Source organism: Ptychodera flava, chromosome 8 (genome assembly GCF_041260155.1).
Source record: "Ptychodera flava strain L36383 chromosome 8, AS_Pfla_20210202, whole genome shotgun sequence".
NCBI classification, from domain to species: domain Eukaryota; kingdom Metazoa; phylum Hemichordata; class Enteropneusta; family Ptychoderidae; genus Ptychodera; species Ptychodera flava.
Genome location: NC_091935.1, coordinates 12494604 through 12566692, shown reverse-complemented (window position 1 = coordinate 12566692; position 72089 = coordinate 12494604). Strand labels below are relative to the sequence as shown.

The window sequence follows — 72089 nt, the reverse complement described above, 5'->3', positions numbered from 1 at the left end:
ATGATTTATCCTCCAGAATTGGAGATTAAAGAAACTACAGAAACGGCCTCTTCTACTTCATATCTGGACATTTTACTTGAATTTGACTCTAATGGTCACCTTTCTACTAGGCTATATGACAAGAGAGATGATTTCAACTTTAGTATAATCAATTTTCAACACCTCATCAGTAATATTCCACTCTCACCAGCTTATGGGGTATACATTCCCAGCTTATTCGATATGCAAGAGCATGCAGTTCGTATGGTGATTTTGTAGAGAGACATGGCCATCTCTCTTACAAACTGTTAAATCAAGGTTACACCAGAGCAAGACTTGTCTCTACATTCAAACGCTTTTTTGGCAGGTATCGCAAGCTGGTATATAAATACAATATCTCTCTTCGACAAATGATCGCTGATGGCATCGGTGACATTGGGCCTTAGTTAGTGACCACTACCTATCTGACTTACAGATTGATATATGGCGGGTGCCACATGTGGGGCAGGATGCGCTTACTATTTTCGAAACACCTGACATCACTTCTTGGTCTTTTGGCCAGAGGTCCATATATCTTTCTTTCATGAATTTGACTTTGTTTGTGTACTGTCTATTTACTGTCTGTTCTGTGCTGTTTTGTGTCTATGTTTACAACTATTGTCTTACGAATTCTGACCTAGTGTTATTGGATTATGGACTGGTATGATTGCGATTATGGTAAGCATTAAGATTTGAAACTTTTCCTTGAATAAAGGTCTTGGTGTTCTTCCTCTACCACTACGCCTGTTACTGTCCACAACTTTCTTTTACCTTAGTTCAAGTGCCTTGATTTTCTGGCGGTACTGCTAGGCTGTCCTGTTCAGCCCCTTTTGTAGAGCCTGTTCAGCCATTTTTGTGTGCATGGCTGTCCCTACAGGTTCTGTTTGGCATTCGTTGGGTTATTTTGTCTTACCAGGCTGAAATTAGTAATCTGATCTCTTCAATAGACTCTGTGCGGCCGCCATAATGAAAGTGAATTAAATTCTTTACCTTATCCTGCGGCAGTAGTTTTCACTCGCTTCACCCGTGAAAAGTACAGCAGAATATACTGCATCACCCGTTAACATAACTGCCATATCTCTTAAAATGCTGCTCAAGGCTATAGGGTTCTGACATTATTAGATATGTTCCTTTCATTCTTTTAGCACAAAGTATGGCAAAGTCTATGAATATGATACAATAAAATCCAGGGATCCGCCTAAATGACGTTCTATATATGAGGTATATGATTAGCCGAGGTAACGTACAGATAATAATAAGTAAGTTTTCTATAGAGTTCATCAGCTGCTCGCACTCGAGCGCCCTCAAATGAGTTCTACAACATACAAAGAACAACACATAAATGAAGTACGCAAATCACATGTTTAGATTTTTATTTCACAAGAAAACTTGTTCTTAACGTCCAGTAGATTAATTTTAAACAAAAAGCGAACACAATATCGTTTTCAATGGATTTAATATTCATCTAGAACTGTCAAAACGTTAAAAGCAGTAATTTCAGTCCAAATCGTCTGAATATAATAACATACGGTCAACGGCTTTTTTACTACAGGATTTGCATATCGAACATCACATAGGATTTAAAGGTTACTTGTTGATGATACCGTGGCGTGCATAGTCATCAGTTGACTGAAAGTGAACTGGAACTATTTTCACCTTGACAACTTCGGGATTTAAAAATACAGGTTTTACATAGGAAATACCCTTTTTACAAAATTGTGCAAAAAAAATTGATGAACCGCATGACAGTGATTGAAATATATAAATGCGCCGTTCGATAATGATAATCATTATATTTGTCAACAGATTTTGTCTAACATAGAAATAAAGAATAAAGCATATAATTGTCATATGTATTTGAACCCAAAAATTTGGAGTGAAAATTATGCAAGAGAGGCATGTAATAAAAACATTAACCCTCGATGCAGGAGACCATTTGCCCTCCTTACATTTGGCAAATGGTCATCTACCCTCGAGTACACAGTCCCATGTTCGGACTATAATGATTGTTATATGTTATACGTTGGAAATACCTGTCACATGAGGGCGTTTAGAATATACCTAAAACGGCTCAGTCCAGGGCTTGGTCCGTTCAGATAGCGTGTTGTGGATGCAATGGCTTAGGTCTGGCCAGCAACACCATCACAAATCTTAAACGTTCGAGAACCACCAAGGACCGTTCACACATAATGTATTATGTCCGTATTTGATCTGAGACGTTTAAAGGCGCCCTTCTCAATCCCAGGTTCTCGCATTAACGAATGTGTCAACAGCCCATTAACAGTTTGTCATTCTTTTGTTTTCCATTGAATATTTTATCAAGTAAATAATATTTATATTAGATAAATCTGATAATTGAGTGGGGACGTTTCAGGAGCGTTTCAATGGACAATGTGTGAACACAATAAAAGTCTTGAGTAGAAAGACATAGTACTGCTGCTAACACGTGTGGTAATGCTGTTTTTTGTCCAATGGACCAGCACTTTCCTGAATTAAAGGATAGCCTGGAAGCACGAGGTAATCGTGGCGACTTTCTCACATTGATCGGAAGACAAACTGATGCTGAACTTTTGGACACTTTTGATTCTCATCTCTCAGATGTCGAGGTGGATGACACCTACACAGAAATTCTTGAGCTTCCCATTGAAGGTAGGTGTTTAAGGAGGAATACATGTCCTACACATAAGCAGGCCAGCTTTCAGCCATGGCCAAAACAGGTATTTGAATCGTTGACCATTTGCGGAGTAGATGCCTGCCAAAATTTGTTACCGCTAAAGAGGCAGCTTCTGAATAGACACTGACTCACTGCTGGGCTTTGACCATTGCTGACGTATAGGTAGATTGAGCCACAGCTAAAGTTAATGGTCTGACCACAGACACAATGAATAGATGACCGACACTGAGATACATTGAACGCTAGCCATTAAATCAATATCTATACACTGAACATCTGGTTAAGATATTCTCTTCATAACTATATGCCCATTGAGGTACCTCCTTTATCTACCAAACTTATATCGGTGATAGATTGATCGACGGATTAATCAATTTACCTGCCAGCAGATGTAACAGATTTGCAGACTTGCTTAAACGTGACCTGCTGACTGACAGGCTTAGAAGCTGCTTGACGTACAGCTGATAAACTTGAACAATGAATGTGACTGTATGGACAACTAAGAATATCGTGTGATTCAATTTGTTACAGGCGTTCCAACTCAAGAAGAAAAAGAAAGCTTTGATTTTTTCTTTCACAGCGCCCACAGTCGATTTTGGGAGAAAGGACCGCCATATTTATCCGCTTTGTTTATCACGGATTCGTGTAAGTCGGCTGATAGCCTAAATTGACGAAATTATCATGATATTATACTCAATCGAACTCTTTTTCTAAATTTGACAATGGAAGAAGTCATAGACTACCTCCATGACGTGACTTAATTAAGCATACTTTGTCTGTTTCAGTCCTACTACATAGTAGTAAATTGCGCCTCGAAAATAGAGTTTTTAACTTTTATGCACTTTAGGAAACTGTAAGCTATTTCCACTTAATGATAAAAAACAAAACAAAATCACAACACTTGTGCATATATTTAGATTGGACAGTAAAAATAATGCAAGTTGTCTATTTTTTCGAAATTCAAAATACATGCCATTTCATCTGCCATTATCAAGAGAAATATAAATTTCCTATTTTCCAGACGACAAGATATTCAGTGAAACTCCATTATCTCGAAAAATTTCAAAACGAGTAAACATGATTTGTCGATAAAAGAAGAATTGTAAGATTCTGAGAATCTGATAAATCTGAATATCTGATGTACATGATAATAAATTTGTAACACGTAGAAAGAGGAAAGATTTCGCCCATGGTTCCTGCCAAAGAGATATTTTAAGGAACCCTGCTTATCTGTACTTTGATTATTGAGTGTCAATAAACTGTTAGGTACAAACGCATACATGCATAGTCATGAAACATCCATCTTTAACACAATATTATTTTGTCTCTCCTTACAAGGCGACTACCGTATACCAATGGACGAGTGTTTCCACCAACGATGTGACGACGAAACGTTGATCACGGACGAGAATCTACTTTTTCTCGCGAGAACAACCAAAGCAGCAGCCAACATGCTTATTGAACTAGGAGTTATAGAGGGGACAGATTGTTCTATTGGTAAGCAGCATTCGGCGATTTTTTCTTCATAAATATCTTTTTTAACTCGCGACAGACATCTTTTTCGGCGTTGACAAACGGTATGTGTGATAGTGAGCATGCGTGTGTGAGTGCTTCACGAACTCTACAACCTGGGAGCGGTCTTAGTCAGAAAATGTAACAACTTAGCCGGCTATTGAACCACTCTTTTTTGGGAGTGGAGATTTAGCCGAGCGGTTCTCTCTGTGGCCTCTCCGCTAGGCGACTGATGCCGTATGTTGTGGGTTCGAACCCGATTGAAAACTTGCCGTATTTTCTACCCTTGGTTGGTAACTCTGCTGGTGGACAGAATTGTCCCTGAGGTTATCGTTCGCCCAGTTAAAGCGATGAATTCGTTTCTTCGCTTTGATAAAGTTTGTATGTGCGATGTGTGATAGTGAGCATGCGTGCGTGAGTGCTTCACGAACTCTACAATGTGTGGAGCGGTCTCAGTCAGAAAAATGTAACAACTTAGCCGGCTATTGAACCACTCTTTTTAGGGAGTGGAGATTTAGCTGAGCGGTTCTCTCTGTGGCCTCTCCGCTAGGCGACTGATGCCGTATGTTGTGGGTTCGAACCGATTGAAAACTAGCCGTATTTTCTACCCTGGGCTGGTAACTCTCTAGGTGGACAGAATTGTCCCTGAGGTTATCATTTGCCCAGTTAAAGCGATGAATTCGTTTCTTCGCTTCGAAAAAGTTTGTATGTGCGATGTGTGATAGTGAGCATGCATGCGTGAGTGCTTCACGAACTCTACAACGTGTGGAGCAGTCTCAGTCAGAAAAATGTAACAACTTAGCCGGCTATTGAACCACTCTTTATTGGGAGTGGAGATTTAGCCGAGCGGTTCTCTCTGTGGCCTCTCCGCTAGGCGACTGATGCCGTATGTTGTGGGTTCGAACCCGATTGAAAACTAGCCGTATTTAATTAACTTGCCCTAATCCGTTTTATCATACTACTCTGGCTCACTCTCATGAAACGACTTTTATAGTCCGATCCATTTTTTAATTTTCTGCACGATGCATTGTTGAAATCATAATTTCCTTTCCTATTAACATTTCCTTGGTATTTGGTATTTAGAAACATTATTTCGGCTGTTTAGAGTAATTACAAGTTTGCTTCCCTTTTTCATAAACCTTTTTCGACGACATATCGTCTCCAGACACTATGAAACTGATATATTAAGAGTTGCATCATATTAGCAAAGCGTATACCGATGGCAGCTTGTATAACACGAGATATAGGAATGTACAATTCCAAACCCATTATATGTCATCACTAAACTATTTACAAGTATTATCAGTCAACAAACATGTAGTACTCCTACAGCTATCATTCATTTCTATCAACGATGTTTTGGCCAGTGCTTTGCATTTACTGGTATAAGTAGATCAACTGAACGCAATTTTCCCCTAGAGAGGCGCATGCCTCTCATGACATTAAACTTTCCAAATGTCTTCCTTCTTGACTTTGTTATGTGAGAGAAAATGAACAAAAGTGAACTCAGCAATTTGCTTGTAAAATAAAATTTATTACAAAAAAATAAAACTAATCGACAAGTCAAGGGATAGCATACAAACTGTAAAAGTGTACAGGCTACTTATCTCAGCTGGGACGGCACTATAGGCTCCAGAATCAGACACCGAGACAAAGTGAACAGTCCTTTGGCTTGCTTGCAGGCTTGAGGTTGCACAAAGTCCACAGAATAAATCAAGCGTTGCTGTGAAGGTCTTGAAAAGTCTTGAAATTAATACTGCTGGAGTTTCCAAAGTCTTGAAGTAACACGTCAGAGACACGATCCCAAATGTCTGACTGCAAACTGCTGTCCCAGTATTTATACTTTAATGGTTTTATAAGAGAATATAAGAACAATCTAGAACTTCTATTGATATGCTAATTACTGCTCTAAAGATATCTCCACTGATGACTAATTGAATTTCTACCAAGTTGTAAATATGACTAATTGACTTCAAGGTCGTGAGGTCATGAAGGACAGTGACCTTGAGAATTTTCTAGATTTATTGAACTCAGGTCATGAGTGTGAGGAAAATGACCTACATAACACATGGCTCTTCAAAAAAGAACATTTTTCAAAGAAAAATCTTTCTTTTTACAAATGTGACATGAAAAGTGTGAACAATAAACTCTAAATACGAGAGAGACAGTGCAATTAAATTGTCTCTGCCCTTGATATGTCAAGGTTAAACTCCTGCAATATTAAACTCCATCTTAAAAATCTCTTTTAATTTTGCCTTTTAATTTCTGCAAGAAAACAAGAGGGTTGTGATAAATATAAACCACTACTGGCTGATCTGAAGAAGTAACATAAACTTCAAAATGTTGTAAAGCTAATATCAAAGATAAACACTCTTTTCCAATTGTAGATTAGTTTCTCTGGGATTTGTTAAATTTGCGTGAAAAGTAGCAAACAGAATGATCTATTCCATGAGTATCCTCTTGAAATAAAATAGCACCAGCAGCCGTATCACTAGCATCTACAGCTAATTTGAAAGGCAAACTTTAATCCAGTGAAGACAAGATTGGAGCGCTTTGCAGTATGGCTTTAAATGTATCAAATGCCTGTTGGCATTGTTCTGACCAAACAAACTTTACTTTCTTTTTGAGTAAGTTAGCCAAAGGCTCAGTAATTGTAGAGAAATTTGGACATAATGTTCTGTACTACCAAGGCATACCGAGAAAGCACATCAGTTGTCTCTTGCAATTTGGTATGGGAAAACTTGAAATGGCACTAATTTTGGCATCGACAGGTTTTACCTCACCCTTTCCTACAGTATGTCCAAGGTAAGTCACCCTTGCCCAACCAAACTCAGATTTGGCAAGGTTGACAGTCAACATTGCTTTGCTCAGTCTCTCAAAGAACTTCCGCATGAGTTTGATGTGTTCCTCCCATGTTGCTGTACAGGACAACATCGTCGACGTAAGCTTCACAACCTTCTAGCTGGATATGACGTCGCTAATCATCCGTTGGAATGTTGCAGGCGAGTTCTTCATGCCAAATGGCGCCACCTTGTACTGGAACAATCCGCAGTTTGTAACAAAGGCGGATATTTCACGATCACGATCCGTCAGAGGGACTTGCCAAAATCCCTTCAGTAGATCAAATTTTGTCACATACTTGGCTTTTCCCATTCGATCGATGCAATCATCAATCCTTGGGATTGGGAAAGTTTCTTTCTTTGTTAGAGTGTTCACTTTCCTGTAGTCTGTGCACATACGATAACTATGATCTGATTTTGGCACAAGTATGCACGGCGAACTCCAGCTACTTTTACTGGGTTCAATAAAGTTATTATCCAGCAGCTATTTGACTTCTTCCTGGAGATGTTTCGCTTTCCTTGGATTCAGTCTGTATGGATGTTGTTTCACAGGCTTACTGTCACCGACATCAACATCGTGATAAATGATGTTTGTCTTCGTTGGAACATCTTGGAAGAAGTGTTCGTATTCATGGATCAGTTCTTTCACTGTTGTTGCTGTAAAGGCTTGAGATGTGCCAACTTCAACTCAAGATTCTCCAGGATTTCTGAATTCTGGAATTTGACTGATCCAAGCTTTGAATTTAGAGTATTTTCACTCTCAAGTCACTTTCACTATCCCTACCTTGATGATGATTTGAACTGACTACTGACAGGTTAAGTTACAGAAGGATTATTCTTTTCCAAATATGGCTTAAGCATTTTTATGTGGCATAACTGTTTTTGTTTTCGCCTGTCAGGTGTTATTATGATATAATTTAAATCATTTAATTTCTTATCAATTAGATGTAATGTGTGCGTTTGTTTAGCTCTACTGCGCTTATTGGCTGCACATGCGAGCTGTTGTTTTCTCCCTGGGGAGTTGAGTGGTATCATATTAGGTCCAGTGACCAGGGGTAATAATAATTGCAAAGCGCCTTGAGCACATATACTTGTGGATATATGTGCTACATAAGAACCAATTATTATCATTATTATTACATGACCCAAAGTAACGGGTATGGAGTGGTTTGCCAGGAACCGGAGGAAGAACAAGAACTTTTGGATCAGGTTCAAACTTCTGTTTTGAGGTATTTTTATCGTATTCGATTTTCATGGACTGCTGAGATGACTAAAGGTTTTCTTTGGCTAATTCACATGCCTTAGAGTTTTGTACGAAAATCTGACACATATTGTAAAATATTCAGACAATCAGTGTCGTCTAATAGGAGTTTCTCTTTGAAGAGCTTGAGTGGGCCACCGACTGTATGTCCAAATACAAGCTCAAATGGGCTAAAACCAAGAGACTCTTAAATTTACTCTTTAACAGCAAAGAGCAGAAAATGAACTCCTTCATCCCACTTCTCTGTGTCAAAACAGTCTATAAGTATCCTACTAAATGGTTCTTGAAATGCTGGCATTGGCTGTAAGGGGGCCTTTGGAATGGTGTGATTTGGTTTTCCTACCATTTGACATGTGTGGCAAGTTTTACAGAAATGTGCTGCATCCTGCCTAAGATTAGGCGAATAAAAATGACTGAGAATTTTATGATAGGTCTTCCTGACTCCTGACTGACCAACCAAGGGGGGTTTCATGGGCCAGGCGCAATATTTTAGCACGATAGGACTTTGGAACCACAATTTGATGTTTTATAGCCCAATTATCATCAACCAAGACATTTGAAGGTCTCCATTTACGCATGAGAATACCCCTATTTTGTATAATAACAGGCAGGACTATCTAAAGTTTCAGCTTTGTCAACAACCCTGTAAAACAAACACAAAATGTCTTGGTATTTGAGTTGTTCTGCAATAAGATTTGATTTAGAAAATGTCTGACCTTGGTCAGCAGAAGTTTACAGGAAGTTTCAAATCCACAAGGGAAAACAGAATGATACGTGTCAAACATCTGACTAAGAAAAGTGTCATTTAACACTGCGGCGACTGCTTCCTTTCTACTAATGTTTGCACGACCTCGCTCAGCCATTAGTTCGCACGAAGCTCTGGTTTTTATCAATAACCAGACGATCTGTTCTCTCGAGAACGATCCATGAAATATTGGGCAAAGTGAGAAAATACCTCAATGTGTAGCAACCTGGGGTGTTCGTTATTTACATATCAAAGAAAAAATGCATTTCATGAATTTATTATCTGAATAGAATCATGAAATACATATGAAAAATGAAGTGCGAGTGAATGTTATTTGTCATTGGTGGTGTTTACTGTTTCCCTGCCTTGGAAACATGAGTCTGTTTGTGTGACCTCAAAGTGTTTACACTGTACGCAAACATTAGAAATTTTAGACGGCACATCTGTTGCCGCTGACGTCAAACATTGGTTCGTAAAGCTCATCTCTTTCTCTCGCTTGTATATTACAGGCAGTGAGAAACCACGATGCAACAAGAAATAGAGCGTAGACAGGAATACTACGAAACGAGTATTGCCGGTGGTATCGTGAACAGACCATACACAGACCTACGAACTGGTAATTTCGATCTTTTACCGGAGTTCATTGGTCCAGAGCCGGGGCTTATCAACCCGCTGCCAGACGATGCTTCAGAAGTCGAATGGTTTTTGCAAATATTCGACGAGGATCTGATAAGATTCATTACCCGATGCACTAATCGTTACGCTAGACAGAGGAGAAGGGCAAATGCCAGGGAACGGCAAAGATCGGCCTGGACACCGACGACAGTTGTCGAAATGAAAGCATTCATTGGAGTTATGGTGCTATTCGGAATTGCTGGCAGCCTGAAATCCAGCTGTATTGGTGGACCATGTTTGCTTCAGTCATAATTTCGTCAAGAGAACTTTTTCGCGTGATCGCTTCAAGCTACTGATGGGATATTTATACTACAGCACACAGCCGTATTGTGCTCGTAACACAGCCATGTATACAGCCAAAAAATAAGTGAGAAACGGGATAGGATGTTGAAAGTATGAAATGTCATTGATCGAGTGAATGCAAACAGCCGAATGCACTGGAGCCTGATGTGCGAACTGGCAATCGACGAAGGAGTCATCCCCTACTATACCGGGGCCGCACAAAGAATGTTCTCTACAATCAAGCAAAACCGCACAAATATGGAAAGAGAGTTTACACGCTCAGTGAGTCCGCCACAGGTTACATTTTCAACGACGAAGTCCATCAACCTGTCACTGATAACTGTCATCACCCGCTTGATCCCGATGCTGCAGATGACCTCCGAGTTTTCCTGGGAAACAGACCTGGGCAAGTTGTTTCCCAGCTGATTCGACCTTACTATGAGTTAGGACATCATGTCATTATGGACTCATATTACACTTCTGCCCCGTTGTTTGACCATCTCTATGTGCATAATATTGCTGCCATGGGAACCTGCAGGATGTACACCTTAGGTTTACCCAATGAAATAAAAAATGCCGCAAACTATGATCCACAAGTCGTACCGCCTGATGCTGACGATGAAGAGCGATGGCCACGTGGTAGTTTCTCGGTATTTCAAGACAGCGCAATGACAGTATGTGCCTGGAAAGACACAAAAATGGTGAAATTTATGAGCACGGCAGTCTCTGCACGACACCGAATCGAGCACTAGTGAGGCGCCGATGTAAAGATAAAAGAACCGGTGCTTTTGAACGAATTCAAGTACTATGCCCGAACGTTGCTGCAATGTACAATCAGTACTTCAGAGGTGTTGACTTGACCGATCAACAGCTGGCTTACTACACGCCAGGTCGATCATCACCACGGTGGCACAGAGCTGTGTTTTACCACGAGCTGAACAAGGCACTCATGAACGCTTTCCACAACATGGCATCAGTTCATGGATACGGTCAAAGTGGATCGAGATACAGACGTCAGCTCATGTTTCGCGCCCAAGTAGCAAAACAGCTGATCGGTAATTTCTCATCTCGGCAACGTCCCCCAAGAGGAACTAGTCTGACAGAACACCTCTCATTCCTACCAATGTGGAAAGAGCTGGTCACCGAATGGGTCGCAATTAGGACGGAAGACGTAGTTGCGTGATGTGTCGACGTGCAGGACAGATAGTAGGCATGGAACTCGTCCAATCGTGTTCATAAGACAATCAACTTTTGCCTCACTTGCCAGTTACCACTCTGTCACCCACGGTACAGACAAGCGTGCTGGCGAGAGCACAATGTGTGAATGCCATTTGCAGAGGACCGCAGAACTTGACTATGCACGGACTGAACATTTGTCAGTATTACAACCCTTTATTACACAGTTGACATGGAAATAAAAAAACATTCACTCGCAAACTATCGGTGAGTACGATGTACTTTTGTGTGTGGTTGCGTGAAGTGAATGATTGAGTCTAACACGTTTGCGTTTGGGGTAAAGATCAAGTTACAACGATGATTGCATCGGACGATCGCAAGACAAGGTCTCAGCCAGAGCAGTTCCTGTTTTGGCAGAGAGCGAGTCGGTGTGCGATGAAAAGTGCATCTGAGTAGCTAACAGTCGATTTCCCCGGTCTGTAATCTCTCAAATGCGTAATAAAAATATTTTTTATTATGCAAATAGTATTCGACATTTACATACGGCTCCCTAGGCTGTACGAACCTCGAATACATCAACACAGTAAAGATCACATGTCAGCTCAGGGTAGTTCAGACCATAACTGCTCAAACTGACAGCTGCCGACCGACAAACATGGAAACGTGAGATCGGCCTTGTGGGAACCCGTTGCCTCAGTGTTAAGTCAACATCTGTGACATCATTTTTGAGAATATTTTGATTCTCAGTAGTTTTCTTTGACATTGCTCAAGTTACAGCACATGCAGGACATATTCAGGAATTTCTTGTTCAAATGGCCCTGGATCCTGATCTAAACTAGGTTTATCAGTCACAAGTGGATTAGTGATGACCTTGTTCCAGCAAGGTCGTTTCCAAGGCGGAAGGTGAATCCTTCAAAAGGCAAAAAAGGCCTCATACCTAAAGTCACAGGTCCAGAAACGAAGTCCAAGACAAATAGACATATGGAGAGGAACAGGAATGTAATCATTACAGTCTATCCCTTTATAAGAAATTTAGAACCTGAAAATGACTTTTCAGAAAACGGCAGGGTATCTGCCAACAAAAGAGAATTGGGAAGCCCCGGTATCTCTTACAATTTTGACAGGGGTAGCGGGAGAAAAAATCACTAGAAAGTGATATCAAACCATCATGAATAAATGGTTCGAATATACCCATAATGCTATCTTGAGAGGAATTGACCTTGACCCCCATTAATTTTGGATAAGAGGGGTTTAACCTGAGAAAATGTGATGCACACATTATTATACACTAATTGAGATGATGAAGAAATAAAGCCGGTGGGCTTAGATCCACTTTGACCACTCTGACTTTCACGTTTTTTTTTCAAATTGAAACAATCTGACACTAAATGGCCGTCTTTCTTACAATAATTACAATAGAGTGTACCAAACTGTTTGCCAGAGGGAGATTGAGACTTGGGATCTGATGACGTGGAAGTGTTACTTGAACTCTGTAAAATGCTGTCAATTTTAGCTCACGTGTTCACATGTGGGCTAATGTCAGAGCAATGTCTGTCGTTCTGTCTGTGTGTGTATGTTAGTGTGTGTTTGTGTGTGTCTGCCAGTCTGTTTACACGATAACTCAAAAACACCTGAACAGATTCAAGTCAGATTTAGTACACAGATAACATATTCTACTTGCAAGAACTGATTAGATTTTGGTTAGTGGGGCTTGCATATTAATGAAGTTATGCAATAACATTTTTTTCCGTACAATAGTTTCCCTATGGAAACGGTAATGACAGTGTAGACATATATCAAGAAATGCTGCACCAAATTTCATGAAACTTTTCACAGATGACAATCTCAGAACATTAAGATGATACTGTGAGTGTCATGTCAATTATCTGCTCATTTGCATATTTAATGAACTTTTGTTATTAGTGACATAACTCTGAAATTCCTGCACCAAACTTGATGATACGTGCAACAAATATTGATCTGATATATATCTAATTATACTTGGAAGCATTGGGCAGTGTCAAGTTAATAAATAGCTCATTTGCATATTTTATGAAGTTTTATAATTAGTCATATAACTCCAATACGACTGCACCACATTTGATGAATTCTGCTACAGATACTGATCTGACAGATATCTAATTGTGGTGTAAAGCATTTAGTTATGTGGAGTTAATTAAGGGTTCATTTGCATATTTAATGAACTTTGTAATTAGTGATTACGGCAAAATTACATTTGATGAAACTTGATACAGATATTGATCTGATAAATATTTAATTGTACTGAGAAGCATTGGGTGTGTCAAGTTAATAATTAGCTCATTTACATATTAAATAAAATTTTGTAATTAGTGATTTAACTCTGAGAGTACTGTGCGAAAGTTGATGAAACCTGCTACATATAATGATATAAAAGATATCTGATTGTTCTTATTACACGCCTCACACGGATGTCGATTATATTGGTATGAATTGGGTTTATTGACAGGAATATTGAAAAACATAATACAATAAATCCTCGTCAGAGATAGTTACTCTGGCAGTAGACCGTATACACGGCTAGTCTTATCAGAAGTCTGTCTTCCACTCCGCGTCGTGTGCTCAATTGAACTGCTGTCAGAATATACGATGTCTGTCTTTGTTCTTGTGTTTTGGTTAGTGATTATCCTTAGGTCCTTGCTCGTTGTCTTGTCACTTCATATGAAACAGGTCAAAGGTACAATTGTTGTACACAACTTCATAACAGTCAAAAAGTATGCAGTAATTCATGTCATATTGTATTATTTCATGCGTCCAGTAGTGTCTGATAAATGTCAATACATATCGAGTCATCAGCAGTCAATTTCAATTCTTGATAACTAAGTTTGTAATTTTGTCAAACTCAAAGTCATTCCTTCCATTCAGGGATCACATTAGTAAGTCAAGGTGTTCTGTTGAGTAAATGCTAGATTTTTCTTATCTGTGTGCTGGATTTCCAACATTCTGTGAAGCGTACTACTATTAATGAATCTGTTGTAAAACACGTGAGCACATTCAGTTCATATCTGGTATTTTCTACTCTCCTTTGAGAAATTCTTGGATGAAAAAGAGGATTTAAATTTCCCTGAATTGTTTCATTATGAAAGGACTGGAATGGTTTGCTGACAAATGAAGTTTTGTTGGTCAATGAATAATCATCGGCCAGACATGCAGCAGCCTCTAATGTATTGGCCTTTTGTTCATTGATAAACGTCTTGATGTCACCCGAATGCACCTTTTAAATTTCAGAAAATTTGACCCAGCCAGAGTGGAGTTAAATTCTTTGGAAATTTTGAAATTGGGAGGAAAAAGAAGCCAGGAAATCGGGTGATTTGCATACATTTGCATAAATTAACACTTCTTTATCACGCAACTTTCGACTGCTTGACAAGCTACAAGGTGAACCCAACCAATATTTTAATCTTGGGTTAACAAATTAATCAAAATTGAATAAATATTTGCAAAAAAGTGATTTTTGAGCAAAATATGCTGTGTTGGGTGCAGCGCCCCTTCAATCCGATCAGGCGGTGTTAGAGATATCGCTCTAACTTAACATACAGACAGACACAGACGTTCAGACAGACATTGGTAGGACATTGTAGCTCATACGTGAGCAAAAAAGAAAATAGTCGAGAAGAGCACTACCGGGCATTCTATCATACAAGCTGACCACTTGAAGTGTAATTCCTTAGTTCGGAGGTGGGGTGATGTAAAGCCCCGATTCGTTTTGAGTGCGCGAAAATCGCAATCTTGGTTGTGCTGTAACAAAAAGAAAAATATGAAAATAACAAATTTCGACAACTGAAAAAAAACATTCAAGTCTAATAGAAAAAAATACAGAGTACTTGGAACATTGAAAAGTGTAAAGATGAAGTTTGTTTACTGTCTCCATGCGTAAATCAAGTTGTGCGTGAAAGACAGGTTGATATTTTCCATACATAATATACAACACAGTTTTCCTGAAACTGATTTTGCATTGAGAAGTTTCGTTTCGAGGGGGAAAGGGTTGACATTTACTAATAGTGTCGAGGGGGAGGAAAGTTGACATCCAAACAAAGGAATTGCATTTCCAGTGAGTCAGCTTTCACTGTCGATGACCCCTACGTGATTGATGTTCGTTTTATGTGAATTTTAATTAAATCAGCTTAATTCGCTTAAGTAACTCATAGTCCTTTTCTTATCCTTTAACTTTAGCGTCACAGCCACTGCCGACCCAAAATAAGACACCGAGAACAGAAGCTCCCGTAACAGGTGAGATCATATTTGTTCAAGTGCTGCTGTGAATCTGTACCTATAGTAATAACATGTTGCATTCTGTGCAAGTAACAATTAACAGTAACTACAGTACGTGCTTCTGCTATTTAACTTTTTGTACAAGAGACAACAGGTAAAATTCATTCTCGAATTATTTAGATCAGGGTTCAACATAAATCTTATGATGACGTCATAAAACCTAAATAGCGACAGAGAATGAAAATGGCTGATTGTAAAGTTAATTATGCCATAGAGAAACATAGATAGAGTGGTATTGTTTAAGGCGTGAAGCGGTTAAGTAACCCATCCATGTTCGCCTCGCCTCAGGTTGCTCTCGCCTCTCCTTTCCGTGGAGTGCCGACCATGCATCCTTCGGTAATTTTCGGATTTTCGCCAATTGTTAAGCGAAAGTATATTCGGCAAAGTTTGTGTTGTTGTTGTCGTGTGGTGCTGAGCAGAATTGACATGCTGGCGAAAACGGGAGTGTTTTGAGCTTCAGGAAAATGAGTTTTACCGTTTTAAAAATTCCCCTCACATTTTTATGAATATATAATGAGTGTGTTGAATCAAATTTGAAAGTCTTTTATCGATACTTTCTGGTTTTACTCAATGGTTTACGGTCAGTCATACCCTCTTTTACACGTGCGTCAAGGAATGACATGTTTATGAAACTGCTGGCGTGTTATGTTTTGATTGGCGTGATGCAGTGTTTCTGGCCTGAGAGCTCACAAAGTAACTATGGTTGCTACGCGACTGGCAGTACGATGCTATCTCGTCGTATTTTTCGCATAATCTCGTGTAATTATCAACCACAAACAAAGACTTCAAAAAGTTTAAAACCTTTGGACCTCATTTTAATATGAAAAGCCAATAGTCTACCGAGACGACCATGGAACAAAAGGCATGCAAGTGTTGCCACTCTGTCTATGTTACTCTGTGATTATGCTAAGTACAATAGCCCATTTATGTGACAAAATATTATTTTAAAGGTTATGCACAATTTGTATTTACATTCAAAATAAAAGATAAATGTAACAAAACTTACCCAATAAGCTCAACACAAGTAACAAACTTTATGAGATTATTGATTATTAAACAACAGCCTCGGTTTGAAAAATTGAATCGAAACAAAGGCAATGAAGCTAACTTCGCACATCGATTCTACCCTTGTTAGCTGATACGGTATAGTAAATAGATCAATGTGGTTTCAAGATAATGGAAAACATGGCGAAAAACTGGTGAATAGATGGTGCTTTGACCCTTGTCATGTGAACTCGGTCCCCGAAAACAGGTTTTATGCTTGTGATTCCTTTTTGGTGTTTTGGGCCAAAGTGGCGGTCCCTTCATCGGTCACTCGAATGGTTTTGTATTCCAACATATTTAGTTTGATGGCAGCCGTGTTCATCACATCGTTATGTTGTGGTCTTACTGTTGCCACAGGCAAATAGAAAGACAGACTAGCAACGCGGCATGCCTTTTGTTCCATGGTCGTCTCGGTAGACTATGGCCTTTTCACATTAAAATGAGCTTCAAAGGTGTTAAACTTTTTGGAGACTTTGTTTGTGGTTGATAATTGCACGAGATTATGCGAAAAATACGACGAGATGGCATCGTGCTGCCAGTCGCGTAGCAACCATAGTTACTTTGTGAGCTCTCAGGGCAGAAACACTGCTTCACGCCAATCAAAACATAACACGCCAGAAGTTTCATAAACATGTCCTTCCTTGACGAACTTGTAAAAGACGGTATGACTGACCGTAAACCATTGAGTAAAACCAGACAGTATCGATAAAAGACTTTCAAATTTGGTTCAAACACACTCATTATATGTTCATAAAAATATGAGAGGAATTTTTACAATGTTAAAAGTCACTTTCCTGAAGTTCAAAACACTCCCGTTTTCGCCAACACGTCAATTCCGCTCAGCACCACACGACAACAACAACTCAAACTTTGCCGAACGTACTTTCGCTAAACAATTGGTGAAAATCCAAAAATTACCGAAGGATGCATGGTCGGCACTCCTCGGAAAAGAGAGGCGAGAGCTACCTGAGGCTTCACGCCTTGAACAGTCTTGAACTTGCTAGTCTGTTTGTCTATTTGTCTGTGCTGTTGCGTGAATGGTTGCTTACAACCGTTCGTTTGTACTATCCATCGTGCTTGATTTTTTTCTTGAAGGAGGATATCGTTTATGTTTTTCTTCCCCTTTATATGCCGTAATAGGTTTTATGAAAAAGCGGTTGCCAGGGTTTGATCGCCCTCCATTGTTTTTGCAGTTTTTATCAGACCTTGTTTCATTAGGCTAGATTTGAAGAATGTACGAAGGTTTTGCAGACAAGTTTTGTTGTTACGTTATTACTCTTTTTTTGTGGATGAGGTATAGCTGAGGGTTTGATGCATGAACTTCTTTTTGATAAGATACATTTCTGTTTTTGTGTTCTCGTCGTCGAAGTGTTTTGCGTGAATAAATTGACCTTTTTATGAAGCCCACATTGTTGTTGCACATGCGAGCATGTCTGGGGAATTCACCTTTAATTAAGCCGTTGAAGGTGTTGTTCGTGTGGCAGGAACTTCTTAATTATTATTGGAATAAGTCAGTTAGTTTTTGAGGGTTTTAAAGTCGATCATTCTCTTTCAATTATATCTCTGACCTTTGAAGACCACTAAGTATGAGATTGTATGAGATTATGTATGAGATTTTGTCGATTATATGTTCAAATGTGAATTTGAACATAGCCAAAACAATACAAAAAATACCCAGCGAATGTACGCAATGGTGTAATACACATAGAAACGACGTACGGTAATCAAGAACGCCATTGCGGGCTATATCAGTGCACACGACAGGGCTATAACACCTGAGCTACATTTTATCACTTTTTTCCATGTCATGTGAGTGAGGCTCAACCAATCACAGTCATTGGATCACACATTTGGTGTAGCGCTTTCATCACATGCCTTGTAACGTCGCGAGCTCTATGGATTCAATGGTAATGTGTTGATACCATTGCGGGCTACATAGTCATAATGTGACTGAAAGTGAACCAGTACTGCAGTGATTTAAATATATCAATGCACTGTTCGATTATAAAAATCGTTATATTTTATCACGGATTTTCATCTCAGATGGAAATAAATCCTTTGCATTTAAACCAAAATTTGGAGTGAAAACTATGTAAGAAAGACATGTAATAAAAACATTATAGCCTCGAGGGACGAGACAATTTGCCCTCCATATGTCGAGTCTATCTTCACCTACCCTCAGGCAATATATTCGGGGGAGAAGGGGTGGAACAAAACTCGCAGTTGACATACAAAACAAACATAGCGAAAAACTCCTCACAGCTACTGGTTCTCTAAGTGCAAGTGACTCGGCTTAAGGGAGGATCAATTATACTTCAGAATTAGGCCTATCTGCAAAGTTTGTACAGGATGGAAACAATGATGAGCAAATTTTAAATACGTATATGATATGACTCAAAATGTGTTATCATCATCATCTCATCATCATCATCAACGTCATCATCATCATCATCAAAACCAACAACAATATAAAATAACGACAACAACAACAACAACAGCGACAACAACAATAACTTAAAAGGAAGGAGAAGACAGGGAAGAATTGATTCCAATCGGATCTGGCGTTGTTAGAGATCACTCTCTAACTTGACAGACAGACAGACACAGACGTGCTATACAATGCAGGATTCGACGCACAATCTTTTTTCCCCAAGGTCTCCGCTACGTAGCGAGCGGTAGCTTGGGTAGCGGTAGCTGAATATACTGGAATACATAGATATCAATCCGTAATGTATTAATGCACTTGTACAAGTGTTAACGATTCTATTATGATATAGAAAAGCCGGACTTTTCTGAACATACATATCAAACTATTATAGAAAGCCGGAAACATAGTACGTAATTTTAAATTGTCTAAAATACCAGCGAAACCAACTGTGCAGCATTTATAGTCACATAAATGGGTTAACGAATACAGCGTATGAAATAAAGATGTACTTTGGTTAATTCGTAGATTTCAAATTAGTGCAAGTGTGAAATGCTTGTTACAAATCTGTTTGTCAATTTTTTTTTCTTTTGCGAATTTTTCATTAACTAACGCAACTTTTTCGAAATTTTTAAATGCAGTTAAATTTTCTCATAGGATTTTTCACATATTAGTACCCTATAGAACATAAGGCAGCGGAGGTTAGCAGACGAGTAGCCGACACTTTTCCCTTCCAGAATTTGACCAAAAGTCGGTAGCCCATAGGACACAAGGTAGCGGATGGTAGCGAACGGGTAGCGGACATTTTTTCTTATCCAGAATTCGACCAAAATCGGTAGCCCATAGAACACAAGGTAGCGAAGGGTAGCGGACGGGTAGCGGACATTTTCCCTTTCCAGAATAAGACCAAAATCGGTAGCCCATAGAACACAAGGTGGCGTTTGGTAGCAGACGGGAGCGGGCAAGTTTCAAACATTATTTTCACTAAAAGATAGTTTTGACGAGTCAAAGGCAGTAGCCCCTAGAACACAAGGTAACGGAGGGTAGCGGAATGGTAGGCGAATTTTTCCCATCCAGGATTTGACCCAAAATCGGTAGCCCATAGAACACAAGGTAGAAGGAAATATATATATATATATATATATATATATATATATATATATATATATATATATATATATATATATATATATATATTTATATAACAGATATCGGAAGGACATTGTAGCTCATACTTGAGCAAAAAAGAAAATTAGTCGAGTAGAGCACTACCGGGCATTCTATCATACAAGCTGACCACTTGAAGTGTAATTCCTTAGTTCGGAGGTGGGGGTGAAGTTAATCCCCGGTTCGTTTTGAGTGCGCGAAAATCGCAATCAGGGTTGTGCTGTAACAAAAAGAAAAATATGAAAATAACAATTTCGACAACTGAAAAAAAACATGCAACTCTAATAGACAAAATACAGAGTACTTGAACGTTCAAAAGTGAAAACATGAAGTTTGTTTAACTGTATCCATGCGTAAATCAAGTTGTGCGTGAAAAGACAGGTTGATATTTTCCATACATAATATACAACACAGTTTTCCTGAAACTGATTTTGCATGAGAAGTTTCGTTTCGAGGGGGAAAGGGTTGACATTTACTAATAGTGTCGAGGGGGAGGAAAGTTGACATCCAAACAAAGGAATTGCGTTTCCAGTGCGTCAGCTTTCACTGTCGACGACCCCTACGTGATTGATGTTTGTTTTTTTGTGAATTTTAATTAAATCAGCTTAATTCGCTTAAGTAACTCCTAGTACTTCTCTTTTAACTTTAGCGTCACAACCACTGCCGACCCAAAATAAGACACCGAGAACAGAAGCTCCCGTAACAGGTGAGATCATGTTTATTCTTGTGCCGGTGTGAATCTGTACGTTTACCTACTAATAACGTGTTGCATTCTGTGTAAGTAACAATTAACAGTAATTACAGTACGTGCTTCTGCTACTTATTTTTTTCTGCAAAAAACAACAGGTGAAAAATTCAACTCCTGGTACCCCTACAATTAATTTAGATCAGGGTTCAACTCCTGGTACCCCACTAATCCAGTAGCATCACAGCCACCACCGACCAAAAATCAAACACCGAGAACAGAAGCCCCCGTAATAGATAAGATCATCATGTTTGTCCACGTACCGATGCGAATCTGCACCTATGAATAACCTAGCGTTCTGTACAACTACACTGCTAACAATAAACAATAGTTACGGTACATGTTTCCGCTATTCAATTTCATGTAAAAGAGACAACTGGTAAAAATGCATTCTAAGCTAACTGATCTAGGGAGTGCTGTACTACTCGTCCTTCTGAGCTCCTTTTCCCCAGGCCGTAATAACTGTACCAGGAACCGGAAGAAAATGTCTTGCATGTGTAGTCTGACCAATTCAAATATGTTGCAGCATTTTAGTACTACTGCCATTAAGTTCTCGGTAGATTACGGTGACTGTAGTCTAATTGTAGTCCAATAACAGTGCAGTAATCTAAGAGAAATGACGTAATGGGACAGTTGTCAAACTCAGTGCTTATTGAGCTGTTTTTCATCAAGTTTATAGTACGGTCAACTCATTTGTGAAAATTCAGAATCTCTTGAAAGGCGTCATCTGGGAGAATATGATTTTCCAGTTTGCTGATTTCAATAAATTGGCGATGTTTTTTCACTTCTGTCTGTTTAAATAATCTTTTCCGTGAGCCATTACAGGATAAATTTTTTTTTTCTCCTTCACCTGCCAACAATTTTTCCCCAAAATCTTCCATCATCCCGAAATAAAATGGTTCTCCCGAGGGTCTCTCTAGGGCCTTGCTCTCTAGCAGGGTCCGACCGTGTCTCTATACCGACTTCCACTGCTACCGATCCAAATATTCTTCTACTCGATGCATTTCAGAAATTTTAACTTTCACTGTATGAACCTTTCTTTGGTATTTTGTTTTCAGTGACACATTAATTAATTGTGCAGATTGCTTCTCTTTGCAATCGTAAGCTTTTCAACGAGACATTCCGGGTTGCATCATACTAGAAAAAAATGGCAGCATAAATCAGAAAATTAGACTCGTGACTTGTATAACAGGAGATATGAAAATGACTATCATTCGAAACAATACTCTCTTGCTAGCTATCTTCAGTATAAATCGTACTTCCTAACTGAAATTCACTTCTCATTTTTTTTCTTTCAACTGGAGCAGCCTACCAAGCTTCGCCGTTTAGTGGATTATTTGGTTTGGTAATAGCTGTCACCGTCGTTATCAACTGGGTTTATGTGGTTGAGTAAACAGTATCGTCTCTCGCCTGATGTCTACGTTTCTGAAAGAGTTAATGCTGTCGAGAAACTCATTCGTTTCTTATGTTTTGTCGCTTTTGTTATGCTTGTGCCACGTCATTGGCAAATAGAGTGCTTTGCATTTATTAGTGGATTAACTGGACAAAATGTCCCCTTTTAAGCAACACATCTCTTGTAACATTAAAATTTCCAAATGTCTTCCTATTTTTGAATTGTCGTTGTGTATTTTAGACGTTGCTCTCAATTCTGACTCGGAGTTGACGTCGCTTTACTTTAACGATATTAGTAAAATATATTAACACAGCTGATCCACTTTAATCAATTTCGGTGAATTCTGAATGTGGAAATTTTTACTGCACTTGATTAGCCGTTTATTCATGTTTTAATCTTAAATCTAAACTATCCTATTCGGGTTTAGCACAAGGCATTCATATCCTGAAATGAGTCACGTTTATACATCAACTATTATTCAACGTTGGTGGCGTGATTACACATTGATTCTCACATGCACGTAACTGAAGATAACAGCTGCACCTTGTTCCTTTTGTCCGGTAAAATTTTTCAACTTTGTTTTTTTGTATCAGAACACAGTATTGTAAACTAGATATTTTCCATTTTACTGATCTTATAAGTCTTCCTGTATCTTTTGTTTGACCACTTTGTTTACACTAATGTTGAAATGACTATCAGTGCTGTTATCATTGATTCTGTGGATTATTTTATGAATGAAGTTTCGAACATCTTCAAACAAAAGCAATTATGAATCACAGCATAATATAATAATATGATACTTTATTGCTCTTTTAAGCCTCCAGGCAATATTGCAAATTAATTTACAATACACACAAAGCTTTACAGAGAGAATACAAAAACAAATTACATACTATTCTTTCTCAAATTTGTTGCTTTATATAAAAATAATGCAAATTTCAAAGTTTCTCGGTTGTTATTTGATGGCATAAGTGAATATTATTTTTAAGGTATTGAAAAAATGAATGCCCATCTCGGTAAATATGCACTTCTTAAATTCTGATATAAAGGATAGATAAAAACAAACTGGTATTCATTCTCAATCTCAGTGGAGCCACAAAATTTACAAATCAAGCCCCTGTGGCCTCCCCTCCTCAACTGCCAAACCATTCACTGCATAAAAACGCTTTTGAACACATGATTTCTGCTGCGTTAAAGGTCCAGTAGCTGGAACTTTTGATTTTTCTCACAATTTTTGTTTTCAATGTCAGCTACATTGTCTTGTTCTATTCACCAAAGCATGTTGATATGCATTGTATTCAGCTTGTCAACTCAGCCTTTACATTGTTGTTGTTGACAAGTGAAGGCCCGGATTAGATATTCAAAGCTAAACATTAATTATTAGCGCATGTTACACGTATTGGGCCGTGTTGACTAGTACATTGGTGGGTGTTGCAAAATGCTTTGCGTAGAACAAGAACTTGCAGTTGGCATACATTACAAAACGGTGAAAAATCATCGGAAGTTACACATACTGGCACTTTAGGTGTATTTTCAAGTGACTCTGTTGAATTGGCGATAAATTATACTTACTTATAAGAACCGTGGTTCAGAGTGGGAATAATGATGAGTAAATGTTAAATACGATACGACTCAAGTTGTCATCATCATCATCGTCATCATCATCATCATCATCATCATCATCATCATCAAAAACATCAAGAACAATAACAACAACAACAAAAACATTAAAGGAAAGGAAATGAACAAATGAACAAAACTAGAATAAAAATAAAGGTTCGCGAATTAAGTCGGTCGCATCGACTTTTTTGGAGTTCATTCCGAAGTGACTTCTTGCAAGGTCCACACTCTTCCTTACTCTTTACTTGACGTTGTATGTTACACGAAAGTTACAGGAAAAGAGCTCCAACTCAACATGTTAAGATAATTGTAAACAGCAAGATTTTACAGTTGTTTTCAGCATAATCAGAGGAGCCATCTTTGAGTGAAATATTAAAGTTAGTCGTCAACTTACCTATTTTAGACGTTTCTCGACGAAATACAGTTGTTGTTAATTGACAGCAATTGGCAGAATTAAACGTTTGCTTTGGAGAAATGAAATCTCTTACAAACATTAATGGTATAGTTAAGAAAAGAAATGGGAATGAACAAATTTTTACATTTCTTACATTTCAAATTTGTACATTTCTTCAGTTAAAAGCTTCCTATGCTATAAGGGAATCACCAATCTGCAATACACTACAGATTGAATGCATATCTGGAAGAAGCTCACTCTTCCCATGCAATGGGGACGATACATGATTTGACTAATCTATGTCAACGAAATATGGCAATTTTCTCTACCCATATCAGATATCTTTGAATTTAATCGTAGGTTGCGAAGCATTTTTTCTACAATTGTCAAGTTCATAAACCACATGTGAACTGAATGTGCTCACATGGTTTACAACAGGTTTATTGCATATAGTACTTTGCTTCACAGAACAATCAGATATCTGTCAGATTATATGTAGCAGGTTTCATCAACTTTCGCACAGTACTCTCTGAGTTAAATGACTAATTACAAAACTTCTATGCAAATGAGCTGTTTATTAACTTTACACTGCTCAATGCTTTACAGGACAATTAGATATCTATCAGATCAACATCTGTAGCACGTTTCATCAAATTTAATGCTGTAATTACGGAGTTATATCAACAATTACAAAACTTCATTAAAATGCAAATGAACCCTTAATTAACTTGACACTGCACAGTGCTTCACACGACAATTAGACATTTATAAGATCAATATCTATAGCTGGTTTCACCAAATTTGGCGCCATAATTTTAGAGTTATATCACTCATTGCAAAGTTCATTAAATATGCAAATAAGCTATTAATTAACTTCACTCTACTAAATGCTTCACAACACAGTCAGATATCTGTTAGATGAGTATCTGCAGCAGATTTAATCAAATTTGGTGCAGTCATTTCAGAGTTATATTACAAACTTTATTAATTTTGCAAATGAGCTATTTCTTAACTTGACACTGCTCAATGCTTCTCAGTAGCAGGTATCACCAAATTTGGTGTAGGAATTTTGGAGTTATATCACTAATTAAAAAGTTTATTAAATATGCAAATGAGCAGATAATTGACATGACACTCACAGTATCATTATAATGTTCTGAGATAGTCATCAGTGAAAGGTTTCATGAAATTCTGTGCAGTACTTCTAGATAAATGTCGACACTGTCATTACCGTACGAAACCATTGTATGAAAAAAATGATGTTTCATTGCGTCATTAATATGCAAAATTAATTGCATTAATATGCAAATCTAACCAGTTCTTGCAATTTGCATAGAGTACCTGTCTACCAAACCTGACTTGAGTCCATCCAGGCGTTTTCGAGTTATCATGTAAACAGACAGACAGACAGACACACTCACAAACACACACACACACGCACACACACGGACAGGCAGACAGACTTCACTACGACATTATCTCACGTGTGTGAACACGTGAGCTAAAAACCGAAAGCGAAGCTATATCTGCTGCTTTACCGCATGTTGACAGGGTAGAAACTTAACAAAGGAAGTGACCCACTTTTGCGTTGTTTGACAAAAGCATGATCCGCTCCGTTGCAGCTTTCCAATTGCAGATGATGTCTCCTCTGGAATTTGCCTACACACTGCCAGCCATAAAACCTGAAGGTGTGATGTGCATTACAATTTGAGAAAGTAGTGGTTCAGGTATGTTTGTATCAATTGAGTTATGCAAGGGATCGTCGGAATTAAAGCTGACGCAAGACAAACATAATTCCTTCCTTTCAGTTGAGACCCCCTCCATCCCGCGCATTTCAATATATATGTCCCGAAGAAAAATGTTCGACAACACTTCAAGTTTTCCACGGCGAATTGGTCTTACTGTTCTCTACGAACGCGAAGATAGTATTGCATGTTTGCAGCAACGTCGCACTTGGTACCATCAGTCAGCTGAAAGCCCCATGCAAATACTTGTAGCATCTACATAATCAGTATTCCCTACTTTTCATGACCCTCTCTTTTGTTCTTCTTTCTTTCTGCATGATGTCCTTGTGGGTCGTTCCTCTCCTGATCATACTGAGTTGAACGCGTATGTATGCGCACGGCTGCATATAGTTTTGTCTCCTTTACTCTACGTTGTTCGATTATTGAAAAGAACAAGGTCAGGAGACAATACGAAAGTCATTATGCGATTTTGACGTCCGCAAAAACAAAATGAGCTCTTAACCCCTCCCACCTGAACAAAGGAAGTGCGACGGTCACAAAGGCATTTGACAGAGCATTTAAATACTGACTCTTTTCACAACACATTTAAAATTCCAATCAGCAAGACGTTGCCGGGGACAGTAGGCATTTTCGTCATGAGCCACTAACTTGAAGGATTTGCACGAAAACGATAAGCTAAGTTGTAATTGTCCCAAAAAGCAATAATACTTGCAAAGCTCGCTAGCGAGATAAACGGGTCTACAGAGTAATTGCAGTTCAACTTTAACCTACTATGCCACCACTGAACAGTGGTTAAAGATTACCCTATTCATTGTCATTGTCATTTTCTGTTTATTTCTTGAACCTGGCAAATTATTCATGAACCGTGAATGATACTGATCATTGGATCTGTGTTGATTTTAAATTGCATTGCACAAAATTCTCTGTAAAGAAAGTTCAAGTCGTCAGCACCATAAAAGTCTGTTTAAATATAGTTATGGTTTATTGTCTCAGAATGTTAGCTGAATTGTTCTATTTTTTCCTTCCGGAATGAATTTTTGAAAATGTCTTGTTTTAATGAAGTACTCAGAGCTTCCCTTCTCCCTCTGTTTACAGGCATTGTTACATGTCAAATAGAGAGAATTTGTCTCAGATACAAATCAACACTGATACTGATATCGTCGGAAGGAAGAAGGCGCGCCATTTTCTTCATCAAAAGCTTTTGTCCCTTCCATTGGAAACCGTTTATCAAACAAGGGGTCATTTAGTTTCATTTACCATCGAATATGGAACTTTGTACTTGTTTCTTCAGAATTTGCGGCAAATATGACGCCAACTGCCACACTTTTTCACTTGATTATCTTAACGGGCGACTCGTCGCTAGGCGACGCATCCATCCCTTGAAAATGCAGTACATACAAGCATTAATACCCTAATTATTCTCCTAAAATCGGCGACATAGTAAAGCTCGTAATACTTTCCCGTTGGTAATTCCACATGCCGACAGGATCAATGGAATTAGATTATAATCCCTTGTTTTCCAGTTCTTGCATGGACATGATAATATTTTGGCTGATAAATTTATTGGAATGTGCAGGTGTTATTACATATTACAACTTTTCATCACCATAAAATGTAAAATTGCCCTTAGTTGATTTAAATTTGATCAAACAGGTGGTCAGTTGTTTTCAGTTTTCGTTTCATGTACTTTAACGTTCTTCTGTGCTGGTTAAAGTATAACTAACTTTTGATCCGTCCGATGGTATATATGGAGAAGAAAACTTTGTTGTCAGTTTATGAAACAAAGCTCTGGTGAATGTTTCAGCCACCTATTCTGCTCCTCTTGCTTGTGTAGTTTTTCGTGATGAAACTTGGAGAAGGGTTGTATGCATGTTCTTTCATCGGTGAGTTTTGATACTTTTGTAGTTTAATCTATTCTTCATAGTCCCTCTCCTTCCTTCGCTACACTGTCGAGTCGCTTGCCATGATGACAACATGTATTGTTCATCTAAGTATCTCCGACCCCTTAATATCACTTCTCCATCGAACCCTTATTTTGACGAAAAAAAACTACGGTCCATCGAAGAGAAATATGTACACCTGTTCAGAATTCGAGATTTGACGTGAACAAATACATTGCAGGAAAAGTCCGAAATGATCGTGATGCAATTTTTTTTATTAATGCTGAAGAAGCGAAAAATATTTTTAGTTACCATGTGTTTTGCAATGTCCATGGAAGAAGACATTAAACAAGCATGTGTGGAACTCCGTGAGATTCATATTCGAATCACCGGGAGCAAGTGTTTGTCTCAGAACTTCTTTGAATCTCTTCTTTTGAAGGAATTCTAGACGATCATATAAATCGCTATGTGGAATTCTGAAACTGGGTCGTGTTTCAGTATGAAGTATTGCAGTTTTCTGCAAAGTTAAACTTTTGCCACATGTTTCCCGCAAGAATTTTTTATGATAAACATCATGAACAATTCCAAAGGTCATTAAATATACAAATATGAAATCAGCTGAAATAAAGAAGCTGAATTTCTTTGACTGCTGTCAACTGGATTTCGAGCAGGAAAGAAACATCAAGTAGAGTTAATATTTCTCAAAGTGTAGGCCAGATATCTGTCACCTTCATATATGTAGCAAATATAATCAGATCTGGTACAGTAATTTTGACTCATATTTCTAATTACAAAATGTCATTAAATGTGCAAAAAAAAGCAGTTAAGATTAAATAAGATCACATCATGGAATATCCCGTTCTCGATTGTTTTCATTGAAATCTTAACCAATAATTAATTAAAAGTATCACACTATCTCTTATCTCCTTCTCGTACGATTTTGAACCATATTCGCACGCCTTGGCAATGTAAGGGACGCTTCGAGACAAAATCTCTACAAGGGAGGGTGTTACACTCTTTTAATAACCAGCGTCCTCGCTGGTCAAAGAGAGTGGCGGAGCATGTCGATCTGTAGCAGGTTTCACCAAATTTGGTGCCAGAGTTTATATCACTAATTACAAAGTTCATTAAATATGCAAATGAACCCTTAATTAACTTCAAACTACTAAATGCTTCACAACATAGTCAGATACCTGTCGGATCAGTATTTGCAGCATATTTCATCGAATTTGGTGCAGTCATTTCGGATTTTTATTACATGCCTCGTATATCGAACGTCGCGCGCTCCATAGGATTCAATGGTAACTCGCCGATGACGTCGCGGGCCGCATAGTCATCACTGGACTGAAAGTGAACCGGAACTATTTTCAACTTGAAAACTTTTCGACGAAAAAGTCTTGAAATTGCATGTTTTGCACAGAAAATCCGGTTTTTGGAAAATCTCGCATAACAATATTGATAAACCGCATAACAGTAGTTTAAATATATCAATGCGCCATTCGATGATGAAAATCGTTCTGTTTTTAATCGTTTTTCGTCTAAAATGAAAATAAAGCATTTGACTATAATTTGCCAATAAACGTAAATATTTTTGGTGCAATCTGAGTAAGAGAGGCATGTAATAAAAATATTATAGCCCAAACAAGGGACTATGTACCCTCGGGGCAGGAGACCATTTGCCCTCCTTACGTCGGGCAAATGGTCACCTACCCTCGGGCACATAGTCCCATGTTTGGGCTATAATATATAATATGACTAATCACAAATCTTCATTGAATATGCAAATGAACTATTTATTATTAAATTGACACTTCTGAGAGCTTCGAGCAACAATTAGATAGTATCAGATCAATATCTATAGCAAGTTTCACCAAATTTTGTACCGTAATTTCAGAGTTATATCACTAATTACAAAGTTCATTAAATATGAAAATGAACCCTTAATTAACTTCACGCCACACAATGCTTCACAACAGTCATTGGTGTCACTGTCTGCGTGCGTCTGCATACGAAATTCTGGTAAGTTTAACAATTCCAGTTCACCCATAGCGAGAGAAAGTTCTTTCCAAAGACGTGAGAAACTTACGTTACTTCCGGGTTTTCACGCTGGGCCCATTTATTCAGTACAGGCTCTGCTATTGGTTCGATTTGAAATGCACCCACGTGACTTAATCTGACGCGGGGGGGGGGGTTCTTTTAATCTGGAATGTAAGAGACGACAAGATGCGCTGAAAAACCTGCTGATTTGTCGACTTTTCATTGGTAAGAGGTAAAAATGTTTGAGTATGATTGAGAAGGACTAATGTGCTTTGACCCTACGTCGAATTTTACCACTTTCGATGCTTGCTAGGTGCATTTTTGGCGATGGAAAAAAATGTGTGAAAATGAAGAGACACCCCTTGTGTATAATTAGGCTGTATTGAATTTTGCAGCGCATACTTTGTTCTTTTCTGCAAATACTATCAACAACAACAACAACAATAACAACAACAACAAATTTACTGAGTCCAAATATATTTTTATTTTTCTTCATTTTTTAAATATTTAATCATCATCATCGGAGATCGAGGCCCCTATGGTAAATCTGACTTGAATCCATTTAGGCGTTTTTGAATATATCCTGTACACAGACAGACAGACAGACAGACAGACAGACAGACAGACATCGGTACGCATTAGCTCACGTGTGTGAACACGTGGACTAAAAGTGTAACACAATGGAAACGTTATGTTTTGATAGTTCTAGCTTGTTGGTATATATTCTTTTTCACAAATTACAACGTTTCTGGCTACTTACGCGTCCCTGGACGCGATAAATCCCACGCAATTGCACTGGATTTTGACTATTACAACATTGGCGCCACATAATACAAGGTAGAATCAAAAAACATGGAGTAAGTCTTCCACTTACGACAAGTCACAAATTCTTATCATCCAGGTAGTCTGTGTGCTAACATGTTCTTACCCTATTAAACTCACTCGTCATGTTGGGTTGTTAAATATCGCTTTTAGGTACAATACACCTCAGGGACAGATATTCTGACCCAAAAGCTTCGATAATGGTTTTTTGTCTACCACTTGCTGGCTCATTTTGAAAGTTATGGACTAACTAAAGTTTTCACCGGTTTATTTTTGTGAAAATCGAAAATGTGAATCCCTCCATAGGGTTAACACAGGCGTGATTTCCATTTTGAATTTGAAGTATTGGTAAATTTAACGTCATTTGTTTACATGATAGTATCATAATATGCACAGTGATCCCGATTTGCATTCTTGATTTGAAAGAGAAAAGTTTAATTTGTAGCTTCGTTGAGGAGAGTTGAGGAACTTCGTCTAGCTGTTTAAACGGTACATGGCGTGATTTTCGGATAGTCGTGTTGGAAAAAGAGAGTGAGACAGTAGTATTCAGGTGAATGTTGGTGGGATTTTGGTCATAATAAGTTCCTTTAACCATGCTATCGATGACTGTTGGCGTATTGAATATTGGATGCGCATAGGTTGAAAAACCATGCGCATTAGCAGCTTGCACACAGATTCGGTTGCTCGTCAATGGAATGTTCCATCGCTGTGGTGGTGGTAGCGTATTAACAGATGGAAACCTTTCAGAAAAACACCTCAACAGTTATGGAAACACAGCTATGCCGCATTGAAGTATGCATTATTTGAGCAATAAACCCACCCAGAGATGGTACGTCGAGATTTTGACCAGTTTGCGACATAGTTTGCGAGTGCATATATGAAGTGAACTGGTCAAAATCGAGTGGTATACCTTCGCAGGGTGTGATTTATTGCTATCATAAAAGTGTATTGAGGTTCTGGCGTGGAACGTCAAAAACGGATTTTGCTCATGCTGAGAGCTCGGGCTTTTGCCAGCCGTTGTATGTACCGAATATACCACGGTTCTTTTCGCGTCTCGGCCAATCAGATCGCTGTATTTGCGCCATCAATATACTGTATGATATAAAAAACTTCTGAGAAGCGATATGGATTTAAGCATTATTACATATGCACCACAGTTTACTTGCATCACAGTGCGAGCGTACGATCAATGTGTGCACTTCAATGAAATTTAAATACTATTTCAGGGTGTGTTCAGTTATTATGGCCAGGGCTGGGCCGGCAAATTCTTCCTGTGCATGTGTCAAAATAGTGAACCTCCCTATTGATGACCCTCCTTCTGAGATGACAAAAATTCCATGACAGCCCCACCCAAAGTGCTTGAGTAAATATCGATCCGATTTTAAATCATAACACTTGGCATTACCGTTGCATAGATACAATATAACATCAGTGGAAAAGAGATTTTTTCCAAGATCCTGTTTCTTCCAGATCTCTATACACTGTATACTGTGTCTCGGAAGGTTCAAAAAATTCTTATCACTTGTGCTGCTGCCAATTTCATGGATTACAACATCATCATCCTCTTCCTCGGCAAAAGTTCTGAGTCTAATATCTCAACTGCCGCTGTCACATATTTGTATTTTGAACAGTTTCCTAATAATTTATGATCTTTCTCTGGGTTTTCATGTGTTTCTGTTCTCTCCTAAGTACATCGCAGGTAACTGCTTTGATTTTGTCTCCTTTGTTCCTTTTGTTGACACAAGTATTTGTTCAGACTGACCCCCAGTAGCTTGGCTTTTCTTGTCATGTGAACCATTGCGTTCACACCATGGTCTATGCGAATACTAATTTTAAAGTGACAGTCTGCGCTGCTGTTCTGATTTGATATAAAGTCTAGTATTGGTTTAGTTATTGTACATATAGTGTACACATCGTGTACTTCGCAATAGGCATTGAATCAAAACCTATATGACCATTTCAGTGATCTCTTCTTGGACACAGATCCCGGTATTTCTGTTGATACACGTCTACTATGTTGATTGAAAACTCTGTAACATTCAACCACATTTCAACTGAGCCTCACCTCCCAGTGAAATTGTCCATTTTCACAAAGATGCATTTTTCAGAGGAAAGTGCCGCATTTGGAATTGCCTCGTACCACCAGAAGACCAGGATTGGGAAGTCGCCACGTTCGACATCTTAGCCGGATAAAGCCAGAATTTACATGTTCTGTTATGATATCATACTAAAGCAATACACCAACTCGTAACTGGGAACATCACTCGCTTTTGACGAGCTCACTCAACATGCACACGCGCTATCACTCATGCATGTGTCATGTTGTGAACTTGCCAAATCTGAGATTCTCGTACTAGTATACCGGATGTGGGTGTGGTTCATTACTTAAATATTAGGGAACCGTAATTTTTTACCTCCTGGGAGTCGGAGGAATCTGCGGGGGTCACTCAAAAATTTTAAAGCTAGTGGGGGGTTGCTCAAAATGTGGCGAGAAGGGGAGTTACTCAATTTTTGCGCAAAATGAATTGAAACATCTCTCAGATTACACCATTTCACCCATCATCAATTTCTAAAAATTCTCGGTGCGAGAGTGTCGACACCCCCTCTCGTGTCTCTCCCCTTGTTCAAACAGCTTTACTTAGTAAAAATACAAATTGAAAACATCTCTCAGATTGCACGAGACTGCACAATTGCACATATCAAATTTTCAAAATTTTCCACACGAGACAAGACAACTCCCCCTGACACTCTCCCCCCTCAGCCTCCCGCATGTTCTACCCTTGTACTTTCAAATCCTGCCCTGCCAGATATCCAAGTGAAAACAGTGTTATGATACCCATCCAAATTAAACAATACTATATGGTTGCATACTGGTGATAGCGTGAGGTTTTATATCTACATTTTGATGTGACTTTAAATTTCATTTTGTTGGTTTCACCTTTTTCAACTGTCATGAGATAACCGATGATAATCTAGCAGGATACAGCAAGATTTCAAAGGTCTTTACTTTTGCTGTACTATTGTGTATTCATATTTAACTTTTCTAAGGGGGGTGTCAAAATTTCTATATTAGAGAGGGGGTTACTCAGATTCATCATGATTGGCGGTGGGAGGGGGTTTACTCGAAATTTCAGAGTTTCTGATAAAATTCCTCCGACCACCTGGCCGTAAATAATGATGGCTCCCTTATGCTGTAACCTTATGTTAATGACATTACTTGTAACCCAGGCTACATTTGTATGTAAAAACACTATAATGTCATACAACAATATAGACATGAATACTTGCTTGGCTGAGACATGAAAATAACCATGCTATATTCATGATATAGGGCGGATCGAAGGCATGCAGGTTCCTTACGCGATTTTGTTACTCACCCATATTAACGAACGAATTTGGGCTTTGTGAAATAACCGAAAGATTAGTGTAACTCTTGCAAATGTTTTCGTTCAGCAGAGTAAATATGCCATGCCACGCACGAATGGGACCCCTTTCCGTACATACATGAACGCATTTGAATAAACATACATTACATTGAAAGTATTTTGGTAAGGAATATTTTGCAAAAATAAAGTGAAGTCGTGATGTTTTAGTGACACGAAATGCATCCAAGATCGCAACAAACTCCCTTTGATTAAAATGCGTCTTACCTAATTGAAGTATGATTAAAGGCAGCCGCAGTTGCAAAATGCTTTGCTTCATCAAGTGCCGATCTCTTGAAATATAAACAAGCAAACCTTGTAGATGATTAATTTGCAAAGTCACTAAACCGAGTGCTCTCTCTTTATGCAGTTTTTGTTTGGACGCAGATCTGGTCCGTTGACACCAAGGACGATGACCTGGAGGAAATAAGCAGTCAGTTGCGTCAACATCTTGAAGGTTATTTCAGTAAAAACAAGACATCATGAAGTAGACGACATAAACAAGGACAATGCAAAGAATTATATTGAGGAGACACTGAAGAACTACAACTTGGAAGTCAGGTTAAATCATTTCTCTGATTTCTATTACACAGTAAGTAGAGCATATCGAGATACTATTTCTTGGCATCTTCACAATCACACACTGCGCAATCCACTTATATCGGACATTAAAGTTTGGTAGCTTGGATGATTTATTTTATGGAACAAATCATTACAGATGAAACATAATATAATTACCAAATCAAGAGGTACATTCTCGACGGATACGTATGATGTTCAATTAGTGTCGTCGATTTTCCTGCCTTAAGGAGATGTTATTACGAATTGGATTCGGGAATAATCAAAATTAACGATAAATCATTATTATAAAGCATTTATGATCACATGTTCTGTCTTGACTTTTAATGTTTAGCTATATTAGTATCGTGACAATGCTGGTAATTTCGTCATACTAGTTAAGAGTGGGAATGTTATTGTCATTATATTGAGCGTTGTTCAATGTCATAGCGATTATCCGTGTAAGGAATTTACTGTACCCGTCGGGAGCAGCACATCCAATCAACACTCACTTCACTGTTGCTACCATTATTTGCCCAGTACCGAGGAGTCAACATAATTGGTATCCTGGCGGGACAACGAATTGGAACTAAAGATGACAATGTAGTACTCCTGGGGGCACACTACGACACAACGTCAAGGACTCCAGGTGTTGATGACGATGGATCAGGATTAGCACTTCTCTTGGAAGTAGTTGCTATGGTTGCTGGTGGAACCTGCAAACCAAAGAACACAATTTTGTTTGTTGCCTTTGACTTGGAGGAAAGCCACACTGTGGATAGTAAGCATATATATATCATTTTATTGAAAAAGTATCATATTTAGTTTCGTGAAATTAAATCACACGTATTTATACTACGAGCACACAATTAATCCATGATTAGTCTAATCGTAACATTTTCGGATAATGCTCACACATTTGTCCATCTCGAGGTCATTATCGCTCATCTCGTGCTCCATCTCCAAACATGTCAATACTCAGATACGAAATTGGAAAATGGCAAATTGCAATGTGAGTTGTCGTCGCCAATTCCCATTTGCAGTTTGAGAAGTAAACGCCACAAGTTAAAAAACTTCAAATCTAACTTAATTGAAGATAATGTGATGAAATATTAATGAAAGTCGCTCAATTTACATCAGCAAGTTACTAATTTGCATATTTAACTAACTTTCATAATGAAGGATATAAGACTGGAAGGACTCTAAAAGTTTTTAAAACTTGCCATATATATTGATAAGACAAAGACAATTATATTGTAAGTGAAAGACATTTTGCATTTTCATATAAGCTAACTTACAACTTACATATCTGATGAGCTTTCACAGTTTGGCATATATAATTTGAAGGATTTGAGCAAAGACAATTATGCTTGCCATATAAAGTGGTGATAAAGCGACAGCAGTCAAAGAAACTTAGTATTTTATTTCAGCTAATAACATATTTGTACACTTTATGACTATTTGAATTAATCTGTGTTGCATATAGTTCATGATGTTGATCATAACAGTTTCAATGAAGTTTCAAACTTGGCAAAGACAGACAACTGCAACATATACTTAAAAATGTGAAAATGTTCAGCTCATATCAGTTTTCATAATTTCGCTTGTGTTGAAATCCCGTTCATTTCGAATAGGCAAACAGAGGTTCATCAACGAAACGAAAGCATTAAAAATTGATCATTTCATAATTTATACTATCTTATTTCATAATTTATACTATCTTAATCAATACATGGAAATATTGACCATATATATAAATATATATATATATATATATATATATATTATATTATATATATATATATATATACAATAAATATATATATATACAATAAATATGAGAACACATCAAGTATATATATATATATATATATATAGATATAGATATATATAGATATAGATATATATAGTGTGTGTGCGTGTGTGTGTGTGTGTGTGCGTGTGTGTGTGTGTATGTGTGTGTGTATGTGTGTGTGTTTTATGAACTAAGAAGAAATGTAAGCATTAAGTTTCAATTTTTAAGTTGGATAGTTGATTGTGGTTATCAATATTATTTAGCTTATCAAATAAATCTCAACGCGACGACGACATTTAAAGAGGCTATAATGTCAATCATGATACATTGAAGGATCGATCATCTTCTTCTATCGGCATTTAATAACCTTAAATAATAATATTTTGGTCACATAGGTAGTGGCAACACAGATATCTGTATAGTAAGTTGCCATTTCGTGACAGACTGGCTTGAACCGTTTTTGCAAGTTGACCAAAGAGACAGAAGCGGATTTCAGGGAGCTTTGATTATGGACACAATTATGAATTACAATCAAGCACAGGACACACAATTGTTTCCAGCAAAGCTAAATGAAGTGAGTAACCTCAGTTAAAAATAAAATTCCTTTCTCTCTACATTTTTAAAAAGACAACAATTCCACATAGGAATGATGTTCAAATATTCATCACGAAATCGAACAAATCGAATCGAAAAAATCGCGAAACCGAAAAAAAAAACTCGAAAGAAAATATTGGTCCATGCACACACTTGATATTGTCATGTAGAATTGTCGTGATACCCTTTTTTATTAAAATATTTCGAAACAAAAGTTGGTATTTGCTCAGCGGTCTTTCGACTTGGATAAAGCTTATTACTTACAATCTGGATGAAATAGTAACACATAGCGAAATGTTCAATTTCTTTATAAAGAAAGCAAATGAATAGTTTTAGAAAAAGTTGTTTTGCATAATTTAGAAGTAAATCTAGATTAGTGTCTATCAAATCTCAAGGTTTCGTATTTCTGAAAGTTTGTCGGTATATTACTGTTGGTTTACATTATTTTATCTCTGCATTTAGAGGCTGCAGTTCGTTATTTTTGTTTTGATATAAATAACGACAATGTCAGTGGATTTTGACGATGTTTGTTTAACTTAGAAAGAGTTTTTGAGTATTGTACTGGTGCTAAGATGTCTGGTATTGTTGTCTTTTGTATTCCAATCGACCAGCTCTTTCCCGAATTAAAGAATAAACTGCAAGAAAGAGGTAAACGTGGTGACTTTCTCACATTGATCTGAAGACAAACTGATGCTGAACTGTTGTCCATTTTGATTCTCATCTCTCAGAAGTCGAGGTGGCAACACCTAGTACAGAAGTTCTTGAGCTTCCCATTGATGGTAGGTGTTTAAGGATGAATACATGTCCTGTACATACGCATAAACAGACCAGTCTTCAGGCTTGTCAACTATAAAGAGGTATTTGAATCGATAACCTTTTGCGAGTAGATGTAGCCAAAATTGGTTACAGCTATAGAGGAGCTTCTGAATAGATACCGATAGACTGACTGACCAGTAGACTATGATCGATGCAGACTAACATACAGATAGGGTGACAGCTAAACTTAAGGGATTGACCACTGACACAATGAATAGATAGATATTTCGGACGCTGGCCATTAAATTAAGGTCGCGACTGAATATCTGACTAATATATTCTAGTCGTACCTATCTGCCTATTGACTTATCCACTTGATCTGCCAAACTTATATCGCTGATAGATTGCTCGACCGACTAATTAATTTACCTGTCAGCAGATGATACAGATAGATCCATTGATTTATGACCTTATTAAAATTACTGACAGGCTTACAAGCTGGCTGACATACAGCGGATAAACCTGTACAGTGGATGTGACTGTATGGACCACTAAACAGTTCGTATGATTCAATTTGTAGCAGGTGTTCCGACTCCAGAAGAAAAAGAAAGCTTTTATCATTTCTTTTCGAGCGCAAACAGCCGATTTTGGGAGGGAAGGACCGCCCTATTTACCCGCTTTGTATATCACGGATTCGTGTTAGTCGGCTGATAGCCTTAATCGTGACAAATGTACCACGATATCATACTGAATCGACCTCTGTCCTAATGTGACCATGGAGGTTACACTAGACTACCTCCATGGTGTGACTTAACATGTCGAAAGAGTAGCTTAAACTTCTTTAAGCTATTCTCTTTTCATGATCAAGAAAACTTTACGGCAGCTCTGCATATGTTCAGATTCTATATTGCAAATACTGCAAGTTTTATAATACTTTGAAATTTAAAATATCTGTTATTATCTGAAAATAAATTTCCCATTTTCAACAAGAGTGGAACTCCATCATCTCGACAAGTTTCAAAATGAGTTAACATAAGTTGTCGACAAAAGGAGAATTGTTAGATTTTGAGAATCTGGAATCTAGATATCTGACGTCCATAATTTGTATTAGTTCCCACAAGGAGAAAGAGGAAAATTTTGCCCATGGTTCCTGCCAAAAGGGGTATTTTGAGTATTAATATACTGCCAGGTACAACGCATACATACATACTCATGAAACATCCATCGCCAATACTTTCGTCTTTTCTTGCCAGCCGACTACCGTGAACCGATGGACGAGTGTTTTCACAAAGACTGTGACGACGAAAGGCTGATCACAGACCAGAATCTACTATTTCTTGCGAGAACAACCAAAGCAGCAGCGAACATGCTTATTGAATTAGGAGTTATAGAGGAGACAGATTGTTCTGTCGGTAAGAAGCATTCTGCGTCTTTTTATTCACAAATATCTCTTTCAGCTCGTGACAGACATCTTTTACGGCGTTTAAAAACTGATTTTTATCTTATTAGCTCGAAGCTTTTTAGAAATCTTAATTTCCATTCCTATTAACACTTCCTTGGTATTTAGCATCCAGTAACACATTAATCATTTCGGATTATTTAGAGGAGTAACTACATGTTTCTAGTTTGCTTTACTACCTCATAAACTTTTTGGACAGCTCGTATAACATGAGATAGGACTCTAACTGCTATTTGAAATCGTTATATATCATCATTGGACTAGCTATAAGTATTTTCAGTCACCATAGTACTCTCTACAGCTGTCATTAATTTCTATCAACGACTTTTTTGGCCAGTGTTTTGCATTTTTTGTAGATAAACCGAACAAAATTATCCCCCTTTTAATTTAGAGGCGACATGCATCTCGTGACATTAAAATTCCCAAATGCCTCCCGCATTTGTGCCCACTGGACTTCGCTGCCGATGTTGAGTATACAGGTCGCTTTAATTTAACAATAAAATTTAATAATCAAATCACACCAGCCGATGTTAGAGATATCGCTCCAACCTAACAGATAGACAGACACAGACGCTCAGACAGACATCGGTAAGACATTTTAGCTCACACGTGAGACAGAACGCAAATAGTCGAGCAAAGCACTACGGGGCCTTCCATCAGAAAGCTGACCACTAGAAGCGTAATTACTTAGTTCGGAGGGGTGGGTAAAACCCATTCATTTTGAGTGCGTAAAACCCCATTCGCTGTAAGAATTCTGCTGTAACAGAAAGTAAAATATGAAAATAATATAGTAGTACCGTGAAACCATAAAAGCAAAGAAATAATGACGAGGGACATATATTCGTGAGCGATTTTAGGTGGACTCAGCTAAATGTGATTATATACAGCTCCAACCACGGTTCCTCCACAAACACAGTATTAACTTTGCGTTCAACGAGGAATAAACGGGACAAAAATTACGACAACCTCAAAAACAAATACATTCAACTCTAATAGAAGAATACAGAGTACTTGGAACGTTGAAAAGTGTAAACGTGGAAGTTTGTTTAACTGTGTTCATGCGTAGATCAAGTTGAGCGTGAAAGTCAGGTTGGTATACTTTTATAATAAACAATACGCTTTTCCGGAAACCAATATAACATTGGGAGTTTCGTTTCGAGGGTGGAGGGGGTTGACGTCAAAACTTCGAGGGGAGAGAAGTTGACACCTAAACAAAGGAATTACGTTTCTGGTGCGTCAGCGTTTATGATCGACCACCCCTAAGTGATTGATATTCATTTTATGTGAATTTTAATCGAATCTGCTTCATCCACTTAATTTATACTCAGGTTCAAATCCTGATACCTCCTCTTATCCTTTAACTTTAGCATCACAGCCACCACCGACCCAAAATCAAACACCAAGAACTGAAGCCCCTGGAATAGGTAAGATCATGTTTGTCAATGGACCGATGCGACTCTGTACCTATGAATAACGTGAGCAAGTGTGCAAGTAACAATAACAGTAGATACAGTATGTGCTTCTGCTACCTAATTTTATGAATAAAAGACAACAGGTAAAAAGCCATTCTGAGCTGATTGACCCCTAAGTGACTAATATTTGTTTTCTTTGAATTTTAATTGAATCAGATTCTGCTTTATCCATTTATTTAGGTCCGGGTTCAACTCCTGGTGCCCCTACTAATCCTGGAACAGTAGCATCACAGCCACCACCAACCCAAAATCAAACACTGAGAACAGAAGCCGCCGTAATAGGTAAGATCATGTTTGTAGTATTCCGTGCAAGTAACAATAAACAATAAACGGTTGTTACAGTACGTGCTTCCGCTATTTTATAATACAAGAGGCAACAGGTAAAATCCATTCTGAGCTGACTGATCTGGGAAGTGCTGTACTCCAGATCCTTCTAAGTTCCTTTCCATCAGGCTGTTATGGTAGGAGTTTGAAGAAAATGTCTTGCAAGTGTAGTGTAATCGTTTCCAATATGTTGCAGCATGTAGTACAAACTACTGCGATGAAGTTCTCAGTAGACATTTTTAACTTATGTCTGTTTAAATAATCTATTTTCGTAAGCCATTACAGGATCAAATATTTTTTTCTTTCTTCTTCACCTGCTGACATTTTTTGTCTCCAAACATCCTCCACTCCCCGAAATCAAATGATTCTCCCCTAACCTAGAGTGGGTCTCTCTATACGGACTTTCATTGCAACCGACATTTTTTCTGCTCGATCTATTTTAGAAATTTTCATGTTCATTATATGAACGTTGACTTTGTATGTTAATTGTTTCCGCTGTTAAGGGTTCTATCCAGATTGCTTCTCTTTGCAATCGTAAGCTTTTCAACGAGATGCTATCTCAACTCTGTTAAACCAAGACATTCCGGGTTGCATCATACTAGAAAAAAATGGCAGCATAAATCAGAAAATTAGACTCGTGACTTGTATAACAGGAGATATGAAAATGACTATCATTCAGAGCTACACTATCTGGCTATCATAAGTACAGTATACATCGTTCTTCCTAGCTGAAATTAAGATTAAGTCTTCTTTTCTGTCAACAGGAGCGGCCCTCCAAACTTTGCCGTTTCGTGGATTACTTGGCTTGGTAGTCGCTGTCGCCATCGTTATCGACCAAGTTTATACCACTGAGTAAACACTATCGTCTGTCATCTGATGTCTAGACGTTTCTGAAAGAGTGGTTGGAAAGGCTAGAGCGTCAGTTATAAATTTCAACAAAACTATTAAAATATAAAAGTAGTCAACATTCTCTGTGGAATAAAAAAAACTAGACATTTGGGCACAAAGGCATTGCAGAGTTATAGCCTGTTAAAACTTCTGAAAACTGACCAAATAAGAAGAAGTTGGGGAGTCCTTAGTGTATTAACTATGGTAGAGGTCCCTAGCTTTTAATAAAATGTTTGAAAAGGGAAAGTCATTATTTGCTGTTTTTCAGGAAAGTTTGACAAGGCAGTGCTGGCATTCAGAGTGAGTGACTGCTATTGTAAATGCATTTCTAGATTCTTTGACTATCAAAGAGGTGTCAAAAGTGAGATTAACCAAAAAAATTGCTCTATGACGTCAAAAGAGGGGTGCAAATATGGCTTGTTTTCAACATTTTTGACAGAATAACAGTTTTCCTACATAAATTGTATACTTATTTAATCCAACTTTGAAATGAGATATGGACATGGAATTTTTACAGCCTATTAACAAGGTTACAGATAAGATTTGTACGGCACAATTTTTCTGTATTTGAAGTACTTTTTGAAAAATCACATTTTGAAATTTGAAAGAATTTTTAATAATTTTTTGATATATAAACCCATGTAAAATCATAAAAACAAATTTTATTTACAAATCCTGCCGTACAAATCTTACAATAAATAGTGTCAACATATTTATAACTAATTTGGTAATATTAATACTATCCAATTATTATAAAATTCAAATATGTAAAAAAATATGAAAAATTAAATTTTTATATTTACTGGTGTCATATTTCAAAATCATGGCTGCAAATATACAATTTTTATATTCTTTGGAGAAAATATTAACTAAGGGAGATATCCTGAAAATTTGAACTAAATATCTTGATTCTAACACTTGAAACTTGACATTAACTCTGAGAAAAGAATTGGTGCAAAAATAGCCTTTCCAACCACCTTAATGCTGACGAGAAACCCATACGTCACTTATGTTTTGTCGCCTTTGTTATGCTTGTGCCACTTTATTGGCAAATAGAGTGCTTTGCATTTATTAGTGGATTAACTGGACAAAATGTCCCCTTTTAAGCAACACATCTCTTGTAACATTAAAATTTCCAAATGTCTTCCTATTTTTGAATTGTCGTTGTGTATTTTAGACGTTGCTCTCAATTCTGACTCGGAGTTGACGTCGCTTTACTTTAACGATATTAGTAAAATATATTAACACAGCTGATCCACTTTAATCAATTTCGGTGAATTCTGAATGTGGAAATTTTTACTGCACTTGATTAGCCGTTTATTCATGTTTTAATCTTAAATCTAAACTATCCTATTCGGGTTTAGCACAAGGCATTCATATCCTGAAATGAGTCACGTTTATACATCAACTATTATTCAACGTTGGTGGCGTGATTACACATTGATTCTCACATAGACATACCTGGAATTATGTTGAATACCTGGAAGTCACCTAGTCAACAGCAAAACACAATCTTCTTAGTGAAGTTCTGTGGTACAACGATAATATGAAGAATGAAGTGTCCTCTTTTATGAAAATGATTGTAGAGTAAAATTTTAAGCTAGGCTCAAAGACATCTAGAATGATAACAGAAATGACTGGCATGAACAATAGAAAATAATTGCAAAATAAGAGGCGGTACAAAGAGAAAATTAAGACTGAGAATGAAACACTCCTCAGTTCAATTCCAGATTCCTTGAAACAAATCATAAGTCTAAACATCCAAAATGAAGAAAGGTATGATATTTTAGACTTAGAGAATTGTGGTCTTACAAATAGTGATGTCAAACCAAGTCACTTTATTGGAAATTAATTGATAAGAAATGGCATGAAATCAAAGTCAAAGCGGTCCAAAATGGGTTGAGAATCTTACTCTCACTGACAATTACAAAGCTACTTATATATTCAGTCGTCTTAATTCCACGGCAATTATAAACAATTCAGTAAATGATTTAAATGGGAAGGTATTTCTTAGAGGCCTAATCACAGGAGGCATGGCCAAAACTTTTAATTTAAGTGATGGGAACTGCCATATTTGGGGCCAAGACGAAAACTCGGAACACATCTTATTTGATTGTAAATAATGTACAAAGAAATCTGGCAGAAATGTATTTCTTTCTTTGTCAGAAAACACAACTTTGATAACAATATCAATATCACAAGATTAGCAATTGCGCAGGAATTGAAAATGATAATAATGCAACACCATACATTATATACTGTACCACTTCCTGTGTAAAATACAGAGTTTGGAAAATTCGAAATTCGGTCACTTTTGATGGGATTAAAGTTTCCCTTCAATCCTATGCTATCCAATTAAAACGCTATCGTTCTTCATGAATGAATACAATGTATTTCACTTAAAGGTGATAAAGATAGCTTATGATTTTATGACGAAGTTTTCAAGCCTTGCCAGACTTGAAGGAGAAGGATGCGTCCTGAATGCATTCATATGATGATATTTTAGTTAAATTACTGATTTTTTCAGACAAGTTGCTTTGTAATTTTGTTCAATCGCTTGACACATTCACAGTTATGTAGATTTGTTTTATTAGCCACTTAAACAATTTTTATCTTTTAAAAAAAACAAGACGTAACTGAAGATAGCGGCTGCACCTGATCTTTTCAAGTAACTTCCGGTGAAGGTTTAAAACTTTTTTCCTTATCAGTACACAGATACTGTACACCAGATCTTTTTCACTTTTGATCAGTTAAGTCTTCCTTCATCTTTTTATTTGACCGCTTTGTTTACACCAATGTTGAAATGACTATCCATGCTGTTGGTCGACCTGTTGTCATCCAATCAGCAGTTTATTTTATGAATAAAGGTTTAAACAGCTTTCAACAAAAGCAATTATAATTTACTGCATAAAAACGCTTAAGAATCCTTCAAGGTCCAATAGCTGGGACTTTTGATGATTTTTTTCACACTTTTTGTTTTTAATGTCAGCTATAACAGTGTCTTCCTTCTACTCCCTAAACCAAGTTGAGATACATAGTATTCAGCTTTTCAACTGACGGTAGACTGCATGGTTATTGTTGACAAGTGAAGGCCCGGATTAGAATTCAAAAGTCAACAATATTAGCGCATTTTATACGTATAGAGGCCGTGTTGACCAGTTCAATAGTCGGTGTTGCAAAATACTTTGGGAAGTAGAACAAGAACTCGCAGTTAGCATATAAAAACAAACACGACAAAAATCATCAGAAGTTACAGGTACTGGCTATTTAGGTGTATTTTCAAGCGACTCTGTTGGAGATCAATCATACTTCATAATAAGACCTGTCTTAAAGTTTTACAGGGTGGGAATAATGATGAACAAATGTTAAATAAGATATGACTCAAGTTATCATCATCATCATCATTATCATCATCAACAACAACAACAACAACAACAACAACAACAACAACAACAACAACAAAGGAAAGGAAATGAACAAATGAACAAAATGAGAATGCAGATAAGTGTTCGCGAATTAAAGTCGGTTGCATCGACTTTGTTTGAGTTGACCCCGGAGTGACTTCTTGCAAGGTCTGCACTTCAGTTACTTACTCTTTACTTGACGTTATACGCTACACGAAAGTTAGAGGAGAAAAGCTCTAACTCGACATTGTCAGATAATAGTCAACAGCAATATTTACAGTGATTTACATGTTTAAAAATGTCAGCATAGTTAGAGACCATCTCTTTGAGTGAAAAATCAAAATTAGTCTTCTACTAGTACCTATAAGTATTTTTATATTTTTCTTTGCGTAATACTGTCGCATATTGACAGTAATTTCTCAGTGATGACTCAGAAACGAGGTTCACCTAGAATGTGTTTGCGGAAGTAAACAATGCCAAGAATAAATAAAGCATAGATTTGAATTTGTCATTGTCAAACGAATTCACCAATATTCGTAGAAGCAAATCGTTTGTTTTCACTGCTAGGGCAAGGCAAAAGTGCGCCGCCAAACTGAAAGGTGCTGTTGACATATTAGGTAAGTAAACATGGTTTTTTATCACAGTCCCTCCACACACAGCCCCTTCGTGTGGTGATCAAGTAACTTAAATTGCTAATTGGAGTCTAACTCCGGGCATTCCATCGGGATTATTTTCCCCGTGGACTGTTTTGCAAATTTTCCGACTTCGTCGACTATTTGAGACGAACCCTTGCCAGCGAAATGTCAAGAGCCGGAAACGTAGAGCATTATGGTCGTGAAGTTTGCAAAATCAGATCTGGAATCACGTTTTATATGATGTTGTTTTGGAACAGTTCCAAAAATCACCTGACGAAGCTTAGACACACAGGTCGCTGCTTGCAAAGACTGTCTGATTCTTGATGATTCTCTGAACGCTCGCACCACCGCTAAAATGGGAGACTTTTCTATGCACGTGAAGATTGTATTCCTGTTTACGCTGCTAGCTGTCTTACAAGATGTTCAGTCGACGTGTAAGTGACTTTGTTTCCTTGTGATTTCAGAATAATCAAAATAATACACCAAACTAAGACAGGAGTGGAGAGAATAGTTGATTTGTTTTCGATACATAGAAATAATTGGGTTTCACGTAAGCAGACATGGTTCTACTGTGAAGAACAGTTTACATACTTTGAGTAGAAGTCCAGCCGTGGTCCGTATCACCGTTCAAGGACAGATAGATTGATAAAGTATAACGTTAATATCCTAATCAAACATGCAAAGACCATGGCTGGACGTGTTAAATCTGATCAAAGAGTCAAATGAACAAGCATGGCAATGAATCGGTTGAAAGTGTCAAAACTTTCTATGCGATTTAGTTTGCCATTTATGGGACTTTATTTAATCAGACCAGACCCCAGTAATACTTTTCACTGTTCCTTCTTGATGAAACTCGAGAACTTGGTCTAATTTAATTCTGGCGTTGGCTTCACTTCGGACGAAAGTGCACCCCATGTGGTACATTCCTCGGACTGTAGAGTTCCATTACGCACACGTTTAAGGCCAACTTCAAAAATGTTTCAAAACAAATCATTCTCTGTACAACTGACTCAACTGCTTGTTGACGTAGATAAGTATTCAGTTCCTGGTAACCTGTAGCCTTCGATAAATATGCGTATCAAACACGATTAATATCGTCAGAGTCAAATATTGACACTCCGGTATTTCAGGGCCGAGGCGGTTTGTTGATCGCTTGGACGTCTACAAGCGCCGACAGACAGCTCTCAGGTGATTTGGGGAGGGGGCATTTGCCAATTTTACGGTCTGTGCTGCTACTTTACAAAGGCTATTGTCATCTTAACCGATCCTACTCTCAGAAGGGCTCACAGAGCGACAATACGGCAATTGATCAGTCGCTTGATCGACAGTCAGTGACCTAAATGACAAATCCATCCGGGTCAGCCGTGCAAAGTACAATCGAGAACACAATTCCATATACATTTTCATTTTCGTTTATTTGAAAATAGATCCCAGCTTATTCGAGTCAGGTGTCATACACTTGCTGCACGGAGTCCGATAGTATCTCCATGCTTTACGGTCCAAGCAATATTCGTCCTTTATAACGGATAATTTTAGGAGGAAGTGTCTAGAAAAAATCCAGTCGACAGTGCGCCAGCCTGACAAAGGCGTTTCACTCGTAATAGAAAATTCGTCCCACAGTCCTTCGGGTCATATGAAGTCCATTGACTCGACAGTGTTACACCCTTCAGGTTATCAGCGTACAAGAGAAACATTATAGTCTGGAACTTTCGGTTTACAGGACAGAAAAAAAATCGCGCACTTGAGATTTCTGTCATGACGACGTTCCGTGCTACATCCTCCTAGGTGCCAAAAAGCTTTCAACTTTACATTCAAACCTTATTGTTGCATAGCAACGGGATATTCACCTTGACAATGCGCCGATTTCTGTTTGTTTGTGTGTGTGCGTGTGTATACGTACATGTATACATGTATGTATACACATATTATATATATACGTACACAAACAAACGACACGGGCAAGTATTTTATAAACAAATTTGGCAACATCTGAACACATCAAAGATCATCGGAAAATAATTGATTCATAATGGCGATTTTGTTTGTAAAAAATAAAAGGCGAAGTGACAAAAATAAAGTATGAGTATAACGGGAATACATTTGACCTTGACCTGAGTAGAACCATAAGTAAACTTTCTGTATAGAAATTTATCATCAAGGGAACAAAGTAAACATGCTTTGTATCTGCATGTAATGAGACAGGTGGAGAGACAGACACACATGGGGACAAAGACAGACATACGGACTGAGAGACAACTACCGAGAGACATGCAAACTTGGTACAGGCGATTTCGGTATTTTATAATTGTTATTTATTGATATTAATAATTGTATTTGAAACCGCATGAAGTGCCTTAAGAATTGCCGAAAGCTCGATGGCGAACTAGCTTACGTTCAGAATTTTCTCGACTCGTTTAGTAATGATGTCTATAATAGACTACCTAAAGGGAAGGCGGACAGCTTCCTCACGCGAATACGCCCGCACGCCGTGGAATCTGTGCTTGTTTCTCATAATATGTTCCCAGTCCCAAAAGTTAAAGGTCATTTGCGATCACTGATATACTAACCACCATAAATGCACCGTTCTGCACGGTTTGTCTTCTGCGTGTTGAAGCAGAAGTCATTGAAAACTCTGTACTGTCTCAAAAATCACTATGAATGGGCCGTCTAGAAATATTTCATGTTTCATAAATATTGATAAAATACTTCCATCGCCCGTGAGTTATCTGTGTAGCCAGAGAGAGAGAGAGAGAGAGAGAGAGAGAGAGAGAGAGAGAGAGAGAGAGAGAGAGAGAGAGAGAGAGATGTACACATGGGCAAAGGGACAGGGCCTGACAAACAGACTGACCGACATATAAAAGGACAACGCTACCGATAGACATACAGGTAGATAAGGGCAGTCAGATAGGTTTTAAGTGAAAAAAGCACAGCGATCTTTAAGAAATAAGGAAGAGAAAAGCATCACTGTTCTACTGTCTAAATCTTCTCTGACAACGACATGACGTCACTACCCACATCTTGCAAAGATTTGGCGATGTGTCTCGGTAAATATTAATCCGGTAGACATCAGTTATCGAAGGAGCACTGTTGGAAAAAAAGTACAGGATAATTTACGCCGTTCCATTCTATGTGACGGAGAGGTTCTCAAGGCTTAGTTTGTGTCTGTCACCTCTTACGTCATAGCATGAACCTCTTCTACACACATCCTGTACTTGTCCCCAATACCATGGAACGACCATAACAAATCTCGTTTTCCTTTCTTGTCATCGTTTATATATTCATCATATCAATACTTTTCGAGCTGAACTAAATTGAATTTCCAAGCTAAACAGGACCGTAAAGCCATCACAGTCTCTATAAGCTTTCCCCTTCTACATCTTCCGATCTTAAATGAATGGCATTACTGACTTCTTCATTTATTAGTGACATCGGTTAATGTTGCCATTGCAAGGAAATGTCAAACACCGAAAGATTTACTCGTGTAGTCGAGCTGAATGAACTCTTTCTCGTCACCGATCCCTGTTTCTCGTCACATGGCGAATTTACGACGAGACGGTCCCGATACACGTCACTCTGAAGAGTACCTGCACAGGCAACGCAGAGTGCGGGGGTCCCTGATTTACGAAATAGCATATTTTGTCAGCATTCAAATTTGGAACTGCTCCAGCAATGTTTATTTATTCAAAGACCCAAGGGCCATTTCCCAGCCAATCTACTTTGATACATATCATCTTTCGTATTGCCGTATGGTTCGTACAGTCAGACTACCGGAAAGCGAAGCTTTTATAATCGGCACGACGACAACATGGTACATCGGACCGTCACAGTAAACGTACCCGTATTCTTATCGATTTTGCTCTCAGTTTCGCGGAAAGGTCAGACAACTCGTAAGTAATATCCTGTTTACTGCCGTTAACGCCGTCCCTTTCAATCGATGATCGTCAGCAACTTTCAGCTTAGGGACCGATTTATTTTACATCAGCTTCCTTGTCTGTGGCGAACCCCTTTTCACAATGTTTGGTCACGTGGCGGTTGCTATAGCAGCAACAGCCTAAAACTTTGCAATCTGATGTTACTCGCTTCCTTATAGCATGGCGCGGAAACTTGCCAGCCTAGGAGATGGCGGTCGTGAAAGTTATTTCTGTAAACGCTCTAAAAATAGCATTGTTTATGTATTGATGTCGCATATCCTCGAGCTGCTGCATATTGGATAAACGATAAGATGGAGAATATGCGACTGTCGGCAACGATGGAGATCGTCTTCAACGAGGAAGGTCGAAATGAGAAATATTTAATGATACCGGAACCGCGATATATAAATTTCAGCAGAAAGTTTTAAAGGCACCAAAATTGCCATAGTTTCGGCAGTACCCTGGGTAATTTTTTTATTTTTTGTGACGAGTATCAGGTTTTTTTTGTACTGTACTAACGGGAATATACTTATTCACTATATATTCACACCTCACTTGCAAATTATAGCCCGTAGGGGTAGACACTATGCTTATCATAACCAAATATGAACTGAAAATTAAATACTCACATGTTTCATTGTATATTGCAGTTATGTGAAATTTGAACCTTTGCCACATGTTTGCAACTTCATTTAAAGTGTTATGATCAACATAATGAACAATATTCACCACGTCTGTTCCTGGCTGTTACCATACATAAGGTTTGGGATGGTGTTAGCTCTGCGTGGCAGGGCTATCTATAGCTGCAATAATTGTAGCCCTTGGTTGGTTGGGATTGGGCTTCTGTCGTGCGGCTCGCGCCTTGCCCCGCGCCTTGCCCCGGTTGGGGCAAGGTGCGAGCCGCACGACAGAAGCCCAATCCCCACCAACCAAGGGCTACAATTATTGCAGCTAGGCTAAGTATGGCATCAGTATCGGCAGTGCCTTCAACCACGGAGACGCAGCCCAAAACAACACACAGCCCTGCCACGCAGAGCTAAAATTGGTGTCTGAAGGCTGAGCACAGTTTACTCGGTCGGGAGAAAACCATGATAAATGATTTCTCACAGGAAACAAAAATATCCAGAACTATGGTTAGGGAACGAGCACAATTACGGCAGGGGGGGGGGCCGGAAGAGAAAATATGTGGTGCGTATATTTTTTACAGGCCCCCCCCCCTAACACCAGCAAAAATTTTAGTGGCCCCCCCATCACCGGCAACAAAATTTTTGTGGCCCCCCCCCCTCCCCAAAAAAGAAAGATTACATCGGTACAAAGTTGTACACATATATATAATCCTTATAACTTTTAATATATGCTTTAGTGAAAACAACATTCTTGCATTCTTGAAATAAATAATAAACAAATAAATATATAAATAATAAACAAATAAAATAACTTTACTTCAACTGAGTATCTGTATGATGTTTTCAGATGTTGGGGAAAAATGTATAACATGACCGTTGTGATTTCAATGCACTTTCCACAACCCAGTGTCTGCCTTTCTATGACTACCCAAGATATTCAATGTTACTCCACTGTAATGACAGTCTGCCATTGAAATAGTCCTTCATGGGCTAACTATAAAAGACCCATTAATGCCATTTTTTCCTCCTTTTTTTCAGTATTTTTTTCCTGTGTGTCCACTACGTATTCTAGTTCTGAACTGCCTATTAGCCAGTCCACATTCCTGTGTGGAACAGGTTGAATGGTTATTTGAGGAAAACTAGGCAGTCCATAGCAGTCCAACCTGCCACATGCCAGTATTGGAAATATGACATGTTAAAATTTGAACATTCATCACTGGCTATGAATGTGAAATCAGACTCAGCCATGTGAAGTAACCATTCATTAGCAGTCCTATTGAATTCATGATAGAAGGGAAGATTGTCAATGGATTGAATGGTAGCTTACACATGTGGCGGTAAAAATTTAGACATGCATTCAAACTCCAAGGACTGACTTGTTATCAATTCTCATGTTTTCACATCCCTATTGTCTATTTAATTTATGAAGTTACAGCCTATCCCAACTCTACACTCATGTGTAGAGTTGATTTTACTTGGGTTAAGTTTTTCAGGTGAAGTTACTCATGTTTGCACTATAGAAATGCCACATGGGTCACATTTACCAGTTAAATTGTTCATAGACTTAAATATTTAGTGGCTACAGAAGCAACGGTTTGCCATTTTAAAGTGACAGTATAAAGCTGTAATTTTTTGATTTTATTAATATTTTTGTTATGTATCAACTGCACTTACTTCATTGGTTCACAAATTTAAGTTGAATTAGCTCGTTGATATTATCAATACAACCAACATACACTTTGTGTGCATGTATATTATAAAAGTTCACTGTTATTGTGTTCAATTGAAGTTTAGTCCAGACCAAAATGTGTTTACCAACAATAACAATGCTGACTGTACGTAATACAGGTTGTGAAGACTGGATATTTGAACGTGTTTTAGAAAATAGAATAACATTAGCAATACTGGCTAACATGACTTTGAAAAGGAGAAAAACCTGTAGTCGATGTACGAAGAACACAATTTCTGCCAAAATTATGAAGTTACAGCCTATCCCTTAAATATAATTAGCATTGGTTTCATTCATCTCCATTCAAAAAAACGAGACCAGGGATTTTCAGTATAAACCAATGAATATGACAAGAGGGAAGTCATGCAGATGGCTGCAAACGTCTGTGAGCAGCCTCTAAATTAAATCAGCACAGATCAAATTTTAAACATCGTTTATTTTTATTTTCAAAATGTGCAATAATAAACACATGTTCACCGCTAAATATTCCATATGATCGTAACCTGCATTCTATTGAAAGGTACTCACATTTCCAGACGTAATATGGTTGGATCTGTCATTAAATTTTTCTCATACGGTCCACGTTTTCGCGTACGTCCGTCAGCAACTGGCTATGATGTGCAGTCATGTACATGTACGTCAGATCATCACACAACGACGAACACACTTGCGACGGTTCTGCATCTGCCCTTGTAAAACTTTCGCGATTACAACTTACATAACACTTAATGGAAACGCAGTACAGGTACTGTTCATCCCCAAACCGTTCAAAAGTCGAGCCGGATGGACTAACGGTTCTGACGATGTATGATGTCGTGACTTTGGAAAGAGTTGTGTTGGAAGAGTGGACGGGACGCAACAGGGTATGAACGTAAGGGTCCCGTAAATGAGTATGCTTGGATTTAACGAGGCTGATCAGAATTGCAACAGGGTTCACTTAGTGTGTTGGACGTCCGTATTTAAACTGATCTATTCATATAAAGTCAATTTTTGCTTATTAGAAAAATCTAAAAGAACAGTTTACGCGTACTTGAAATGTCAAAATTTTGCGACGATCACGACCCTTGACCTTTCGAATTTGACCAATGCTTTGTGTTCCCACACGATCACATTGCATCTCTCAAATGAGATTGCGCAGATTTTTTTGAAGTAATGGCTCTTCAGACCAGCTGAATCTTACGAATTATGGCTGATTTCTCGGTCATTTCTTCCCCCAGTGACGACACATTTTGCGTCGAAACAGCAAGTGAGTTAGGTCTAAGTGGTAATGTTTCAGTTGGCATGAAGGTAAAGTGTATTTCCCCGCGACAGTGTTGGATGCAGTGACCGAGATAGCAAGTCGTCGTGGACGATAATTTTCCATTCATCCGGTGAGTATTTGAAATGCATATCTATAAAGGGCAATTACGAAATTAGTATGCCTTATAGAGAGGCTTTTCTCTGCACATTGATGTTTTCCTGGGAAGCTTGGTTTTGTATATGGCCCGACATTTTTAACCTGAGCTTTAGGGGTGAAAAGAAAGTACGTATCTGTATACCTGGACAGGGCGGAGGGAGGTGTACAGTGTGGCCATTAACGCAAAACAAAGCTGGGCTTGAACAACGCCTAAGCTTAGTTTGCGTCCATGGTCTCACTCAGTGCAAAAACACTGCTATAAAAAAAATAGGCGAAATGAAAATATTAAAAGAAAACCAAACTACCGGTAGATCGTAGGATGAACATGGCTATGTAAACTTATGATTGTTTGTACCACCCGGTCTTACTTGCATTTTTTACTTCTTTTGTACATGTTTACTTTTAAAATCCATTGTTAATATGATATTGCCAGGTAAGAAGCCTTGTATTGAAAGACAGAAAAAAATATTAAGAAATGTGATACGTCTTAATTTTCAAGGGACAGCAGCTGTAATTTTTAATGAGTTCAATAACTTGTTTGCCTCATGTATTAACATACTTTCTTGTATTGATTCAAATTATGAATTGTGATGCCCTCACTTTGTAAAGATGTACATAAATTAATCAGAATAGTGGCTGTGGCAACTAGTCAAGTCAATACAACGTACACAAGCCCAATACATTTCTAGACATATATGTTACACTTTCAATGTATTAATTTTGCACTCGCAAAGATGTATGTAAAAAATTCCTCTATGTGTATGTAACAAATTACACACATGTTCTGAAACTTTATTGTAAAGTTGTCATCTTAATAAATGTTGCTAAGTTCATTCTCTTCTTTCTGTTTCATTTCAGTGTGCATGTCAGCCAAGGCCCAAGAGAAATTTGGCAAGAATAATCATGACTTACGTAAAGAAGTCTTCAATGTCAAATTTCAAAACAAAATAGGACATGAAAGACGAGACTTGGCCAGAGTTAAATGAACTCTTTTAAAAACTAATCTTTGACTAAATCACTTTTCACTGTGTCTATGAAATTTGTTGAAGCCAAAAATTTATTAAATTGGTCATCAGACTTACAGATATGTTTTGTGCTTTTTATTTTGAACGTTTGGAAAGGTGAGTCTGCTTGTGTTTGCTGTGTTCAGGTGAGTCAGAGTTGCTTTTAACTCTGTTTGGCCTGTCTTAGTTTTAGGCCAATATGGTTAAATTACATCTCCAACCAATTGTATCATATAATTCACTGAAAGAGGCTGTGTAAAAGTACTTGATTTTACTGGAATTTGATTTCACTTATTTGATGTTTGCTTACACCTTGCAAACATGCAAATGTAACAATGTTTACCAAATTCATAACGGCAACATCAAAATAAGTAAAATCGGGTGTCAAATCAGTGCTTTTCATGGTGCTCTTTTTCTGCCAGGATGACCCTGTCATTCATATGTGCATTCAAAATAACCATTCGTTCACATACATGTGAGTGGATTCAGAATAACCATTTGTTCACATGTATGTGAATGGCTAGCTCATTTAAATATTTCGGCCTATAACATGTTACCCATGTGCTTCTGAAATGAATGTGGACTGCCTGACTGCCTATTCCCTATGCACATGCATTAAGCCATGCCAACTGGCCATGTGAATGCTAATTTCACATGGTACTGACAGGCATTCCTGTTCTATAAGGGAATTTCCTATAGCATGATGAAATAACCAGTTTCAACCGAGCCTCTGTATCATTACCAACAATTATTACTGTTGACAAATGAAGTCAATTTTCAATAACAATATTGCTCATTTTACACATAACAACTGCATTGTGAGGTTTAAGACTAGGTATTTCAACATGCTACAAGAAGTTTTACAAGGAACTCCAGCTTCAACAAGGAATAAAAATGCTGAAAAATATTCTCTGTCTGTCATGGTGTAAAAAATTTTGGTGCCCACCCCTTACTTTCCCTGGAATTTTCATGGCCCACCCCAAGAACACTCATTTTTTTTCGTGCCCCCCCCCCCATTTTCTCTTCCGGCCCCCCCCCTGCCGTTAATTGTGCTCGGTCCCTTAAAGGAGACAACTTGATCCCTTTTTGAGAGGGGCGTACTCGCCATGTTACTTGGGTTTGGGGTGCAAACAAAATTTTATGTTCATCAATTATAATAATTTTGCCCCCATTTCTCTTTCGTTGGTAATTGTGACCCTTTTACTTGTTTGTGTCTCATCTCCAGAGGAATACTCGGGCAGGGCGGGCGGTCGAAATAAAACAAAACAAGTACCAAAAAAAACTGTTTCAGTCTCTACAATTTTTAAGTACAAAAAAGGGGTATTTGTTTCAGTTCAATGTTCTGTCCATTCAGTCACTTCAATTTCTTGTCTTTCAGTTCAGTGTTCTGTGCTCTCTGCCCTTTAAGTCTGAGTCGCTGCAATCTTACAATTTGATTATGGTGGTGCTTTTGCTAAGGTGATCGCCTCAGAGGCGGCGCAAATAAAAAATATTTTTTATTTTCATGTCGGAGCTGAAATTTACGGTCGGTCGGGAGATGAGAAACACAAAAATAAAAATGTCGCCCTAATGCATAAATTATACCACATACAATTCAGTTGGGAGTCCATACATAATCTACTGTCATGGCATACGGTTATCAATTCGTAAAGACCCGCTATATATATGATAGATTATAACACGCCACATGCTCATTCCGTGTCGCGATTCACCAGAATACGTCACGTTACGAGAAAATAGATACGTCTAGTCCCCACCGGATCGACAAAAGTGACGTCAGAGGGTATTTTTTGAAAAGCTATTTCCCTAGGGAAATAGTTGTGACCAAATTTAAAAAGTGCCCGGTCACGTGACTGTAGTGTCGTCTGCAGCTTTGCAACCGTGAATGGCGGGTGACTAGAACGTGATGTGCGTCCGGAGAAGGTAACGACACATTCTCTAAAACAGATTTTCCCACATTTTCCAACATTCGAACAGCGTAGGAACTTGAACAGCTCCTCGGCGGAAAAGATTAGGGTACAACTCAGGATGTCGCCAGGTACGCTTAGAATATTTTTTGAAAGAAAGTGGTACCACGTACAACTGAAACCGCTGTGGAAACATCGCCCAGTAAACTTGTCACAATGGATTGTTGCGGTACAAAATATCAAAACACATTATAATAAAAACTATATAACAATACAACATGAGCATGTGGTGTGTTATAAAACACCTATAGCCTGGTCTTTATTCGGGCTATAGCGCCCGTCTATTACCCCTCGTGGCCGTGTATTACCCGAAACACATCGCTATACCCCTCGGGGTAATAGACGGATGCTATAGCCCTCATGACCAGGCAATAGGTGTTTACTATTTCATAGTGCTTCGCTGACTACACAATGTGCCGTCACTGGTTCAGTGAGCTCGCTCGATTCGCCAGCTTGCTTGTACTTAGCCTGGCCACACTAGTTCGTATCCGACCGATGGGATGTGAGAGGGTGTATATATATATATATATATATATATATATAGAGAGAGAGAGAGAGAGAGAGAGAGAGAGAGAGAGAGATATAGATATGAGCCATCTCATCTCACTGCATTCAAATTTATACATGACGAACAATCTTGTGTCTAGTTTTAAAATACAGACTCGACTGTTTATTTACGACGTGTTCAGACTGTAAGCTTTCAAACCAGGCCGACTGAAGTTACTACAGTCCCAATTGTGTGTAGTGGATAATGGTAACCACATGCTTTGAGTGGTTCTTTTGTTTACCTTTGTTTTCTCGAAAACAAATGTGTGTAGACGATCCGTACCACACTTATCGTAACTACGCGGAACTATTCAGACCTTAAAATGTAATGTGGGCAAAACATTATTGACTAATCTCTTTATGGCAATGGCACGAGTACGTCATTCCAAAGAATAAATGATTGATGGTTCTCCGCCCGCGAGCTCAGAGATCAGAGGTCAACTTCTTGTTGAGTCTGGTGCCGAAACACAAAACCCAAAAATTTCGGCCCCACAATGGTTCTCGGTGGTTTCTGTATCTTCAAAGCCTACTGAATCAGGATCTGCATGATGCCACCCTGGCATCCTTGGGCATTTTAATATATTCAAGATGGCCGCCAAGATGGCCGCCAAAGCATGTAAATGGTAATATCTCAGCTCTATGAAATGTTATCAAAGTGATTTTGGTGTCATTTGCCAGGTAAACAGGGTCAAGGAATTCATTTCTTTCATTTCCCAACATGTGCAACTCTTAATTTGCATAAAAATCCAAGATGGCTGCCAAAATCACCTCCAAAACAGGTAAAATGCCATATCTCAGCTCCATGAGAAGCTGTTGGAGTCATTGTGGTCTCCTTTGCCAGGTAAATGGGATTAAGGAACTCATATCTTTCATTGCCTTATATGTACAACCCTTAATTTGCATAAAAAGCCAAGATGGCTGCCAAAACGACATCCAAAATCAGGTAAAATATCATATCTCAACTCTATGAGAAGCTGTTGGAGTCATTTTGGTCTCCTTTGCTGGGTATATTGGGTCAAGCAATTCATATCTTTCATTGGCTGACATGTACAACCCTTAATTTGCATAGTTGCATAAAATCCAAATACCTATTTCAGTGTGTAAAGAGTCATATCTCAATACACTATGCCACTGATTTTGGTGTCTTTTGGCATGTTTTACGGGTCAAAATTGGTATCTTTTGTTATATTTGCTATAAAATCAACCATGAAAATCTGAAATTGATGCTTACAACCCAAAATAGTTGCTAAGCTTGTTTCCACAACATATATCAAGGTATATCTTAGCTGAGATTGCATACTAGAGACTAATACAGTAAGGGTTCAAGGCTGAAGGATAAGTTTCTTTCGTTATATTAAATGTAAAGTATTTCATTGAAAGCCAAAATGACCACCCAATATCAACTATGGCCACACAAATGGATGCCATAAAAACATTGAGTCGTATCTTAATCCACCAAGCATTCTTGAGATCTATTTTGTTGTGTTTGGTCAGGTTTTATTGGCCGCAGGGTTTTCATTGCTTGTATTTCTGAACTGGAAAAAATCTTACTTATCATGGAAGGATTTTATCCTACATTGCCGCTATAATGGTTTCGTAAAACATTACACCCTATCTTAATTTATCCTGCATCTTTGACACAAAGTTGTGTGTGTTTTGGTCTGTTTGTGAGGTATGGAATTCACATTTCCATCCACTTAAATTGTCAAACCATCCATTTAAATTAAATGATAATGAACTGTATCTTTCCATACAACATCAATGGTCGTTTTATCATTTGCCAATCCACCACAATCAATGAGCCTAAATTATTCGAGGCGAATTTGCCGAGAATGCATTCGCACTTGCATAAAAGTGACTTATTTGGTCATTTTTGAGCCAATCTGAGTCATCTGTCTTGCTTATCTTTGCACTAACTTAGTCAGTTAGATGACCGCAAGTGTGTGTAGCTGAGGCCTTCTATGAATACCTTTATTATTGTAGGCATGGTTTTCTGATTTGACAAATGAAGATACTTGTCTTTTGCCACTTTTGACAACCAATTGTACCTTAAGCTTTACAACCGTCATGCTGCAAACAAGTCTGTAGTTTCAGCTATAATGTCATTCATAGGCAGCAGAAATACGAACTTCTTGCGTTTGACACAATTCAGAGCACTTTGAGCAGTTTAATTGCATTACAAACACCAATATTGGTAAGGTGTGAGTTGCATCTTTACCAATCAAGCATTCTTAAGACCTATTTTGATGAGTATGGTCATGTTTTATCCAGTTGCAGAATTTGAATCTCCAGTTATCTGACCTGAAAAAAACTTCCAAGAACATTACAAAAGAGGGAGTTTATCTGATAATGCTAATAATGGTGTCAAAATATTACATCATGTCTCTATTTACTGAGTAGCTCATAAGACCAACTTTTGTGTCTTTTGATACATTTCAAGGGTCAATTGCATATAAACTGTACAATCCAACATAAATCAAAAGTGAAGTCAAAACATCAACGATGCCCTAAATAGAGTCGCAAAACAGGCATGTAGCCTCGATCATTGATCATCTTTGAGATTGATTCTTAATCTTTGGCCGCATTTTAGGTATCGAGGAACACACTTTTCCCATTACATGAACTGTTTACGTAACATTTATCATTTGGTGGCACGTTTTATAATACTTATCTGTAACTATGTACCAAAATACCCATTTACAAGTTTCGACCAGAACTGTAAGATTCGGCAAGATTCTTGCACAACATCATCTTCATCGCTTTTGTTATTAGCAGGGCCATTTATATTGGCAGTTGCTTGCTATACTATACTGCCAGAAAATACAAATGTCACAGCCAGTTGAGTTAAAGAGCGCCTGTAACTTCCTGTGGAATATGGAGGGTCACCTGTACATCCATTAGGAATGATGTATGCACATCTGAAGGAGCTGGTTAGCTTTGACTAAAAGTTAAAGTGAAAAGCGATTTGACTGATTCATTTTTCAGCCAACCAAAGTCACGAAATCCGTTTGACACCTTGGATCTTTGTTCACTATACCGTTCCTTATATATATATATATATATATATATATATATATATATATATATATATATATATATATATATATATATATATATATATATATATATATATATATATATATATATATATATATATATATATATATATAAAGCTCAGTGAAGTAAAGTAAGCCTTTATTGAAGTCGTATCCCAATTGGGATCTTGATCGTACAGTACAATAAAGGTTTTGCAAAATCAACAACAAACGAGTATTAAAAAAGATATATATAAATCTGAATATCTATATGCGTATATTACATGTTCATTAATATTTTACTTTTTTCATTTTTTCTTGTCTAAGTTATATATGTGTGTGTGCCAGTTGTTATGCTCGTTATTTTTAGAAGCTGTTTTAGTGTGTTGCGGCTCAAATGGCTAGCATGTAGCCCACTGCACCATAACAAGACAAAACATGGGCACCTAGCAGTTGTAGCTCTTTGTCTGCATACATTTTTGGTTGTTGGTATGTTTCTTTTCATGGTCCAATAAAAGCTTGTACAAGTCATCAAAACAGTACAGGTTAGTCTGCAATGTACTTTTGGTTTCATTCCGAGACACAAGGAAAAATGCACATGCTCATCAGTATAGAACTTTTATGTCAGTTAGTGGATTAGAACTAGTGAAAAAGATTGCTTTCTGAGGAGCAAGGTGTATATATGATTAATCATAAAAACAACAACAATCCAATTAAATATTGCGTATACGTAATTGTACTGCAATTTAACAGTTCAATGTGCTTTGGATGGGTGTCAAGCGCAAACATTGGTATTCTTGATGCCCCTACGGATGACCGTATTGCAGAAACTATAAAAATTTTTGCAGCATGACGGTTGCGAAGATAAGGGTAGAACTTCAGAGGGATGACATGAAAGTATCTATACTGTCAAAAAAATAATAATTCATGTAAATGGATGGTTTGACAATTTATATGAGTGGAAATGTGAAATCCATGACCTCTCAGACGGACCCAAACACATACAACCTTGTGTCAAAGATGCTGGCTATATTAAGATACGGTGTGATGTTTTAGGAAACCATTATAGCTGCGGGATGCGGGATTAAATCCCTCCATTAGAAGCAAGAATTTTCAAGTGCAGAAAACAAGCAATGAAAACCCTGCGACCAATAAAACCTGACCAAACACAACAAAAAGGTGTCAAGAACGCTTGGTGGGTTAAAATACGGCTCAATATTTTTGTTACATCCATTTGTGTTGCCATAGTTGATATTAGGTGGTCATTTTGGCTTTCAATGAAATACTTTACATTTAATATAACGAAAGAAACTTATCCTTCAGCCTTGAACCCTTACTGTATTAGTCTCTAGGATGCAATCTCAGCTAAGATATACCTTGATATATGTTGTGGAAACAAGCTTAGCAACTATCTTGGGTTGTAAGCATCAATTTCAGATTTTCATGGTTGATTTTATAGCAAATATAACAAAAGATACCAATTTTGACCCGTAAAACATGCCAAAAGACACCAAAATCAGTGGCATAGTGTATTGAGATATGACTCCTTACACACTGAAACAGGTATTTGGATTTTTATGCAAATTTGTATGCAAATTAAGGGTTGTACATGTCAGCCAATGAAAGATATGAATTGCTTGACCCAATATACCTAGCAAAGGAGACCAAAATGACTCCAACAGCTTCTCATTGAGCTGAGATATGATATTTTACCTGTTTTTGGATGTCGTTTTGGCAGCCATCTTGGCTTTTTATGCAAATTAGGGGTTGTACATATAAGGCAATGAAAGATATGAGTTCCTTAACCCCATTTACCTGGCAAAAGAGACCACAATGACTCCAACAGTTTCTCATGGAGCTGAGATATGGCATTTTACCTGTTTTGGAGGTGATTTTGGCAGCCATCTTGGCTTTTTATGCAAATTAAGAGTTGCACATGTTGGGCAATGAAAGAAATGAATTCCTTGACCCTGTTTACCTGGCAAATGACACCAAAATCACTTTGATAACATTTCATAGAGCTGAGATATTACCATTTACATGCTTTGGCGGCCATCTTGGCGGCCATCTTGAATATATTAAAATGCCCAAGGATGCCAGGGTGGCATCATGCAGATCCTGATTCAGTAGGCTTTGAAGATACAGAAACCACCGAGAACCATTGTGGGGCCGAAATTTTTGGGTTCGACCAAAAATCAGGGTTTCGGCACCAGACTATTGAGTGCGATGTGCCTTAGCCTGTGTATGATAACAATAAGGCTGAATGCTGAATGTGGCTCAGACGAAAATAGACAGCTGTTCGTGGTTGCTGTACTTTACTGTCCTTGCATCCTCTGTCTGCAATTTCTCTACAAAGTGTCAATTTAACCCTTTGAGCGCCAAAGTCAATTTAAAACATATATCCCAGTCATATTTTTAAAGATTTTTGTCAAGATTTTGATGACAAACTGCAGCCAATAGAATGTGATGACCATTTGGTTGAAAATTATCAAAACAATCACAGAAAAATTCATAAAAATTGGTAAAGTGTTGCACTAAAATTTTGGTGGGAAAAATTACAGCACTCAAAGGGTTAAGACAGAGTGCGTCTCCGACGGGACAGATATTGGAGCTCTCAAACTTTTACAATACCTTTACGGTCTGCCATCTGTGGGGGACTCACTTTGAAGCTCATGGAGTAAATAAATTTTTCACTGGCTTATTTTTGTGAAAATCGACAATTTTATTTCGCCCCATAGAGTTAACACATGGGGCGGCCATTTTGATTCTCAAATGTCGGGCTATTTGTTTCTTCGATACCAAATTTTGCAAGGCAATACCTAATTGTCATTCATGATTTCGAAAGGCAATGGTTAAATGTATACAGTCACCTGCAATCTAAATATGCCCATATATGGTCAAAGGGGCGTTCCTTGGTATTCAAAATGCCCATGTGAGGGCGCTGTTTTTAAAAGCGGCCACCCGCTGAAAATCTGTGATTGGTTAGATTTTCTTTTTCCATGGTTACTGTGGCAAAATTGGAACAGGTGACAGCATACCTTTAAAAGTATAATCAAGGAAAGATTGAGCGAAAGTTAAAGCATTATCTCAGTCTATTGAGGGTTTGATTGATACAGCGACAGTTCCTGCCTATATGCAGGTCTTTGAAAGGCTCATGATACGCAAATATAGTCACGTGATTAAAGTGGCAGATAAAGCAAGGTAGCAATTTTAATTCATTGCTCTACTCCTATTAATCCGATGACATCTACCGCAATAAAATAGCATCTGCACTAAAGACGACTAAGAAGTTTGGTTTGACAACAAACTGCGCGAAATAGAGCGAGTTTCAAATGCGAATTTCAACATATATTCGGACTCTCAAATTTATCCCAAAGCTCTTGGACTGAAAAAACACCGTCTTAGTGTTTTGAAAATAGAACATTTTATTTGTCCCCACAGAGTTAACACAGTGATGGCGGCCATTTTGAAATGAAAATATCGGTAAATGTTATGTTTGCTTTTCTAGTACAAAACTTTGCAAAGTAACCCCTGAATTTCATTCTTGATCTGGTAAGAGAACGATCGAAAGTTTCACTGAGGATAGTTGGCGCTCAAGTTCAAGTCTTACAGTTTCGAGGCGCGTACAACCTTAAATAAACTGCATTATTAATCCTCCGGTTGTAGTAAATTTTCACTCTTGATTCTCTTCGTGTTCTGACAGTGTTCATGGATGATTACTGTGGAAGTAAGATTACCAGTGTAGGCGATCGCCTTCAATCACAGAAGAGCGATTACTATGGCAACAACGTGGACTGTGAGCTGACAATAGAGGCACCAGAAGGGTTTGACTTCTTTAAACTCAGGGTAAGCTTAACTTGTTGAAAATTTCTGCCCTTCAAAGGTAGAATACTCAGTATTCACTTGCTAATTATAAAAGGAGTTGGACTTATGCCATGGGATATGGCTTTAGCTGACAATAAGTATGGATGCCCCGTAGGTTTGTTTTCCACTGATATTTGGCATGATTTAATAAAAAATATTGACAAGTCTCCAAGAATATTCGGTATACATACACTGACATTTCTTTATGGGATTTTCCCCATGCTTTTACCATGCATAAGGAAATTCTAACTTATATCCAGCGGCAGCTATTAAATCTGGGTCGCAAACAAGCGTGAATCTCTGTGTCATTTGATCCTAGATCGCTTACGGCAATGTACTCTGGGAAATCAAATCGGTGCAGTGTTCACAAGATTATATGTGAAAAGAATGTACATTTCAGAACGTGGTGTTTTATTCCCTTTGAAATTACAGTTTGAATGGATTGATATGGAATCATCGCCCTCGGGAATGCCGACCTGTCCCGATTTTGTCGAAGTGTATGATGGGTATTCGTCGTTTTACTCCAATCTTCTACTCCGGAGGTGTACTGAACAGATCTCTGACGTCACGTCCAGCGGTGACGCACTAACGTTGCGATTGAAAACCGATCCTACATCCGTCAGGACAGGTTTCGCCCTTGTTTTTACAGCTTACCATACAGGTGAGAGAGAGAGAGAGAGAGAGAGAGAGAGAGAGAGAGAGAGAGAGAGAGAGAGAGAGAGAGAGAGAGAGAGAGAGAGAGAGAGAGAGAGAGAGATGGATGTTAGTATCATAATGTATTTAAAGTCGATCCAGGTGACATGACCATGACAAGTACTTTCGTGACATTTCGTGAAAAGTGACATTTATGAAACATAATTCCTCCATTTCCTTGCCGATGCAAAATTGATCCTTAAGAAACATTGTAGGTTATTAGGAACTTCACATAGGTCTAATCGTTCTTAGACAGATAACTTTTCTGTATGTGAAGACAACTGACCAAATCACGTGATCTCACACAATAATTCACTTTAACATGTTTTTCAAAGTAGACAATCAGTCTTTAACGGCCTTGAGCCTGCTCAGGTCTTGGTCCCGTACATGCAACTAGTTCTTTTTCACAACCATTCATATACGTGGAAATGATTGACACACACTTGAAAACGTACCACAGTTAGTAAAATAAAGTCTTCTTCCGAAATGGCTGCCAAGGACTGCCACAACACAAACCCTGTCCGTAGCCACCAGTTTTAAACTCGTTTAGAGAGGACAGTAAAATTTATTCACCAATAATTACTTCGATGGTAGGTATGTCTACCATGAACATCAAGCGCCATGTCCACATAACTGTAAATAAGTAAAGCAACCGAAAATGTATGAACACACCGGTGAAGGTCCTATTCTGAACAGCGCCCTCTATAGTGCAGGTGCAAAGAAACGAACTATTTTGTATATTTGAGGAAGCTTACTTGTTCTGTTAGAGTGGATGATATTATTGACAGACTTTAAGTAAAATCACAAGAAGTTCGATATTTATTAGTATCTGGATAAACGAGTAATTGTTTTGTTTGAGTGGCATGGTGAGACTCTTTTCGTAAAATTCTCAAGAGAAGTGAGATTTCCATACTGTTTCGCTTACCATATTCGTTTCCCGTCTTCTTCCTGGTGTATTGTTAGGTCCATGCGAAGACGATGGCGATGATAATGATGGCAGGTATTACTGTTCGACCAGTGACGTGTGCATCGATGCTTCGTTGACCTGTGACTGTGATGACAACTGTCCAAACGGCGAAGATGAACTGTGCACCACACCGTGCCAACCAAGGGTTGAAGAAACACAAGGTACCCCAGTGACTAAATAATTAACCCTCTAATTAAATTTACAAGTGAAATGACAAGTTCGCATATTTTTTATTTGATCTATAGACACTCCGACAAAATGTCTTCCACATAGGAGATGCCCCAGACCTGACACATTTGAAAGGAAAATATGACACGCTGACTAAACAGTGAGTTTTCTTGATCTCTGTACAGAAAGCGAAGGTTTGTCAATTCTTGCGATATCCTGCATCACGGTGGCTGCTTTCCTGCTCTTGACCAGTGTCGTCATCGTGGTTGTTTGTGTGTACCGGCTGAAGAAAGACGAGACGAAAATCCAGCCAAACCACGTCCGAATCTGCACCACCCCGAACACCACAATCATCGATACCGTGACTGCGAACACGCCAGATTCCAGTTTAATAGCGCCATCACCGTCGGCATCGGAGCCAGGGTACCTTTCGCTGGAAACTTCTGAACGAGCAGCTGAGCTACGCGATGAAGAGTCTTTCGTCCCCAAGAGACTGTCCTACCTACGACCTCTACGCGAGTCTGGTGTGTCAAAGTGCTAGCAAGCTGCGAACTCAGGAACTTCACATCTTAGTGACTGAAACTGATTAATGTACGTCATGAGAACACTTTTTCCAGCCGTCCAACAACGACAGAACACCTCTGTTTATCACCACAGTATAGCATGGTGACTTGACAGGGCTTTTATACCAAAGTTTCGATACGAAATGTACTATATGGAAAATATTGTTGATATACTTTCAGATTTTTCTGTGCCTCATCCCACAGACGTGTATTACTGCTATAAATCGTGTTTTATACCTCTATTAGCTTTAACTTCTTAGATACTTCTCACTGTTTTTGATCTGATTGTAATGTAGAATCCCCGTTGACCTTTCATCTGGTCAAAATCATGTCCAGAGCCTTTTTTCCTACTTGTCAATGCAACCTTTATGTTTAATATCTAATCCCCGTTGACCTTTGAACTTAGTCCTGACTATAATTCATTTGTTGACAATAGCATTGCATACTGGACACAATTCAGTGCGTGAAGTCTGCCAGGCTGGTACTTCGTATTTCAGCATATTGCAAAAACGACAACAACCATGTTAACAACATCAAAAGCTGTTGTTATCCCTGTAACGTTGCTGAGTGTTTTTAAAGCGTGATATCCGTTCTGCAAGCAAGAATAGGGTTATAATTTACATTTACTATTTGCAGGTATATATCCCATAACACGATGTATTTGAATTCATTTTTCATTGTTTACAGCCTGAGAGAATGTGCAGTTCTTTTATATTGTTTGTTGTAGTATAAAGTTATTATCAAATATTAAGTCTGTTGTTAGCTTCAAAACTTGCGGTGAAGAGTGGACAACTTGGAGTTGCGATGTGAAATAAAATGCTTCTCGCAATGCTTCTATCAAGGTCAAACCACCTCGGGGACAGATAATCGGACTCTCAGATTTTTTACAATTCTTTTCTGATCTCTCACTTGAGGGGCTCATTTTAAAGCTCTTGGCGTAAGAAAAATTTCGAAAACCGAAAATTTTATTATGCTCCCTCGAGTTAACACAGGGATGGCAGCCATTTTGAAATCTGGGGTAGTGTAAATTTGTTTCTCTTGACCCCCAGTTTTTTATTCTTGATTCTGAAAGAGCATGGTTAAAGATTTCTTGAGTTTTTAGCAAAAATTTAAGTCTTTCACGTTCGAGGAGCATACTATCTTAATATTTACACTGCTGCGTTTGACGAGAGCGGGGTTATCGAGCCGCAGGGCTCTAATCACGGCGGGCCTGTTGTCTTTCGAGCTGTCAGCGTGCGCCTTGTTCTGCTAAATTAAAAAATTAAGTTGGAAGAATGGCACATTGCTAATGGTAATATGAAAAGGTTTGAAAAAACTTTTTCTTGCCTCTTGGATTACAATGGCTGCTCTCACTGTCTCGCTCGCTTTACATATTTGCTCGCGTGATGGAAATTATCATGTGGACACATTGAATTGACAGTTGGATGGATGGATTAAGAAGCGAGGGAAAGAAGGGGTTATGCTCGACTCGTTTGCTTGTCAATTTTTTGTTTGTACATCTATAAATGTACATTTATGTATATGTGTTTTACTTTTAAATACCAGAAAGAAAGATTGTCGTAACAAAAAAAGGTTTCGGTATCTTCGTTCCCACTCCACGCTGATATCAGAGTTACCGAAGCAAACAGCGTTGAGGTGAAAGAAAGCACGCCACCACACGACACGTATACTTATTCTCTCTTTTTCATTTAACCATTCTCTTCCCCAGATGAAAGTCCACATTGTTGTGAACGCCCTTTGCTAGTGTCGCTAATTTACCCACGAACTATGCCATTCAGGAAAGCCTAAAAATAAAACCAAAATCTTCCGTCGACTATTCCAAGCTCACCATAAAATTGACAGCTCTCTTTCAAGCCCTTAAATGAGATGAGCATGCTGTTCATTGAATGATATCAATTCGTGATCTATCTTTTGCGTGCACGTGAGGTGCATTTCAACCAGAAGACCAGCTTCAACCTCCAATATTTTCCTTCACAGCACCCATAAGTACCCAGAGTATAGCGAGTGGGAAATTTCTCATCTCAGTGGCTGCTGGGAGAAAGAAATTGTAATCTAATTTCAGACACAGGAATAAACATTCGATTTCTTGGTATGACGAGAAAAAGAAGTCATCAAGGTCATTCCCCTATTGGAACTTAGTCGTGCATAAATGGAGAAATAAATGTTATTTTTGACATCAACTGCCGTAAGGGGGTCAGCTAGTTTACGACGATGCGCACGTGTCTGACTTATCAACACCGCCTGCTTTGCTTTGTTATTGTTGACAACTAAATTCTAGTCCAGACTACAGTTATTTTACCAACAATAACAGTGCATTATCGGCACACAATAAATAGTGTAAGCAACGTTACTACTCGGTATTTCACCATACTTTCCTGAAAGAAACAATAAAATGTCCTTGTTTAAAGAGTAGAATCTTTGAAATTAACCTTAATGGACTAATTTTGTTAAATCTGTTTACAGCAATATAATCTACATCAGTAGTTATGACATCCTGCTGCGGTTGTATTAGTTTTATGGCACCCCGGCGTCATTATGTATTGAATGGCATTTTCTAAAGGCCCGTTCGCAAAACCACGGTGTTTTCTTCGGAGACATTATTGATTTGCTGGAAATATAAACATAACCATACTGTTTATTGACAAAAAAAGAGAGAATAGTCCTTGGTGTCCCTATTTAAGTCTGTTAACGACACTTTGTTTTGACGGGGCTGTTTGCGGCCATATTTTGAGCTATGCTACTGACTCTGTGAATGTTGAACAACAGAATCATTTGCAATACCCCCCCCCCCCCGTGTATCTCTTGTCGTTCAACGCAAAAACGTTTTCAGAGTTCGATAAGCAAAAACCGTACTCAACTTTAGCCAACGCTATATGCAGTGGAACAGTAATAGTGCTGTATAGGCTGACCGCGATACAGGTAGTGATGCTATACATAGACCATGGAAGCGAGATGGGGCTACCCGAGTATCGCGTCCGATAAAACCAAACAGTATAAAGCGAACAACTTAAGACGCGCGGTTTTCCGAATAACATAAATTACTGACGGTTGAATGGTAAACCCTGAGATACGCTAACCCCTAGCGCTAAAGTTAATTTTTGTCACCCACATTGAATATAATCCAGACATATATTTTTCCTGATTTTTTCCAAAATTTTGATCAATACTTAAGCCCTTGCATCTCATGGAAAAGTGCTGTCCATTTGGTCCAAAACTATCAAAATAATTACGAAAACAATCATAAAAAGCAGTAAAGTGTTGCACAAAAATTTTGATGGGAAAAATTACTGCACTAAGCTAGAGTAAACATAAATTTACTTATGAGTTCTTGCACACAGGTAATTGCCGCCTATCGCGATTCACATCTCTTGAAGGGTAAAATTTACCGCTAAGTTTTTGTTAGGCTTTGTTAAGCAAGCCTTTCTGTCTTTGCCTATCAGCGTATAGAAAACACGCAAAGGGCTTCGTCATTCGGATCTTCCAGTGATATACCTTTTGCTAACAATGTCACCTGATATATCGATAACAAAACCACTAGGATTGCGCTTGCAAGAAAGCACACGACACATCGTCCAGCTTTTGTCATGCGCATATTAAAGGGGTGAGTCATGGCAATGCCGTTGAGAATACATCACCACCCATCGACTCTTAGTCATACATGTAGGGGATGCCCCTGTCTCTCAAGTCGATCAACTGATTACCGTAGTAATTCCATAATATCAGTTCGGTTCTCGTCCAAGTTTCCAGAATACTCAAGGCTTTTAGTCACGGCACGTGCAGAGCGCCCCTGTGCTGTGTACCGTGAACGAATTCGAAAGCTGGGAATGACCTAATGATGGCGCAATACTAGTGTGTTAGGCATTGATGCTATTGTGATCACATGACCGACATACCGATCGGCGTACCACTGACCACAGTGCAGTGGGACTCTTTCAATCAAAGTCCACCAACTCGTATATCGGTCGCTGTCAATACACTGTGGGAACTACTTGCACTAGAATATGACGAAATTATTTTAAAAAACCAGGAAAAACAAAATGTGGGAAATATGCGCCACGGTCGACCAAAGCATGCTATGTTTACTTCATCAAATCATAGACTCTGGCTCCACTGTCTATCAGTACCAAATAGACAAAAAATGTTTCTCTAGGTATTGGGTGATATAAACAAATTTATAAGATTTAAGATGATGATAAACACACATTCAGTGACATCCAAGGATAAGATATCTTTCTGCACAGGCGAATAACGCGGGGCAGAGTTACCGGAATAAAGCGTCATGTAGTATGCTATACCATGGCAACGAACAGTACACATACAAATATTACCGTTTACATACACCATGGCATGCAGAGAATGCCGCAAATGTGAAAGCTACCATCCCCATTGATGACCAGGTCGTTTATCAAAGAGTCAGGAATTTTGACAAAAACCGCGTTGTAAACCGCAATATATGGTCAACGGGCTGGGGTCTAAACGTTCTTTTATTAAGCACCCGGATTGTGTTTAGGGTATGATCTTGATAAATTTTATGTATTCTTAATTTTGAATCCTTGTCATGTTCATCTTATGCGGGACCAAGAAAATGGGTGTTTAGGTGTTAAGGATGTTTATTCGGATATTGTTCAAATTTTCATAAAATCAACACAAAAAAGGAGTCTCGAAGGTTTTATGTTACACTTTGAACTCTATAGCCACTTGATAACTTGAACAAGAGTACCGTAAGAGTAACTCGAACGCGGTAAGTCTGGGTATGATTGCATACACCCCACTACATCATGGCGCTCATATCTTGTGTAGTAGTTTTCACAAGTTATCTGAGTTCACCGTGATACTGTCGGAGAGTGACTGGCTGTACGTTCAAAGGCCCATCTTATACTCCGTGGAAAAAATCTCTCTATCAGCAGGACACTGAGAGTCGGCGACCGAACACCCAACGCTGGCGGTGCCCTTTGGTGAATGCCATGATAATGATTGTGTTCCATGTGTGCTCTTCCAGGAATTTCCTGTGACCACTTCCGTGCGTTAACGTTGTCCAGCAGTACTTGGTGAGAGAGTATGGAGGTCGCATTTCACATCGGTCACAAACGCATATCACGAACAGCATGACCAGTGGACGTTGGCCAACACACTGCGGTCACCAAACGCAGGTTACTTACAGGTTTTGTTGCCAAATTGATTTATACTTTAATATCAACCATTTGTAGACGGGAGTAAGGCCAAAGTAAGTAAATTCTTTGTTTTGCGTCCACTCTAAATAGGAAAAGGTACGCGTCTAAGCGGCTGAAAAACACACACAAGAAAATTAACACAATGTAATTTGATTGCAGCAAATAAAAAATTGTAACAAAATTTTAGTTCAGAAAAGCTAAGCGGCCATGTCCTAAAATTTCCTATTCAAATACACTGTGTGTGTTTTTATGAAAACCTTAAAAACCTAAGCGGGTTGGAACGCAAAACAAAGAATTAATTACTTTGGCCTAAGTAACGCAGGGCCTCCTGGGGAGGGCAGTAGCTTCAATTCACCACAAAAAGAAAAATGTATTT

At 38.2% G+C, this 72089-nt stretch overlaps 1 protein-coding gene and 1 long non-coding RNA gene across 2 annotated transcripts; both read left to right on the top strand.

Moving 5' to 3' along the window:
- The first annotated feature begins 46295 nt into the window (after window positions 1–46295).
- Window positions 46296–66784, top strand: LOC139138512 (uncharacterized). The gene is made up of 5 exons (XM_070706914.1): window positions 46296–46507; window positions 63991–64133; window positions 64584–64812; window positions 65808–65972; window positions 66165–66784. Exons 1-5 carry the CDS (start codon window positions 46429–46431, stop codon window positions 66518–66520), a joined length of 972 nt encoding a protein of 323 aa, XP_070563015.1. The 5' UTR covers window positions 46296–46428; the 3' UTR covers window positions 66521–66784.
- LOC139138511 (uncharacterized) lies at window positions 53573–54818 on the top strand. Its single transcript, XR_011553629.1, has 2 exons — window positions 53573–53709; window positions 54594–54818. It is a non-coding gene; the product is annotated as an uncharacterized lncRNA (long non-coding RNA).
- Window positions 66785–72089: the final 5305 nt, after the last annotated feature.

What these genes read in the sequence shown, in the direction of transcription:
- LOC139138512 (XM_070706914.1), top strand. Translation starts at nt 46,429, where the DNA reads ATGGGAGACTTTTCTATGCACGTGAAGATTGTATTCCTGTTTACGCTG. An exon ending in TTGACTTCTTTAAACTCAGG is followed by an intron (nt 64,134 to 64,583) that starts GTAAGCTTAACT and finishes TTGAAATTACAG; the next exon opens with TTTGAATGGATTGATATGGA. An exon ending in TTTTACAGCTTACCATACAG is followed by an intron (nt 64,813 to 65,807) that starts GTGAGAGAGAGA and finishes GTGTATTGTTAG; the next exon opens with GTCCATGCGAAGACGATGGC.